The 72,089-nt window shown below is 33.6% G+C and overlaps 6 protein-coding genes and 1 non-coding gene across 9 annotated transcripts; 3 read left to right on the top strand and 4 right to left on the bottom strand.

Annotated features, from left to right (window-relative positions):
- Nucleotides 1–27,410: 27,410 nt before the first annotated feature.
- On the top strand, nucleotides 27,411–32,231 carry LOC129882924 (translocase of chloroplast 159, chloroplastic). 2 transcript variants are annotated; one of them, XM_055957428.1, is made up of 2 exons: nucleotides 27,411–27,642; nucleotides 27,787–32,231. In XM_055957428.1, the coding sequence occupies exons 1-2, from the start codon at nucleotides 27,594–27,596 to the stop codon at nucleotides 31,917–31,919; spliced, it is 4,182 nt and encodes a 1,393-aa protein (XP_055813403.1). In that variant the 5' UTR covers nucleotides 27,411–27,593; the 3' UTR covers nucleotides 31,920–32,231. The 2 variants fall into 2 exon arrangements, with proteins under 2 accessions (XP_055813403.1, XP_055813402.1); XM_055957427.1 differs by having other exon boundaries at nucleotides 27,411–32,231.
- A 3,265-nt stretch (nucleotides 32,232–35,496) lies between these two features.
- On the bottom strand, nucleotides 35,497–37,530 carry LOC129882923 (stress-related protein). Its single transcript, XM_055957426.1, has 3 exons — nucleotides 37,322–37,530; nucleotides 36,572–36,796; nucleotides 35,497–36,304 (listed from the first exon to the last, which is right to left on the bottom strand). The coding sequence occupies exons 1-3, from the start codon at nucleotides 37,418–37,420 to the stop codon at nucleotides 35,810–35,812; spliced, it is 819 nt and encodes a 272-aa protein (XP_055813401.1). The 5' UTR covers nucleotides 37,421–37,530; the 3' UTR covers nucleotides 35,497–35,809.
- Nucleotides 37,531–40,927: 3,397 nt separating this feature from the next.
- LOC129883768 (U5 spliceosomal RNA) lies at nucleotides 40,928–41,045 on the bottom strand. The gene has a single exon (XR_008765921.1). It is a non-coding gene; the product is annotated as a U5 spliceosomal RNA (small nuclear RNA).
- A 2,755-nt stretch (nucleotides 41,046–43,800) lies between these two features.
- LOC129882921 (uncharacterized) lies at nucleotides 43,801–49,377 on the top strand. Its single transcript, XM_055957424.1, has 4 exons — nucleotides 43,801–44,149; nucleotides 46,230–46,261; nucleotides 47,634–47,831; nucleotides 48,945–49,377. Exons 1-4 carry the CDS (start codon nucleotides 43,903–43,905, stop codon nucleotides 49,245–49,247), a joined length of 780 nt encoding a protein of 259 aa, XP_055813399.1. The 5' UTR covers nucleotides 43,801–43,902; the 3' UTR covers nucleotides 49,248–49,377.
- Nucleotides 49,378–49,479: 102 nt separating this feature from the next.
- On the bottom strand, nucleotides 49,480–50,348 carry LOC129882922 (translocator protein homolog). The gene has a single exon (XM_055957425.1). It carries the CDS (start codon nucleotides 50,201–50,203, stop codon nucleotides 49,595–49,597), a length of 609 nt encoding a protein of 202 aa, XP_055813400.1. The 5' UTR covers nucleotides 50,204–50,348; the 3' UTR covers nucleotides 49,480–49,594.
- A 4,057-nt stretch (nucleotides 50,349–54,405) lies between these two features.
- Nucleotides 54,406–65,008, top strand: LOC129882920 (dol-P-Man:Man(5)GlcNAc(2)-PP-Dol alpha-1,3-mannosyltransferase). Of its 2 annotated transcripts, XM_055957422.1 has the most exons (13): nucleotides 54,407–54,660; nucleotides 54,774–54,808; nucleotides 55,069–55,206; nucleotides 59,974–60,042; nucleotides 61,061–61,218; nucleotides 61,327–61,393; nucleotides 61,495–61,548; nucleotides 61,994–62,082; nucleotides 62,776–62,892; nucleotides 63,063–63,169; nucleotides 63,305–63,383; nucleotides 64,198–64,254; nucleotides 64,338–65,008. In XM_055957422.1, the coding sequence occupies exons 1-13, from the start codon at nucleotides 54,510–54,512 to the stop codon at nucleotides 64,516–64,518; spliced, it is 1,302 nt and encodes a 433-aa protein (XP_055813397.1). In that variant the 5' UTR covers nucleotides 54,407–54,509; the 3' UTR covers nucleotides 64,519–65,008. The 2 variants fall into 2 exon arrangements, with proteins under 2 accessions (XP_055813398.1, XP_055813397.1); XM_055957423.1 differs by lacking the exon at nucleotides 59,974–60,042 and having other exon boundaries at nucleotides 54,406–54,660.
- A 3,559-nt stretch (nucleotides 65,009–68,567) lies between these two features.
- On the bottom strand, nucleotides 68,568–69,251 carry LOC129881788 (rapid alkalinization factor). The gene is made up of 2 exons (XM_055955898.1): nucleotides 68,724–69,251; nucleotides 68,568–68,642 (listed from the first exon to the last, which is right to left on the bottom strand). The coding sequence occupies exon 1, from the start codon at nucleotides 69,112–69,114 to the stop codon at nucleotides 68,761–68,763; it is 354 nt and encodes a 117-aa protein (XP_055811873.1). The 5' UTR covers nucleotides 69,115–69,251; the 3' UTR covers nucleotides 68,568–68,642; nucleotides 68,724–68,760.
- Nucleotides 69,252–72,089: the final 2,838 nt, after the last annotated feature.

Below are 72,089 nucleotides of genomic sequence, written 5' to 3'. Positions count from 1 at the left end.
ATGAGGATGCAATGGTGGAGAATCCCTCGATGAAGTGCCTATAATACATAGCCAATCCAACAAAGGTCTGAATCTCTATAATATATGTGGGCCTAGCCCAACCATGAATAGCCTCAATCTTTGTTGAATCTACCCTAATAACCTCTCTGGATACCATGTATACCAAAAATGCCAGACTTCAACCAAAACTTGCATTTTGAGAATTTAGCATAAAGTTGTTGATCTCTCAAAGTTTGGAGCATAACCCTCAAGTGCTGCGCGTGGTCCTCTCTACTCCGTAAGTATACCAGTATATCATCATTGAATACAATCACAAAAGAGTCAATATAAGGCATGAATACTCGAGTCATAAGATCCATAAAAGTTGTGAGGATATTAGTAGGCCCAAAAGAGATCACAAGGAACTCGTAGTGGCCATAGCGAGATTCAATCTTAGAAAACATGACCGCACCGTGAAGCTAGTCGAATGGATAATTGATACGAGGCATGGGGTAAAGGTTTTTCACCATTACCTTATTCAGCTGCCTGTAATCAACACACATCCACATAGTCCCATCTTTTTTCTTAATAAATAGGATGGGTGCACCCTACAGTGACACACTCGAGTGAATAAAGCCCTTACCTAGAAGATCCTCAAGCTGTACACTGAGCTCTTTGAGCTTTGCAGGAGCTATACGGTAAGGTGGTATAGAAATGGGCTTAGTGCCCGGCTCCAAATTTATGGCAAAGTCAATATCTTTCTCTAGGGGTAGGCCAAGTAATTCAGTAGAGAAGACATCAGTAAACTCCCTAACCACATAGACTGAATCAATAATAGGGGCCGCACTGGACATATCATGGACATAAGCTAAGTACGCCAAGCACCCTGACGCAACTAGCTATTGGGCCCGCATAAAGGATATGATCCCAGTCGGTGAGAGACTATAAGCGCCCTGCCACAAGACTGGAGGAATGCCAGGCATGGCTAATGCAACGATCTTGGCATAACAATCCAAAATCACACGATGAGGGAACCGCCAATCCATGCTCAGAACAACATTGAAGTCTAGTATATCTAATAAAATAAGATCTGCCTGAGTCTCATACCCTTGAATAGTCACCACACAGGATCTACAAACTTGATCCACTACTAAGAAATCTCCTACAAGGGTCGAAATATGCAATAACACCTTAAGTGACTTATAACAATATCCAGACAAGGAGCAACATATATAGACACATCAAAATACGTGGAACCCCGATCAAATAAAACTAAAGCAATCTGCTGACAAATAAGGATAGTACCTGTGATAACATCATCTGATGCCTCAGCTTCTGCCCTCGTCGTAGCAGTATAGAATTGGCCATGTCGGCCTACCCCATGACTATCTGCCTTGACACATGACCTGCCTCTCCGAGGACCTCTCTGAATACCCTACCGATTATCATCGCGGTCTTGACCCCGATTTATACCTCCTAATGGAGTTGGCACTACTGCCAATGGTCTAGCTCGGTTGGGACACTTTCTAGCCTAGTGCTTTAGTGAGCCACAATCAAAGCATCCTGAAGATGAGCGGCCTGTGATAACTCATTTGCGGTAGGAAGAAAGTGGACCTCATCCCTTCGAGCTCTGCCCTGCGGTGGAACCCCCCGAATGAGGCTGACTACCCTCAACTGCTAGTAGGGCAGCCTGAAATAGCCGATGGGCTGACTTTGCTAGTACCTATCCTGTTGGAACCGCTGGTGAAGCCTTTCATAATTGTCATGACCCCTAGATTGGGACCTACTATGGCTACCCTGATGTCTGGGCCTCTTATAGCTGCCTCCTTAGGCATGGCGATGAATAATCTCGATCGTGCGGGCATGATCCACCACATCCTAAAAAGAGCGGCCCGCGAAAACCAAGTGCTTGGTCCCCAACCTCAGGTAAGGTCTCAATCCGTGTATAAAACATCATACTAGCTCCTCCTTAGTGGGTAGAATCATAGTGGCATGCCGGTATAATTCATGAAATCTGGCCTCGTACCCGGCAATCATCATGTGGCCCTACTCCAACAGAGTAAACTGATCTCGAAGTTGGTCTCTGAGACTTCTTGGGATGTAACAAGTCGGAAAGCTTCTGAGAACTGGCCCCATGTCAATGGTGGTGACCCAGCTAGCCTAGACTGTAAATAAGAGTACTACTACTACCTGGCCGCCCTTCTCAAATGGTGAGCAATGAAGTTGGCGCCTCTGGACTCCATAAGATCTAATGAATAGAGCTTCTCCTGTGTCACGCCCCGGGAGGGTACCCTAGGCGTGGCCGGCACTCAGAAACCATCTCTGGCTTCCGAGAGAACCACTTGATCTCATTACTCATTTGTTCATCAGCGGAAGACTTAAGAATACTAATGTGGACTTGTCATCATCAATATTAAAAGAAAAAAAATGATAATTCTTAGAAGAAGTAGTTTCTAAGGAGAACTACTCGGATTACATCATCAAACTCTGTCTATGAAGCCTCTAATACTCTTAGATGGTGCCAATGACATGTCCATGGCTACCTCAAAAGAAACATCACACTCAACAATAATAAAAGGATAAGGAGTTCCTTCGAATACAAGAAGGACTCACCAAATAGCCGAAAAGAAATGATCTTCAACGATGCGCCTATTGAGGATCTCTAACACTTGTATCTGCATCATAAAACGATGCAGGTCGAATGACGTCAGTACGTGGAATGTACGAGTATGTAAAATGGCAGGAAGGTAAGGATAGATATCAAGAAACTCCTCTCAAGAAAACTCAGCTCAGAACTCAACATCATCTCAACATCAATATGTAATGCAAGTTTAAAATATAATAATAAAAATAATAGTAATAAGCAATGCTTACTCAGTTGGAAGTTTCTCTAACCGACAACCATCACTTATGAGCTAGCGATGATACAACGAAGCGATGTCGTTGCCACATCCATCCAATACCTTGCCAGGGTAAAGGACATCACCATCTTGGATCCACTCATCAAAGTCCTCTTTTTGGGACTTAAGAGGCATAGCCTCCATCCTACGCTGGCTACGTAGTTCTGGGGTTTGAGTCAATTAAACTCTTACCCAACTCGGTGCTCAATACTACTCCCAAAATATGTGCTCATATTAAACTCATCATCTAGTCTCATTGGACTTTAATTTAAATCATCAAACTCATCTTATTACCTCTTCATCAATTATTATACTTCGAAAACATCATTTACATCTCATCAAAACATCTTGCTCAAAACATCATTTACTCAAAAAATCATTTAAACTCAATTCTTTTGCTCTTTCAAAACTCAATAAAATACATATATAGTATTAATTCATATCACTCTTTTTATCAATGAAAATATTAAAAAGCCAACATCTTTACTCAAAATATGTGTAAAAATATTCATGAACATCAAATCAATTAGGATTCATGGGAAAGTAGCCATGAACAATAATTCCAATAATATGAGAGATAACAATAATAATAATAATATTAATGCATAAATATATCTAACTCAATAGGAGAAGAATTATTTCATTTAGAATTCACGATTTGGATAAAACTCAACTATAACTCAATTATAATGAATTTAAATATTGGGCGCATGGACGAACTCAATCCGATGCTATGAAAGCCTTACATACCTTAAATCGGAAGCTTTACTTCGAATTGGAACACTCTTGGACCCCTAGCCTTTTCTTCTCGCCGAAGCATTTTGTGTACTACCCGGAGTATAAGAATAACCGAAGTAGTATTTTTATACTACTAAAACTAAAACTATATTTGAGAAGAAGTATATAGAGAGAAGAAATGCTTAAGAAAGCTTGATGAATAAAATGAGGAAATAAGGTGGGTATTTATAGGTGTGGAGGAGGGATCTAACCATAAATAAACATAATCATAAAGGATGATCTTGAAAATTCAATGGAAAATTTTGATGTCATGGATGATGTCAAATGGTTCTAGATCTTTCTATGGTAGGTGAGATGAAATCTCTTTTAACGGAATATCCGTTTTCGAAGCTGCGTTTGAATAAGATAAATTCCTTATTACAATTTAGTGTCTTCATAAGAATTGTAGATATAGAAGTCTAGTTTCAGTTAGTTCAAGAATCATCCGATTTGGAGCATTCTACATCGAGATATGAATTTTATTCTACAAATACTCCATTCCGTCACAGCACTATGTCTTGCAAAGATCAATTTATTTGATCTACTTAAACTCCAAATCTTAAGATGTGTTCTTCATGAAAGTTGTATGTAATGATATTGTGGTTACTCAGAAATTTGAATCACCTAATTTGGATCATTCTACATCGAGATATGAATTTTATTCTACAAATACTCCATTCCGTCACAGCACTATGTCTTGCAAAGATCAATTTATTTGATCTACTTAAAATCCGAATCTTAAGATATGTTCTTCATGAAAGTTGTAGGTAATAATGTTGTGGTTATTCAGAAATTTGAATCACCTAATTTGGACCATCTTATGAAAAGTTATGCCCAAATTACTTTAGGCATGAGAGAACATAATCAAAATACTTTTAGAACATGATCAAAATACTTTAGAACATGATCAAAATACTTTAGAACATGATCAAAATCTTTAGGCATGAGAGAACATGATCAAAATACTTTAGTCATGAGAGAACATAATATAATCAAAATACTTTAGTCATGAGAGAACATAATATAATCAAAATACTTTAGTCATGAGAGAACATAATATAATCAAAATACTTTAGTCATGAGAGAACATAATATAATCAAAATACTTTAGTCATGAGAGAAATAATTATGATCAAAATACTTTAGACATGAGAGATCATAATATAATCAAAATACTTTAGTCATTAGAGAATATAATTATGATCAAAATACTTTAGTAATGAGAGATCATAATATGATAAAAATATTTTTAGGCATGAGAGATCATAATATAATCAAAATACTTTAGTAATGAGAGAAATAATTATGATCAAAATACTTTAGGCATGAGAGATCATAATATAATCAAAATACTTTAAAACATTTTTATGTCTTCATATAAGGACCTTTCATTAATCAAAAAAAAATAATTAATGCATTTAAGAGCCAACATAAACTAACATAAGATAGGTGATTAAACTTCAAATATTTAATAATCTATGCAATTAGAATCATGATATGAAAATCCATAAAGTTTCATGCTTGAATTAAATAGTTTTTTGATAATTTATTTGGACTTCATGAATGAAAGGATCCATGAATCAATAACATTTTAAGGGGTGTTACATCCTGACAGGTAGTCAAGAACTCAATGGCATCCTCGCCAATGGCTCTAGAAAATGTCGGGGGTAACAGCCTCTAAAATACCCCTAACATCTTCTACTCCTGTAATGATATCACACTCCCTGAAACTGCTGGCGGGGGTGCAAAAACCGGTGAAGGCAGCTGAACCTTAGGTGCTGGATAGGCGAGCGGATCTCGTGGTGTTGGTATGCCCGCTACTGGGGACGAGGCCTGTGGTACAACCCCAATAGCTATGAGGAGCTGTAAAATCGTTGCATGTAGTGCTGGGGTCATAACTGGCGCGGCCGGGGGCTATGCTTCTAGTGGTGGCCCCTCCAGCTGAGGAGGAATGAGAGCGTTCTGATGCTTCTCTACCAGCTTCGACTCTATCTCTGGGTTGGCAGTTGGTGTTGCTCCCCTTCCTACTTCACGGGGCTGGCCTCTAGGCCTGCCCTGCGATGGTGGGTCATCATCTCCGATAATACCGTGTGTACAAACCATCCCTGCAAAAGAGCAAAACAAATGAGATTTCATGAAACCAATAAGACTCAAGAATGCACGAAATGAAACCACATAGAGATCGTTCCTAATGATATCATGTAGACTCTTAAAGATAAGTTACGGACGTCTCCGCACCCATCCGCGAGACTCTACTAGACATTAGCTATATACAAGTGAGGACAACAAACATGGGGCTCTGATACCAACTTGTCACGACCCGATTACTCAGGTCATGATGACACCTACTATAACCTACTAGTAGGTAAGCCAATCCGTAAATTCGAAACTTCAAGTAATGGGCTTAAGGGCAGAAACTAAACTAGAGTGACAAATTATAAAAAAAAAAAGCAGAATGAATAAGCAGAAGTAAATGAAAACATGATATAAACGACTAAAGATCCCTCCTAGAACCTGAAAGTCACAAGTATAGACCTGCTACAAAATAAAACACGAGTACAAATACTGAAACTGGACCAAAAATATATATATACAAGAACTGGCTAGTCTCAAAAGGAAAAAGGCGGGTCATCCATACTAAAGGAGAAAAAAAGATCAAAAAACGCAAAGTACTCACCCTAGTCTCCGAAGCTGACTACAACAGGCTCGATCTATCCACAGCGGTAGTTAGTGCTCGATTCTGCATCACGAAATTCATGCCGACCATGCTCCTTGCCTAATTTGGCCATTTCGGAGCTAATGAAATTAATAGAATTCCATTCTGAGGTCCTCTTTCTGAAGTTATGATCGAAATCAACCTTTTAAGTTATAAAAGCTCTGAAATAAGGAAACGGGTCTAAAATCCAAATGAATGACCAGACGATCGTGCTACCGGCGCCAGCAAGTCATAAATAACCTGGGATCGCTATAAGAATGTTCTAAATGACGAAACGGAAGCAGTATTAGGAAAATCACCTAGAGGATCATTACATATTCTTAATTTATTTTTCATTTCAATTTTTTTAGGCATATCTCTTAGTTTTCTATACCACACGAAATTTATCTTTACTAGAATGAGAATTTCAAAATTTTTATGTTATATTTGTGTTGGGACTAAATCTAATTTCGTATAAATAAATAAGAGATGATAGAAAAATAACTCATTCAGTCTTCAACCCAAAGAAAACCTTAAATAATTAAGATTAATTTCAAAGATATTTGAATTTCATATTTTCTATTTTACCCTTCTAAGTAATTAAAAGACGATTGCTTTTATGATTTTATAAGTAAATAAAAAAATTAGGGTGCAAATCATAAAAAATAAATATGATCTTGTGCAAAATACAAACAAATCATATATCCCTCATAACAATATGACAGATAAGTGGGCCAATTAATATGTGATTGTCCCAAAAATTGAATTGACCTGGATTTTTTTTATATAAAAAAGGTAGTGGTTGGACTTAGGAAGAGAGGGATAGGAAGGGATCGATACAAGTCGTTGAGCTCACAAGACTAGTCCACCATGAAATCGCTTTCAAACTTCTTATTGAACCTACTCAGAGACATTAAAATTGGAGAGGGGGAGGCAATTAAACTCTTGATGTTCTTAGTTGTTGGCCAATGACTGAGAATGGATATCTTTAATGTTATCCAATCTGGAAACTATATTTTTAGCTTTATTTGATTAATTCTTACATTAACCTTAATAAATTTTTAAGTGTAAATATCTCAGATCCCATTAATTTCTTACAATAATCTTACTATATCTCTCATTCTCTTCTATAAAATTGTCATCAAATTGTTATTTCAATCATTTGGAATGAAGTTGGTGACTAGCACGAACAAGTTTCAACTTTCGACTTCAATTTGCGATTATACTTTTTTACCTTTGCACAGACTTTTGATACATTTATTTCATCTCTTATTATAATTCAAAGGCAAATTTAACTTGTTATCCTAAATTTAAATATAAAAATATTATTATTGATTATATTTTTCTATTTGTTAGAATATTGTTTGAAAGGGGCCAGGTACGAGTACAAAAAAGATTGATAATTCTAGTAGAATACAATAATTTTAATATAGTATTAGGTATTCAAATGGCCATAGATTAAGTTTAGGTGTTACTATTTAATGGGTTGTTTATATATTTTGCCAAAATTAAAAAAAAAATGCATAAACATTGGATTTTGAAAGACAAGAAGATATATAGTTATTAGTTACAACAACAACAATAACAAATTCAGTGAAATTCTATTTTGTATGATATGGGGAGGGTATACTGTACTCAGACATTATCACTATCTTGTGGAGATAGAGAAGTCATTTCGAAAAACCTTCAACTCAAGTGCATTAAATCCAAGTAAAATGAAAGGAAAACAATGAAGAAAGCATAGTCATTAATAAAAAATACAGTGCAAAGTATACAAGACAAAATACAAACAACGGTAAAATAATGATAATCATACATAATAACAATAAATGACAAGAACTACAAGGATTCGACTAGTACTACGATAGACACTAACAAGCCTAAACCTTCGCAATTACAGACACCCTCCACGCCCCTTATTCTTCCACCCTAATTTGCGACCTCCACTATTTCCTATCTAGAGTCACGTCCTCGATAATATGAAGTTGCGACATATCATATCTAATCGCCTTTTCCTAATATTTTTTTGGCCTACCTCTACCCCTCTGCGAATTCCGAACAACCAGTCTCTCGCACCTCCTCAATGGGCATCAACGCACCTGCTCCACACATGCTCGAACCATATGAATCTCGTTTTCCTCATCTTATCTGTCACAGAGGTCACTCTCACCTTCTTCCGAATAACCTCATTCCTAATCTTAACCCTTCCTATAGGCCCACACATCCATCTCAATATTCGTATCTTTGTAGCATGCATCTTTTGAACACGTAAGTGCTTGACTGGCGAACACTCCACCCTGTACAACAAGAAAGGTTTAACCACCACTCTGTAGAACTTACCTTTAACTCTAAATGGTACCTTCTTATCACACAACACTCCAGAGGCAAGTCTCTATTTCATTCATGCTGGCGTGACATCATCATCAACATCCTCATTACTCTGGATTACAGACCCAAGATACTTAAAACTTTCTCTCTTGAAAATAGTCTGTGTGGCAAGCCCTACTTTCTCATCCGTTTCATGCGATGCACTATTGGATTTGCACTCCAAATACTCTGTTTTAGTCATGATCAACTTGATCCCTTTGGATTTCCGAGTCTCACCAAACTTCCAACCTTGCATTAACTCCGTCTCATGTCTCATCAATCAGTATTCGTTTGAAAATAACATACACCGAGGAACCTCTTCCTAAATAGACTGCGTCAACTCATCTATCACCAAGGCAAATAATAAAGGACTAAGAACCGATCCCTAATGTAGCCTCTCTCAACTAAGAAGTGCTTCGAGTATCCTCTCGCAATTCTTATTCAAGTCTTGGCTCTATCATACATGTTCTTAATCACCCTAATATAAACCATCGGGATATATTTAGCCTCCAAACACCTTCCGAGGATATTCCTCGGGACTTTGTGATAGACTTTTTCAAGATCAACAAACACCATATGTAGGTCCCTCCTCCTATCCTAATACTTCTCCACCAGTTTCTACATAAGGTGGATGGCTTTAATAGTTCATCGCCCTGGCATGAATCCAAATTGATTCTCAAAAATAGACACTCCGCTTCTCACTCTCATCAATTTAAATTATTCAGTGGGCAAGTTTCTTAATATTTTAGTGTCAAATTTCAGAGGTTTATGTTATCGCCAACTATTTAACGTATATTTATGTGTCAAAATAAAAATGTAACATCTTTTAACATTTACACATTACGTCATTTAACAAATAACAAATTTATAGATTACACTTCATCATGTTTTAACTATAACATAATTTTAAATGAAAATGACGATGACAGATGATGCATTAGAACTATTAATAGTGTCATGGTTTATAATTCATACCTTATTGTCGTATATAACATTTTCTTTCTATTTTAAGATGTGTCTAAAAATAACCAAATTTTATTGTCTTCACCTATTTGGAATATTTTATTAGCTTGTTGTTAAAGATGGAAAAACACAACTATTTGGAGTATATACACTTTTACTATTATTTTATTCTATTTTTGCCTTTTCTTCTTAAATACACACTTTTACCATTATTTTATTCTTTTTTTTGCTATTCCTGGGGAAAATGAATGGTCTAGGAAGAAACAACCAATCATAAATTTATATTAAAAAACAACATAAATTCGTCTTCCCTTACAACTAAAAAGGATAAGAACAAAGCATTTTTCATATGAAATTTTTTTTAAAAAATATTTGGCTATACTAAATGACATTTATATCTAATCTAGAACTAGAATAGAAAGCCAACTTACGGAATAGCCGAATTAAAAATGATAAAATTTGTTCTAATGTGTAATTAATTTAATTTTAGATAAATTATTTATTTGCTTAACTCGTTTTAGTTTAATTTAATTTATTTTATAAAAATAAATTGAAATATAACTCAAACTAATCCATGACAAATTTTATTAAAATATTTTTTTATTTAATATGTTATATATTTTCATAATTAGAAAATAATTTTGTTAGATAAAAAACAATTATAAAAGAACCAATAAATCAACTAAAAGTTTATAAAAATCGAATGAATTGAGTTATAATTTACCATTTAGCTCATTTCAATTCAGGTAACTTTTAAGCAAATTAATAATCCTTTAATCTAGTAACTCAACTTATTTTAATTCAACTAAATTTTCAATCCACCGGTGCATTAATACTTTTAGGTAGAATTTAATAGTTTTGACTCAATATTTATATTATAAGTAAATATTTCGTATATTAAATAATATATTTAAAATCTAATAAATTAAAATTATGGTTCCGAATTATGAAATAAAAATTCTGATTCCCTTTTTAATTATAACTACTTTATTTTATACTTTGTACTTTCTTTCTTGTCTAGTATGAACGCAATATTATACATTATAGTACTCATATGATAGTATGGTCACAATCATTGTATGTTGACACTTGACACCCATTTTGATATTATTATATCACAACTTGATCTGTGTGAAAGCATGCATGTATATCGGTGGGCCTCAACTAGGGAAAAAAAAGATTACTGCTCTGAGGAAGAATTGTTATTGTAATTCATATGTACAACATCTTTATTCCGCTTTAGTAGGGTATATAAAAATAATAATAAATAAAATATATTAATAATATTTGTATTAGTTATATTTTGATTAGTTATACATATATTAATTTTTATGCATTGCATAATTTATTATATTAAAAAGAGCATGCATTGCATACAAATGTTAATTTACAAAGATATCCTCCACAATTGTGGTGAAAAAATATAAAAAGAGTATTGAGGGGTAATTGATCTTTAACCATGCTATTACATGTATTAAATTCAGCGACAGAGTCATCTTGTCGTTAGAGAGTTCATTCGAACCCCGTTCGGCAGAACATTATACTATTTATACATAGTCAAAATAATTTTTTATGTATATATTGTAGATGTCGAATCCCCTTCGACTAGTTTGTGTGTCTACTTCTTCAAATTTTGAACCCCGCTAGTCAAAATTCTGGCTCCGCCACTGATTAAATCACATTGCATTACTAAAACCTAGAAATCCATGATATTACTAATACACACATTAATACACAATAGAGTGTATAACTAGTGTTTGCATTAGTTATACATAGCATAAAAAATGTATCAATTAAAGTATTACTAATACATAGAGCTAATAAATACATTATTTTTGTTAATATAAGTAGGCTTTTTGAGCTATTATTTGGAATGATTAGGTGAAATTGCCTTTCACAGCAGTATGGATAAATCAATTATTAATATTTATTTTTATTATTATTGAAAAAAGATCAATTGATAAATCTAAAAGAATTTAGTCATAGATCTGATCGGATATCGTGTATTGATAACTAGACAAAAAAGAAAATAGATTTTTAATAGTAATTCATGTAGGACTTTCTCTTAGACTATAGTTATTGAAATACTCATCATAATAAAATATAAAATTATTCTAGTAAAAGTTAAAAAAAATTTGACCTTAATTGAAAATTTTAGATTTTGTAACAATTCGTATGATTATTTTCTGCTTTTAAACGCATTTTCTCAGTTTTGACCTTTTTGTAGCTTCATTATGTTATTTATGACTCACGTGTATGAGTAATGAACTTCTCGAGATGACCAGACGGATTTCAGAGAAGAAATTTTATTTTTGAAAATGAGAAGTTTGATCAAAGTCAATATTCTGGATTAACGGATTTAAATTTGCTAGGTTTCAAGGATGATTTATAACTTGGTTGGGTGGTTTGTACGAGTTCCAAGACACTCAGGACTGATTTAGAGTCTGTTTGGATAGGTTTATTGCTTTTGACTCTGTTTGGATAGGCTTATTGCTTTTGATTTATATGATTTTTATTTTTTTGGCTTAAAAATAAGTGTTTATAAGAATTTTTTTAGTTTACCCAAACACTTCAATAGTGCTTAAAAGCACTTAAAATAATTCGATCCAAACATGCTCTTAGACCATTGAGTTGATTTTTGGTTTTCTTAAAAGTTTAGAGCTAATCCTGATCAACATTTATACAATACAATCTTAGATTGGTGATTTGATGATTCCAACAGGCCTATAACGTGTTTTATGATAGATTTGCACATTTGATTTGTATTTGGCAGGTTTCGAATGAGTTTCGTGTGCATATCGAAGATTTGATATTTGACTTTGTTTGAGCAAATGGTACCACCTGAATCAAATGAGCTCCAAATTGTGTTTTGATTGAACCATTTGATTTGTATTGTGCTTTAAGAACCCAGAAAATGATTAACATAGTCCTTAATATCGGGGGTTTGAAGTGTTATGGTCCTTTATACTACTTAACTGAAATAGTCCTCCATTTTTTACTATGAATGTTGGGTCTATGTAAAAGCTATTGAGCTCGTTTGAAACCCCGTATTACACTGTAGCCCCGCCCATGTTTATCATGTTGGTCCATGAGTGATCAAGTTGTTGTGTTTAAATGCTGAGATGGTTCTTGAGTGGTCCGGATTATTTAAAAGGTGAGTTGGACTCAGGTATGAATTAGCATGATGATTTGTACATGTCTTATGTATTGGTTAGGCCAGGTTGATAATCGAGAGCCTTGTTCTTAGTTGATTTACTTGTACTGTATATATTTGTTAAACTAGTCTAAAATATATTCGATCAACGTGACCAAGGGTCATGGTGGTTGGAATGAAGCCTTAGAGTGGTTACGTGCGGTGTTTGTCATAAAAGGTGGATTTGAGAAGCCCTAGGGTGAAAGCCTTAGCGTGGCATAAAGGGTAGGCTTGCGAAAGCCTTAGAGTGATAGGAGGGTCGAATGTTTAATTATAGAGTTGACTGCGAAAATGAGATATGGAAGGTTTGGGATAAAGTATACGGGGCATGGGAAGTGTATCGGGATATCAAGAGCATGGTGATAGGGTCTTGGATTGTATAACTTTCTTAATGTATGTTTCTTTTTGATTATTTGCATGATATTATGTGGTGGATTTGGGTCGAACGATGGTGTCTAACAATATGTATTGTTTGTATTAATACTATTTTTGCTATGCCACTTGGCATAGTCTGGTTGTAGGAACAGTAATATTTTTTAGGTGAAAATGGTGATGATATCCGACAACTTTTACTCCTCTCTACCTATGGTGGAAGCTGTGTCCATTTTCTTTTGTGTTATTTCATATTCTTAGAAGCTCTTGTACATATTTAAACTAGTTCCTAGGGGTTTTTTATGGTACTTTTAAAAGGATTTTCATTGTATTTCCAAAGATTTTTTTATTAAAAACTAGCATTGAGAAGTTTTTGTTATTACTTATGTGTTCTAGTATGTTTTTAATTCTCTTCTTCATTACATGTTGAATCGGTGGTAAAGAATATCCTATCTAAGTGTTAGAGTAGGTGTCCTCACGGCCGGCTGGTTAAATCGTGATATTTTCGTTAGTCTTAGGTCCAAATGCTATTAGCAATACAAGTGAGATAAACTAGTCCGTAAAATCATGTCAAAAATATGGCAATGCAAATCAAATAAATGAGCATGTGAAATTATGCAAAACTATAGGTGACATGTTCTAGCCATTCAAATTGGAGCTTTTCACCAGATGAATATGGATAATTAGATCGAACCGGCCAGTCAAATCACACAGCTACACTCCTCCCTAAAATTGTAAATAGGATTTGTCATAACTCATAATAAGGTAGAAATTAAGAAAAATAACAAAGCTTGTGAATCAAAGCCCGCAAATTCCCTGCAAGCTACAAGTTCAAGCAATCAAACTTAAGATCAAGAACAAAAACAAATTAACCAATGCGTTCAAGATTAAATTACTTGTTCGTGAAATTCATATCCATTATCATGGCAACCATCCAACTATTCATGACGCATAATTCAAATCAAATCTAAAACAAAGACTCAAAACCAAGCTACTCAAGTACTTGAATCTAAATCGAATTCAAATTTAACATTGTTTATATTATTGTTAGAAGAATCGGAGAATAGAGATTGTAACACTCATTATGATTGAAATAAAAAAGTACCATATTTGTGACTCAATATTTTTTTCTTGATTAATATTTTTCTTGACTCAAAATTTATTATTTACAATGCTCTCTAAATGGTTCAGATATTTCTTTCTTTGGACATTAAGCGAGATTAAAAAATTAAATAAATCATGTGTTTTACACTTGAAATTGCTAAGTTTGCACTCCCTTACTCCCAAACCAAATGCCATCACATATTTTATTTGAATGGCATTCTTCCTAATGTTATTGCTAGAAAGCCCCCACCACGTTCAAAGTATGTAAGAGCTTATCCACTCCCTTACAAATAAAAAAGAGGAGAAAGTTACAAAATAAACTTTCAGTAATAATAACATCATAAAAATACAGATAAAAACTTACCCACATCTGGTGTGTACATTCAACCAATGTAATTTTTCATAATTAGGTATTTTAATGATGTAAAACACATGTTAATTAATCAAGATTAAGAAAAATAAATTCTAAATTCAAACATATGACATGCATGTATTGAATTGGTGTATATATTAATTTCATTTGTAATATTCCTCAATAAGGTTTCACAATTCGGAATATTTTTTGACAAAATAAAATTTTACAAACTTAAAAAATCATAGTACAATCCCAAAATTTTATAATAACGTAGCCATAACATTCTCCTAAAATCAACCCATTGAAAAGTATTTATTTGTATTTTTCTAACCTCTAATGAATTTTGATTTTAGAATAATATGAGGAGACAAAAATTTGTCTGATACTATCACCCAACATATTACATTTTGGATAATCGATTCTCTCCTTACTCCATCTTTTATCTCATATATTTTAGTGGTGCGAAAATTCATCATAAACATCATTCCCTTTATAAATTTGTTCGAAAACGGTAAATATATTATTTTTGGAAGATTTATTTTTTAAAATATTTTGTTTGATGTTGTTTTCCATAATTTCTTAAAAACCATAGTAGTTAATTTTATTTTGATAATCATTGTTTTCCTAGTTGGCAGTATAATAAATTGTGTAATCTTTTGTAAGACATTAATAAACATATATAAATTATTATATGTTACACAATATCACATTTGTTTAAATCTTAGGTAAATTCTTATTGGTTTTAGTTTTTGAAATTCTTTTTAATTTAATCGACTGTTATATAAACTATTAAAATTATTTTAAAAGTAGTAAAAATATTTAAAAATAGAATCAAGACTTCACCTGATTAAGTATGCCAATTGGCAGTTAGAGTATTATTTTTTGTAGACTTTACCTAAATCCCATAGTGAAAAAGTCCAATTACAATTTATCCCTACTTTTTCTTAATTTCCCTGATTTTTCCCTGATTTGTGATACATTAGTAGTACGTTTGATACACCACGTTTTGATACATAATAATTAATGCTATTGATTTTTTTATGAAAAGGTAACGTAAATCAAGTTAAGTTTCTTTCTTTCAGTCAATTACTTAGCTAAATAAGGGAATTAACCTATACAAAACGTAACAGTTATGAGGGACTTGAAAAATTCAAAAAATAGAGCATAGGATTATTGATGGAATGGCGGCGGAGGTGACTGTCTCGCCGATGGAAGACGATGAAAAGGAATCCTATTTAATTTCCCCTTTCGATGCTTGGATATATAGCTGAATGGAGAACAAAAGCTCCTGCTTAATGCTTATCACTGTTGCGGATTCACATTTAATGAGTGTTGGGTCACGTTTCCTGAAATTCAAAAAACAGAGCATATGATCGTACTGAACTTCAATTCAAAATTCAAAATTCATCAAGCAATTCGAGATGATTGTTGTATTAGCTTTCGATTGATTTATGGTTGAAACATAACATCTCGTATAACATGTATCTGATACATAACATGTATCTGATACATAAGTAGTAAAGCTTGATACGTGTATCAGATTCTCAAGTTATCAGATTCTTATGTATTTGATACATAAGCAGTAAAACTTGATGCATGTATCAGATTATCATGTTATCAGAAACAGTAAAGTTGCTTATGTATCAGATTCTTACGTATCAGATTCATAAGCAGTAAAACTTGATATATGTATCAGATTCTTATGTATTTGATACATAAACAGTAAAGCTTGATACATGTATCATATTTTCATGTTATCAGAAGAAGTAAAGCTGCTTATGTATTAGATTCTTATGTATTAGATTCTTATGTATCTGATACATAAGCATTAAAGCTTGATACATGTATCAGATTCTCATGTTATCAAAAGCAGTAGAGCTGCTTATGTATCAGATTCTCATTTATCTGATACATAAGCAATAAAGTTTGATACATGTATCAGATTTTCATGTTATCAGAAGCAGTAATGCTGCTTATGTATCAGATTCATAAGCAGTAAAGCTTGATATATGAAGATTGTTGTATTAGTTTTCAATTGAATTGTGGTTGATACATAACATCTCGTATTGATATAAGTTGTAAATATATCAAAAGCAGTAAAGTTTGATACATGAAAATCTGATACATAAACTTTTATCTTATCTTTGAGTTTGATACATTGATAACTGATACATGACCATTCGACAAATTTATGGTTGATACATTGAAGATTGTTGTATTAGCTTTCAACTGATTTATGATTGATACATAACATCTCGTATTGATATAAGTTGTAAATAATACATGACCATTTAACAGAGTTAGGGTTGATACATAAGCATTGTTATAATGCACCACATGTTAGAAAGGTTATGTATACAACAACAACCTAGTGGAGTCCCACACCGTGGGATATGGAGAGGGTAAAGTGTACGCAGACCTTACTCCTACCGAGGTAGGATGACTGTTTTTGAGAGACTCTTGGCTTAAAAAAGCATTTAAAAAGTCAGATAAGGCTAACAAATTCGAAGTGATTTGGAAATCAAATAACGAAAGCTTTACGGATAAAATAGAATAATCTGAGTATAGATTTACCAAAAGTAATAGATAATAACAGAAATCAGAGCAGAAGAAATTATAATGTGCTAGAGCACCTACTAATAAGAAAGAATAACAAGGTTATGTACTAGCCTTCTACCCTAATGTGGGTCCTCCACACTCTTCTATCTAATGTCATGTCCTCGGTAAGCTGTAACTGCGCCATGTCCTGTCTAATCACCTCCCCCCAATATTTCTTAGGCCTACCCCTACCTTTTTTGAAACCATCCATGGCCAACCTCTCACACCTCCGCACTGGGGCATCTGTGTCACTTCTCTTCACATGCCCAAACCATCTTAGTCGCATTTTCTGTATCTTGTCTTCCATCGAGGCCACTCTCACCTTATCCCGAATAGCCTCATTTCTAATCCTATCACTCCTTCTGTGCCCACACATCTATTTCAACATTCTCATCTCGGCAACTTTCATCTTTTGAACGTGCGGAATCTTAACTGGCCAACACTCCGCCCCATACAATATAGCCGATCTAACCACCACTTTGTAGAATTTTCCCTTAAGTTGTGGTGGCACCTTTTTGTCATATAGAACTTCGGAAGCAAGCCTCCATTTCATCCACCCCGCCCCAATACGATGTGTGACATCATCATCAATCTCCCCGCTACCTTGTATGATAGACCCAAGATACTTGAAACTACTTTTCTTTTGGATGGCATGGGCACCAAGCCTAACTTCCACGCCAACCTCCTGAGGTGTCTCACTGAACTTGCACTCTAAGTACTCTGTCTTGGTCCTACTCAGTTTAAACCCTTTAGACTCTAAGGTATATCTCCAATCCTCCAGCTTAGCGTTAACTCCACTACGAATCTCATCGATTAAGACTATGTCGTCCGCAAAAATCATACACCATGGCACCTCACCTTGAATTTATCGCGTCAATCCATCCATCACCAAAGCAAATAGAAATGGACTAAGAGATGATCCTTGATGCAACCCCATCACAACTGGAAAGTGTTCTAAGTCCCCTCCGACTGTCCTTACCCTGGTTTTGGCTCCCTCATACATGTCCTTGATCACCTTATTGTATGCTACAGGTACACCTTTAGCCTCCAAACATCTTCATAGTATCTCTCTTGAAACTTTATCGTAAGTCTTTTCTAGGTCGATGAATACCATATGCAAGTCCTTCTTCCTCTTTCTATATTGTTCCACTAGTCTCCTCATAAGATGGATGACTTCTGTAGTTGAGCATCCCGGCATAAATCCGAACTAGTTCTCTGAGATAGACACCCTTCTTTTCACCCTCATCTCCACCACTCTTTTCCATAATTTCATAGTATGGCTTAGTAGCTTGATACCTCTATAGTTGTTGCAACTCTGGATATCCCCCTTATTTTTGTATAGAGGGATCATTATGCTCAACCTCAATTTTTTATACATCTTTGCCATCGTAAAGATGAAATGACCTAGTCAGCCACTCTAAACCTACCGAGCTCACGGACTTCCAAAATTTCTTAAGAATTCCGTCAGGTCCGATCATTTTTCTCCAGCGCATCCTACAAACAATACCCTTAACCTACTTTACGTCAATGTACCTGCAAGACCCAAAATTAGGACGCCTCCCTATATGTTCCAAATCTCCCAACACAATGTCTCTGTCCCTTTTTTCATTCAAGAGTTTATAGAAGTATTACTGTCATCTCTGTTTAATGAGAGTCTCATCTACCAATACTTTTCCATGTTCATCCTTAATGAGCTTCACTTGATCCACATCGCGTGCCCTTCTCTCCCATGCCCTTGCTATCCTAAATAATTTTCTATCCCCGCCTTTCTCTTCTAGTTCAGCATAAAGGCATTTAAAAGCCGTTATTTTCGCCGGCGGAATCGCCGACTTCGCCTCCTTTCTCGCTATCTTATAAAGTTCCCTATTCATCTACTTCTCCACTTCATCCTTGCTTTCGATCAACTTCTCATACATTATCTTCTTTGTTTCCACCTTACCTTGGACTTCTCCATTCCACCACCAGTCCCCTCGATGCCGACTACTACTACTTGTTGAGATTCCCAACACTTCTCTTGCTATAATCCTAATACAACTAGTCGTCCTATCCCACATACTGGTCGCATTCCCACTACTCTCTCAAGCTTCTATATCCTTCAATTTCTCTCCCATCTCTAGAGCACTAGTAGTGGTCAAACTCCCCCATCTAATCAAGGTCGATCATCCCCGACCCTCTTCTTCCTCGTCATCTTAATCCCTAAATCCATCACCAAGAGCTTATGTCGAGTTGTAAGATTGTCGATCGAGATAACCTTATAGTCTTTGCACATAGTTTTATCATCCTTCCTAAGGAGTAAAAAATCTATTTGAGTCTTAGCCACTGAACTACGGAAGGTTACCAAGTGGTCCTCCTTCTTTGGGAAACTCGAATTGGCTATCACCAACCCAAAAACTCTTGCGAAATCCAAAAGTGAAACTCCTCCTCCATTTCTGTCCCCAAATCCAAAGCCTCCATGCACATCGTCATACCCTCCCGAAATAGATTCGATGTATCCATTGAAATTACCTCCCACGAAAAGCTTCTCAATAGGCGGTATGCCTCTTACTAATTCATCCAAATCCTCCCAAAAGCGCCTCTTCTCCTCATCGTTTAAGCCCACTTGCGGCGCATATGCCCTAATAATGTTCAAAGTGGTCCCTTCAACGACCACCTTAATCGACATCATCCTATTAGTGACTCTCCTAACCTCCACCACATGATCTCTTAAATCACTGTCTACTAAAATACCTACTCCATTCCTATACTTCGATCTACTAGAGGACCAAAGCTTATAACCGTCTATCTCCTTAGCTTTTTGGCCTACCTATTTGGTCTCTTGGACACAAGCTATATTAATCTTTCTTTTTTTAAGAATCTTAACTAGCTCTATGGACTTTCCTGTTAATGTCCCAATGTTCCAAGAACCTACTCTCAGTCTAGATGCTTCTTTAACCCACTTACCTTTCCCTACCCTCATCCCCATCCGTGTCCTCATTCTCGAACGAGAACATGATCCTGGTCTACCATAACTATCCAAAGCCACAGAAATGCGTATGAAGAACTAAGTTATTTAAAGGTCTAAATATAAAATGTCCTAAATGTACTAAATACAAAATGTACTACAAGTGTGTGAACAAAGAGTAGATTTGAAAACCGGAGGTATCAACTCCAGTTGAAATGAACTTGGTTATCGCTGGAAAATGTTGTTCACATCGAAAAACACTTAGTAGCGAAGAAATTTGAGCTTCTGAATCTGATTGAATCTCTGAATGTCATCAGAATTTGCTTGGAGCTGCCGGAATCTGGACAACCAGTTTCACCGGAAAACACCAGAAGACGAGAAAGAGATGGTCAAGATGAAAGGTCGTTGAAGATGAGAGAGAGCTTGGTGCTGCTTGGGTGCTTTTGTTCTGATATGGTGGTCACCAGCGAGATAGACAATGCTGCCGCCATCTCTTTCCTGCCTGTTGCCTAGGGTTGCGTCGAGAAAGGAAGAGGAAATGGAGAGAAGAAGAGAGAGAAAGAGAGGAGAGAGAGCATGTGAGATACCTGGTGGATTCCGACGTAAGTGTCGTTGTTGGCGTAAGAGAAAGCGGCGGCCGTTGTCGGCGTAAGAGAGCGTAATAGTGTAAGAAAGCCGTTGTCAGCCAAAAGAGAGCCGTAAATAGAAAGGTTATGTATCATGAACAAAAATTGATATTCATTTACACTTAATATGTACAATACACCACAATTTCAAAATTCCCCAAAGATATGTAACTGATACAAACAATTATGATACGAACAACGAAATTTATATTCAACAACATCTGCTAAATTATTGAATAGTCAAAAAAAATATTTACTGATGGTGCAAAATCAAAATTGTACATTCTACTATTATAAAATTCAAAAAAAAAGCTACTCGATGTCCATTGATTCTCCTTGACCAGGATGACGTACTTCAGTCCCTGCATTGATAGGGAAAATAATTAAATATAACTTGAATTTGATATATTGTATATTTTTTATGATATTGTACATTTTCTATGATACATTAGAATAGATGATACAAAAGTGATCTTATGAATCAGATGCATGGCTAATCTCAAAGAGTGGGAAGGGATCTTTTTGATGACATACTTCAATCCCTGAATTGACAGAATAAATGAATTAGACCAAAATACTACCTGATATATTACATAATTTGCTTCAGGCAACAGAACATAATATGACACGTTAGAGTAGCAGATACATATCGAACTTATGTATCAAGTACATGACAAATCTAGATACATAATGAGCTTATGTATATTGATAGGAGAAGCTAAGTTTTAACTATTTATACATACAGAAAAAGTTGTGTATAATGAAAATTAAAAGACCTTTTGTATCAGGAACAACATAGAAGGCATAAATTGATGGATCCTAATCAACGCAAAATCAGTAAAAGGTTATGTATCATAATTAATACATAATGTATCTTGAAAATCATAAAAAGCTGAAGACTTTATGTATCATGTACATAATAGTAAAATCCATAATAGAACCTTATGTGTCATCATATGAAAATTCTATCAACACTTAAAATACAAGAAAAGAAATCTGATACATATAGTCTATATAAAATATGGTTAAAAAAAATTTGATACATTTTGTCTGATGCATTTATTCGCTACATTTTAGACTGATATATTTGAATAACTCATACCTTTGAAAGATTAGGGCGTGTTGTAACACCTTCGATTTTCGCTCTACTTTTGAGGTGATTTTTGAACTGTAGACTTCGACTTTGCAATTTGAGATTTTGATTTTACATATAAAGCATCTATAACTAATAGATCGTTGCAATGTTTGGATCTAATCTCTTTATACCCTTTATCAAAAGAATCAGAACCCGGTGAAACAAGAATTCCTTGATTTTGATTCAACTATGTGAGACCAACACTAGAAAATAGAACGGAATCCATATGTATCAGTGAATAAAAGAGTAAAAACAACAAAAAATTACAGTTGAAATATACGGAAGATTGAAGAAGATGAAATTGAAGTGAGATAACAGAGAAGGAAGAAATTGAATTACCTTAATTAGAAGCTTGAAATTCAGAAAATAATGGACTGAAAATTCAAAACATAAACTGTTGTAGTTGTGGCTTGAAAATAGGCGTGAATTTAGGATAGTTGGGAGAACTGAAATGGGATGTATCGATGAGTTGGAGAGAGAGTTAAAGAAAAAGGGATTTTTGAGATTTTTACAAATGGTAGGGAATAATAGTAAATATAGTAATATAAGGTGTGTAGTTAGGTAATTTACCCTTATTTTTTACTTGTATAATATCTCGTGCAACTGCTATGACTACTTCGTTCAAAAAAAATCTCACAACGACGAAAAGTCACAAATCTTAGTAATCGCCTTACCATCACGAGGAACAGACAATCTGTTGTGATCTAATGTGAATCACCATGTTATATCTGATTAATAATGAACGCAAATATAATCAGATTCTTCTTGTGTGTATATAAACCGTATGTCATGGATATGACAATAGTTGTGTGTATATAAACTGGATATTAGACACAATATGACAAGTTTTATATGATTGAATTCCAACCATATATTGTTGAAGTTGAGTCATTTTTGTCTGACTTCATCTATTTATGTCCAAAGTTTACGTATATATGACTGAAGTTCAAGAAATAGTTGATATATACAAATGATTTCAATTATATATGGCTGAAATTCAAGAAAATAACTGAAGACCAATCATTTTTTACTTCCAAAATGCATGAACTTCACTCATATATAGTGTCTAAAAATTAGACTTACCAAAACCTAACTTCAAACACGGTGTACAAAGTGCATATACAATATATATTCAAAAAAAAATAAAAATAAATACAAATTAAACAACAATATCAAAACAATCTGCCTCGCGTAATGTTTCAGTTTTATATCAAACGTCACTTTTGCAAAAGAAAAGAAAAGTCTCACTCTGCACGGCCCAAACCGAAAAGGGGGAAAAGTTTGATTTTTTCTTTTCATTCTCGTAAAGATAATTTAGGGTCATTTGCACTTTTACCTATATTTTATATTGGTTTTTAATTTATGCACCTCATAACAAATACTTCTTATATTCTAATTTATATGACACATTTCGAATTTTAATATTCAAATAAGTTTTTTTATCATAAATTTTTCATATATTTTTAAAATATTAATTATTGTGATTTATAGTACCTTTTACGTAGTTTTCAAATATGTAAATTTATTTCAAAAAAAATAAATTTTTCATATCTGAATTTATGATCAATTAAACTCTTTTGACTCTCGAAATCTGAATTGTGTCACATAAATTAAAACAAAAAGAGTAACTTTTTAGCAGGACATAGATATATATTCATATCATCACATCCCAAAAATTATGCTCGGCCATAACTTTAATTTCTAAATAATGCATATCTGGCTCACTAAACATAAGTTTGATAAATAAAAATTTTAAAATCAATCTATTTAAAAGATAAAATGTATAATTTTATAGATAATTTAGGCATTTGGAATATTATGGAAGCTGGAAAAGAAAAGGCCATACATTATAGATGAGGAAGCAGAGGTCCACACAGAAACAGTAAAACCCAAAGTTAAGACAAAAAATTTTAAAGCAAAGGGGACATATTTAAACAAACAAAAAACGAAAAAATAAAAAAAAAATGAAAAGGGTTTTGTGGGGAATTCAAATCCCCCAAAATATTATCATTATCATCATCATCATTTTCATCCAAAGCCAGCAGTTACAACCAAACAAATATGTAAATCCAAAATCTTCAGTAAGATTGTGACATTTCTTAAGTCCTTCCCAAACCCTAGTTGTCATTCATGACGGATTCAAAATTTTCATTAAGGAATTTTAAAAATAAAAATACAGTGTTTGAAATTTAAATTTGAAATCTATAAGTGAATTTTGAATTTTCCAAATCACTAAGACAACCTTTAATATTGTGCTTGAGGGATTCAAATCTACATATACACTAAAATTAAAACAAAAGTCTTATATATATCGCCCCCTTCTAGATCCGCTCCTGGCCACTCTATCTTGTTATAGTTTGTTCGGTTAGATTTTCAAAGTAAAAAATATTTATTTATAAAGTTAAAGCGTCTGAACATGCTTTTAAGAAGAAAAAAAAGTGATTCTGAAAATAACATAAATTATTTTTCAACTATTATTATTTTCGAAAACACTTTTAGAATCTTGACTAAATAAGTACTACTAATAAATTTATAATTTAACTGAGCACGATCCAAGACTTCAATATGTTTATACATAGTAGGTTTGTCCCACTACACTATTAGACTTTAGTTCGTGTCAAATTCAAACTCATGACGTGCATTTAATTCATACGTTATTTTTTTTTTATTTTGAACCAAAGTTAGGCGTTCAAAAAAATTAAAACCAAACTTGGAATAATTTATTTGGATATAGCTTGTTACGTTTCTAACAAAAAATTTGAGTTTGCATAAAAAAATTATATGAAAAATAAAGCGCTTCTTAAAAAGGCGATTTCATATTCACTACTTAGACCAGCGACCTTTGATTAAAAATAAAAAATAAAACACTTATCCTTCACTATGAACCTTGATTGTATAATTTTATTTAATTAAATTAGAGGTCGCTTGTAAAGATGTAACTTATTCATGTTGTAATTTTTATATAAGTTATACAATGATTGGTAGCTAGTTAGAAGGTAAATTATTCATGTATAAAATTAGTACAACATTTGACTTGCAATTAGAAATCCACATAACTAATACATGTATAAGGTATGAAAGAATTGATATATTATCGTATGCGGATAGAATGAAATAATTAATATACACACAATTAATATCTACGACATGTGAAGAGGAGAGTCCCAGATGCACCAGTGCGGAGATGTGAGAGGTTGGCCATGGATGGTTTCAGAAGAGGTAGGGGTAGGCCGAAGAAATATTGGGGAGAGGTGATCAGACAGGACATGACGCATTTACGACTTACCGAGGACATGACCCTAGATAGGAGGGTGTGGAGGACACACATTAGGGTAGAAGGCTAGTACATAGTGGTTTTATTCTCCCTTATTCGTAGGCGTATTAACGCACTATGATTTCTTGTACTCTGATGTATGTTATTTATGGTATTTATGTTATTATCCAATAATAATATCTACTATTTTTTGTGCTTTGATTATACTATTGTTTGGACCGTTTTCGTCATCTACTTATTTACTCTAATATTCTTGTCGACCTTTTTCTATGCTTTTATTGAGCCGAGGGTCTTTCGGAAACAGCCGTCCTACATTGGTAGGAGTCAGGTCTGCGTACACTCTACCCTCCCCAGACCCCACGATGTAGGATTTCACTGGGTTGTTGTTGTTGTACACACAATTAATATCTACGTATTAATATACATGCATAATTAATACATTGCTTTCCTTATTGCTGAAGGCCCCCCCCTCCACAACCCCAAACAACCTACAATATGAGTATATGTATGAACATTTCCTTTTGGTACCTGTCTTACTAACTAATTTATATAAGCATCCCTTAAAGTTATTAAAGGTGAAAGCGTTAAATATCAAAAAAAATAATCATTTTCAGAGATTGAGACAGTGGTGAAGTAGAAAATTTTGCTAAGACTTTTAAATATGCGATACATATGTATATAAAGTTATATTTAATGTATCAAATATAAATATTTTATATATTGTTTATATATACAGTATTATTTTCTGTCGAAAAATATTTTATAGTGAGCAATAATAAACGAAAATCACATTAATGTCCATTCTTTTCTTTTACAATAAACTCGACAGTTTAAATAGATTTTGATAAAACATTATACTTCAATTAATATATAATGAATTAGGAACATATTATTATGCATCAACTAAGAGGAAAATGAAGAAAATAGAGGAGTTGTTTTGTCTTAAACTACATTGAATATAAATTAACATTTTGAAAAAAAAAATGTGTATATGTTAAATGTGAGCATTCACATTGTTTATTTCATGAAATTTCATAAATTTTCTATTTTTCAGAGTTTAAATCAATATTTTTGATCAAAACTAAAAAATTCTACCTATTTACTACAATCCTTGTTAGTGATTATCAAAAATCTAAAATTCAATGTGAAATCATATATTGTCGCATGTTATATGTAGAGTAGGATAATAACAATCTCCTGAGTATACTTATAATTATATGGCGAGAAATATGATAAAAATGATCCTTTATATTTGGAATAAATTTAAAATGATGTCTTCAATATATTTGTGAGTAGTTTAGCTCCTTTTTTAGATTGTCAAAAGCGAGTGTTTCCATCCTCACAATTATTTGACACATTCTAATTATTATATTTAATAAGAATCGTAAAAGAAGTAATTTAATATGAACTCACATTTGATGTATAGTTTTACTATTTGTGATTTATATATGAGTTCGTCAACTTTTTTAGATACAATTTCTTTTTATCAATTTTAGTATTTGATACAATTTTTGTTGTGATTTATGAGATTTAACGAATTTTTTCTTAATGTTTCTAGTAAGTCCGTAACGTGTCTTCAATTCCCATAAAATTTCATAATATCTGATAACTCTAATATTAAAAATATTTAACAAATCAAAAGTATCCGTTGTTTACTTTTATTTATCCATTTTGAACTTTGCATTTTACTCGAGAAATAATAATTAATAAGAGTCTCTTCTTCTATAGTTAAGTTCGGAGAAGGAACTATAAGAGAGAAATGAAAATTCGTGCTCTAACACGACATATTCATTTTAATCATATTCGATCCTACCTTTTTTCTCTAGTTAATGACGCATATTGAACTTCAACCAATCTCGAACTGTCTTCTGTCAGACTAGCTTTCCCTCCCTCCCGAAGTTTTTTTGTCTGTTGATGACGCTAAAATAAATTTTACTTCAACACATACTGATAGATTTTAATTCGCACAACACACTTTTATTTTACCAAAATACTTATACTAATTGATGAATAGTCTTGTGTTTTGAGAAATAGTTTGTGGAATAATTAGTTACACAAGAATATATTGAAGGATCATTTTAAATATTTTTGTTGATAAATATTTTTTTCTTTCTAAAAGAATGGAATTTCTCAAAACCTCAAAGCCTTCCATAGTGTTTGCCTATAGAAGTATAAACCTTATCGTCTACTCTTATCTCACAAGAACCAAACCCCTCGTTTGTTCTCTCCACAGAGAACTTTACTCCTTTCCATTTCTCAATCCTTCAATTCTTTACAGTTGAGAAGCGGAGTTGTTGTTCTGGTTGTTGGCGCCATGGATTCTGAAGAAGCGGCGTCGTTTTCTCCTGCTGTCTCTTCTCCAGGTTCTTTTCCCATCAACAATTCTTCTTCTGCTTCTTCTAATCTTACTGAAATTGAAAATGTCTCCAAAATTAATGTAGAAATCACTGATTCTGATATTAATAGTAATAGCAATAGTGAGGGTAAAAGCGTTAGTGGTGTTTCAGGTGATGTAACAATTGTGGGTGGTCAGCAAGAATTGCCAATTCTTGCTGACCCAGATGAGGGAACCCTAAAAAAATCCATTGGTGAAGAGAAGTTCAATGATTCCTTAGAGGGTTCTGCGGAAGTTTCGATGCTGAAGTCAGAGAAGCCTATTTCTGAGGTTTCTATGAATGAGGGTGTTGAAAAAGTTGAGGTTTTGGGGGAAGGAAAGGGTGAAGGATTTGAGGATTCTGGTGGGGTTAGTGAAGATGTTGGTAGTTCTGTTCCTGTTATTGGGAATAGTTTACCTGATTCTACTGCCTCTGATGCCACCAAATCACCTGGGACGGGAATCGAGGGTTCTGAAGAATTTGACTCAGTTGACAAGTCGAATTCGATTGAGAAGGTGAAAGATAGTGGTGGTGAGGTCGCAGTAGGTGCAGAATTGAAAGAGGGCGAGGGTAGGTCCACTCAGGAGGAGGTGAAAGAAACTGTGGAGGATGAAAAGAGAGATTTGAAAGAGGGTGAGGATAAGTCTACTCAGGAGGAGGTGAAGGAGACTGTGGAGGATGAAAAGATAGAACTGAAAGAGGGTGAGGATACGTCCATTCAGGAGGTGGTGAAGGAGACTGTGGAGAATGAAGCTTTAACTAGTGTTGCTTCATCTAATTTGAAGGAGGCTGAGGAACCTACCTCGGTCATTGAAGAGAGTGCTATTGCTTCATCCAATTTGAAGGAGGCTGAGGAACCTACCTCGGTCATTGAAGAGAGTGCTATTGCTTCATCCAATTTGAAGGAGGCTGAGGAACCTACCTCGGCCATTGAAGAGAGTGCTATTGCTTCATCCAATTTGAAGGAGGCTGAGGAACCTACCTCGGCCATTGAAGAGAGAGCTATACATAGTGATGATACCGAAAAACCCAAGAAGGCTGTTGTTGAACAACCGTCAGAGTCTTTATTGGCTGAAACAGATGGTGAGAAGTTTACTTCCAAAGGAGATGCAGTTGTGGATGCTATTGAAGTCAATGTCTCAGGGAAAGGGGTTGCTGTTGTTGGAGATGTGGAAGAGAGCAAGGAAATGGAAGAACATGTTGAAGGTACTACTGATGAGAACGTGATATCAGTAAATGGAGTTGGTGAGACCAGACAACTTATTGAAGAAGTGGCTAATATGACAGTTGATGAAGTAGATGCACAGAACTCTAAGCCTGTGGTGGATGATATTGTTGCAGCTGCAGAATCAAAGCCTGTGGATAATATTCTTGGTGCTGGAAAACTAGATTCTGGAGACGTTCAGACTGGTGATGTGGTAGCTGTTACTGAAGAAATCAAAGAAGCTGATCCTGAAACTGTTGATAAAAGGCTGGACACCAAGGATGTTGATGTGGAACCTGAGCAGGCAGTGTCTGGAACTATATATGCCAATGGTGACCATTCCGGAGAAAGCATTGAGGGAGATGTAGTGGAAGTTGAAATCTCTGGTCAAACATCTGCCATATCAAGGTCAATCACTGGCTCAGAGCAAGATGGAGAAGCTAAAGATCATATAGATGAAGAAGCTGACCTTGAAGGCTCAGTTTCAGATGGAGAGACAGATGGTATGATTTTTGGAAGCTCTGAAGCTGCCAAACAATTTATGGAGGAGCTGGAAAGGGAATCTGGTGGTGGCTCCTATACTGGTGCTGAGGCTTCGCAGGATATTGACGGTCAGATTGTCACCGATTCAGATGAGGAGGCTGATACTGATGAAGAAGGAGACGGGAAGGAGTTGTTCGATTCAGCTGCCTTAGCTGCCCTTTTAAAAGCAGCAACAGGTAGTGATTCTGATGGTGGCAACATAACAATCACGTCTCAAGATGGATCAAGACTATTCTCTGTTGAACGTCCTGCTGGTCTTGGGTCATCACTCCGGTCACTGAGGCCAGCTCCCCGACCAAGCCAACCCAATCTTTTTACTCATTCCAGTATTCAGAACAGTGGAGAATCTGAGAACAACTTGAGTGAAGATGAGAAGAAGAAACTGGAGAAACTACAGCTGATTAGGGTTAAGTTTTTGAGGCTTATCCACAGGTTGGGGCTTTCCTCTGATGAGCCCATAGCTGCACAAGTTTTGTACAGGATGACACTTATTGCACGAAGGCAAAACAGTCCACTTTTTAGCATTGAGGCTGCCAAGATAAGAGCTCTCCAACTTGAAGCAGAGGGGAAAGATGATTTGGACTTCTCTGTGAATATCCTGGTTATTGGCAAATCTGGGGTGGGTAAGAGTGCTACCATAAACTCAATCTTTGGAGAGGAAAAAGCATCAATTGATGCCTTTGGACCTGCTACCACCAGTGTGAAAGAGATTAGTGGTGTTGTAGATGGTGTTAAGATTCGGGTATTTGATACACCTGGTCTCAAGTCCTCTGTGATGGAACAGGGTTTCAATCGCAGTGTCTTGTCTTCAGTAAAGAAGTTGACTAAGAAGAACCCCCCTGATATTTTCCTCTATGTTGATCGGCTGGATGCCCAAACTAGAGATCTCAATGATCTTCCTATGCTAAAGACTATCACAAGTTGTCTTGGCCCTTCAATATGGCGAAGTGCCATAGTCACCCTCACACATGGAGCTTCTGCACCTCCAGATGGTCCTACTGGATCCCCTTTAAGTTATGAGGTGTTCATTACTCAAAGATCTCATGTTGTTCAGCAGTCTATTGGGCAAGCAGTAGGCGATTTACGAATGATGAGTCCAAGTTTGATGAATCCTGTCTCTCTGGTAGAAAATCATCTATCTTGTAGGAGGAATAGGGAAGGACATAAGATACTACCTAATGGCCAGAGCTGGAGGCCTCAATTACTGCTATTAAGCTACTCAATGAAGATCTTATCTGAAGGAAGTGCACTTTCAAAGCCTGAAGATCCATTTGATCACCGTAAGCTCTTTGGTTTCCGCACACGCTCACCACCACTTCCCTACATGCTTTCCTCAATGTTGCAGTCGCGTGCGCACCCAAAGCTCTCTGCTGAGCAGGGTGGTGATAATGGTGATTCAGACATTGACTTGTATGATTTGTCAGACTCTGACCAAGAAGAAGAAGATGAGTACGACCAGCTTCCTCCCTTTAAGCCTCTTCGGAAGGCTCAGCTCGCTAAGCTCAGCAAAGAACAGAGGAAGGCGTATTTTGAGGAGTATGACTATAGGGTCAAGCTCCTTCAGAAGAAACAGTTGAGAGAAGAGTTGAGAAGAATGAAAGAAATGAAAAGTAAGGGGAAAGAGGCGGCAATTGACTATGGCTATGCAGAGGAAGAAGCTGATGCAGGTGCAGCAGCTCCTGTAGCAGTTCCCCTCCCTGACATGGTCCTCCCACCTTCTTTTGATAGCGATAATCCCGCCTACAGGTACCGCTTCTTGGAGCCCACATCACAGTTCCTTGCAAGGCCTGTTCTGGACACGCATGGTTGGGATCATGATTGTGGCTATGATGGTGTTAACGTGGAGCAGAGTTTAGCCATTGCAAGTCGTTTCCCTGCTGCAGTTACTGTGCAAGTCACCAAAGATAAGAAGGATTTCAGTATCAATTTGGACTCTTCGATTGCTGCTAAGCACGGAGAAAATGGATCAACCATGGCTGGCTTTGATATTCAAAGCATAGGAAAGCAACTTGCCTATATTGTCCGAGGAGAAACCAAATTCAAAAACTTGAAGAAGAACAAGACTGCTTGCGGAATTTCTGTTACATTTCTAGGTGAAAATATGGTTACTGGACTTAAAGTTGAAGATCAAATCATCTTAGGCAAGCAATATGTTCTAGTTGGCAGCGCTGGCACTGTTCGATCTCAGAGTGACACAGCTTATGGTGCGAACTTTGAACTGCAGAGGAGAGAAGCAGACTTCCCAATTGGTCAAGTGCAGTCTACATTGTCTATGTCTGTCATAAAGTGGAGAGGTGATTTGGCTCTAGGGTTCAACAGTATGGCGCAATTCGCTGTGGGACGCAATTCGAAGGTAGCTGTTCGAGCAGGAATCAATAACAAGCTCAGTGGGCAGGTAACTGTAAGGACAAGCAGTTCAGACCATCTCTCTCTTGCACTTACTGCTATAATTCCAACTGCAATTGGCATCTACAGGAAGCTTTGGCCAGATGCTGGCGAGAAGTACTCAATCTACTAAATTTCATTCTCATATCATCAGCATTGCATTTTTGGTTCATTAGACCTTATATTAAGGCATATTATCTGTCATTTTATTGAATAATAATGCTTCTGTTAAGTTTCCATCTATGTAGGATTCCTACTGTTTTGAGTTAAAAGTCAATTTTGAGTGATTGAATGTACTTTTTTGCCAGATGAAATCAAGAGGTTGGTGTTGCTTAAAATGCTTCGTACAATATATTGAACAATTGTGATTTTTTTTCTCATTTTGATGTACTTTTATTCAACAACACACATCTTACAAAGAAGGGTCCACAGGGATATGACAGAATTCTCTTGATTCTTTTGATATTTATTGTTTCATAACATGATATTAATTGAACCAATTGACACTTTTTGAGTGGTCGCATTACAAGGTCCAATTTTTGAGGAGAACTTGGTTTAGGTCTTCTTGACTTGTCAGATACTAGTCTTGTAGATCTGTGACTTATTCTTGGCAAGGACATGGTAAATGGATTGTGTCATAGAAGAAGCATTTGCTTGAAAATTTTCCAAAATCAAGTTTGCAAAAAATAATTCTCCTTTTTTTTTTGGAGTAAGTGTGTTGCATGAACCAATGGTCTATTGAAAACAATCTTTTTGCTTTGACAAGGTAGGGATAAAGTTTATGTACATATGACCCCTAAGTGTTTGTCTGTGCTGTTTATGTTTTTCTAAAATATTTGATAAACTAAGAGCCTGTTTGGATGGATTTGTTTTAAGTAACTTATAAGTTGAAAACTGTTTATAAGTTTTAAAAAAAATAAGTAGGTGTGCAGTCCAACTTATTTTTTTTTGACCTATAAGTTGTTTTCAACTTATATGCTTTTTAAAATAAGTTCATCCAAACAAACTCAATTATTTATTGGGGCTTATTTTAAGCATAAAATGACTTTAAATTGATCAATTAAATACTCAAAAAAATTAAAAATAATTTATAAATAACTTATAAGCCAATTCAAACGGGTTCTAAGTTGATTTTCCTTTTTCGTGCAAAAATGTCCAAACCAAACAGAATACCACCATTAAGCAAGCAGTTACATGAAGGATAAGTAGGGGGGGAAAGGTTAACTTGTCGACCTTTTATTGCTTTTAGAAAGCATTTAGAATTACATGTACAAATAAACTATCGAAAAATTGTCTAGATTTCCTTTTTCCTTTCAAATAAAATCATGCAAAAAAATATTATATATTTTAGTAATATACACTATCAATGTAAAAAGTATTTTACATTGTCATTATATTTTAAACTTTACCAATTAATCTATTAGTATATTTTACGCAAAATTGGAGAAACAACTAACGATCATGATGGATCTTGAGTCATTTTTTATGTTCTTGCTGCTTCTTCATGTCACATGAATTTTTTTTAATGTTTTTCTTCACTAAAAACAACAAATCACCGTCTCTTCATGGACAAAAGGCAACAAGAGATTGACTGGGCAAGGATTAATGCTAAGGGACAAAGTACTAACGCTGGAACTTATCACATGACGCTGCTTGTGTGTACTACATATGGTTAGAGAGGTACCATAGACAGTTCCAAGGAAGGAAAAGGCCTGCAATGTAACTCACTAGAAGTATTTGTTGGGTTTTAAAAGGTGTGAATGAAAAATAAAGAGTTATAATTTTTTTGAGACTATTCCACTACAGATTGATGGACTTACTAATTTGCTGACTGATTCAAGGAGTTAAGACTGGCGGTTCGGTGATCGAGCGTGAAGAAGGGGTTGTACTTTTAGAAAGAGTTGTGACTTTCTAAAAGATTGTGACATTTTTGAAAAATTGTGATTTTTCTAAAGGATTGTGACCTTTTTGATAAGACACAATAAGCATATGTTCATACTGTCTATAAATAGAAGGTTTCTTATCATTTTTTAGCAATGAATTTTCTGAACTTCTTTTTATTCAACACAAACAAATTCTATTGTACTTTAGTACGTTTGAGTGATTTGCTGACACCATGATTTTAGGTATCAATACACCGGTGAGTAAGATCGTTTTATCCTGCAAGGATATATTCCATTACCCACGAATACTTGAAGGAAATAATTTTCTTAAAGACACACTGCGCATTTAGTGGGCTCGATTTCCTTATTTTCAATATTATTTCTGCTTTGTTGCATATTATAATTTTTTTATTGGTTTTAACTATTTGATTTTAAAAATATACTTTAAACTTTCTTATTTCTTATGAAGTTCTACAAAGTTATTATGGTAAGTATCTTAATAATACAGATTAACAACGGTATTATCCAAGACATTTACGGCAGAGGCTATTTGTTCCAAAAGTTCGCAGGCCATCTGAGACAAATGAATTTCTATCCAAACTGAATTTTCCCTAATAATATATGATTAGTTACTGGGGATTTTAATTAAAAGAGACTTTTGAGTTCTCTATTTGAGGATATAGGACACAAGTTTTAAAAATTGGGTAAAAGGACTCTAGTATAATTAGGTATTAATGGGTTATGCTAATTTTAAAAATAATATTTTTATACACCCCAAAGTTTTGCTATTTACAAATAGGTCCAACATATAAGAGGGTTGTAAAAAACACCTAAACAACTTAGGATTGTTTAAATATCTTCTGGTTGTTTGAACTAAACAACTTTTGGTTGTTTAAACAACTTCTGGTTGTTTGAACTAAACAACTTAGGGTTGTTTAAATATCTTCTGATTGTTTGAACTAAACAACTTTTGGTTGTTTAAATAATTTTTGGTTGTTTAAACAACTTCTGTTGTTTGAACTAAACAATTTAGGGTTGTTTAAATATCTTCTGGTTGTTTGAACTAAACAACTTTTGGTTGTTTAAATATCTTCTTGGTTGCTTGAACAACTCATGTTTATATAAACATTTACAACATATCCTCTCTTCTGTTCTCTTCTCTTTTCATCAATTTTTTAATATAATTTTCACAATCAAATCGGAGTGAAGAAAAAAATGAGAATGACAACATCCGAAGAAGAAGATGAAAACACAAAAAGTTTAAAAAAAAAGGGAAAAACGGAGAAGAAAAAAAGTAAAGAAGTTAAGGAAGAAGAAGATGAAAGAAAAAGAAACAAGAGCGTTTAAAAAAATGAAGAAAAGAGAAGAGAAGAGAGGAGGGAAATGAAGAACAGAAGTTTTAAAAATGGAGTAAAGAAAAGAGAAGAGGGAAATAGAGAACATAAGTTTTAAAAAGTGGAGTAAATGAATGAAAATTAGGGTTTTATTAAAAGTTTTTGATTTTTTAATTTTTACCCTAAACTTTTAAATATTCTAATTCAACCCCATCTCTTCATAATTAACATCTAATTAAATATTTATAATAAAAAAAATACAAATTCTCTATCCTTCATTTCACTCTCAAAGGTCCTTTTACCTTATTTTCCCTTAGTTACTGTGATGAACGATGAAGTAGTAGGTGTCTTTATTCTTGCTATTAGCCAATGATATGTGCTGGCCTGAAGTCGAGCATGTTTGACTTCTTCGGTTGTCTGCTCTATTTGTAATCTCTTATTACCATTTGCAAAGTGCATAAAAATGACATTTTTAAATCTTCAATAAAAAACATAAAATTAAAAACAAATTTATAAGGAACTACAAAACCAAATCTATCCCCGTAATGTTTACTTGATACACCCTAAAACTCTTTGTTCTTGTATTTTGTTTCGAGTATATGATTAAAATTTGATATAATATGGTTTGTTCCCGAATTTAAATTTGGTGATTTAGAATAATTATTAAATCTAGTATATTAAGGGATTTGACAAATGGCTTATGATATAAAGATGAACAATTACTACCGACAAACATAATCAAAGTTATTAACCCCGCGGCCCATTAAGCCCAACGGGGCCAACCCAAGTAAAGAGCGGTAAAATGGTCATTGCGCCGGAGCAACAGTACCGCCACTCAAGGAAACGGACTGCTCGTTCTCCGCGGTGGCGCCCCCTTCAAACACCTTCGCAATCCTCTCGACGGAAATAATCGGAAAATAATGCGCCGCTGCATAGCCGCTCTCCGACGCATATGTCACCGCTTGATTGTATTTCTCGCTCCAATAAGCAGCCGTCGGCACCAAAATCTGAGCCACTTGAGGGAACAAAGGAAGCTTGTTCAGAGATCGCCATGCCGAAACGGCAGTCTTCTCTGCTACTGGCTCGTATTTTGCATATAGATCCTTGGCTGTGGGTTCGTACTTTGTGTAGAGTGTTTTAGCTACGTTACTCGCCGTGTCCACTAAGCCATCGTGCTGTACCTCGCCGGCGAGATCTCGAGCTAATTCCGGAGCCTTCTGAGCTATTAACAGAGCTTTGGATGATGCCTGCTTTAGTAGAGAAGGCACATGGCTTTCAACTTCTGTCATCAAGTCTGCCACCTGCATAGATTCAACCTTTCAAATCCTCGCCACTGAAATTCATTGCTCATGAGTTCAAAAATTACAGTACTTATTCAATTTTAGTGAATTTATCGATGCTCTATCTCAACATCCATTTTTATGGCCCATTCGTCCAATTGAGATCTAGCAGAAGACAATCTCTAAATTCCATACATATATCTTCTCTATTCCAGGAAACTTTCAGCTGCAAAACAAGTATGGTCTGGACGGTATGGGTAAAATTCATTTTGGAGAAAGAAGGCGAACCTTTAGGTCGATGAACTTGAGGAGATCGAAAGGAACGTCGTGAAACTTCTCGTAAACCGGTCCGATAACGGTTTTAACAGTGGCTTCTACGGCCTGGACACCAGGTTTCAACGGGCCGGAGTTTGCTTTGCCGTATTCATACAAAGTTGAGAAGCAAACAATCACATAGATCGCTGCAACTTGAACGAAATCCAGATATTTGAGTTTCCTCTCATCTTCTGCTACCTTCAATTACAAACAATCAGGTACAGATTTAAAATTAAAATTCTGAATCTCAGCTAATAGGTTGAGAAAACACATCTCGAACATATCAGGAAAAAAAACTAAAATCTGACGAATTAAATGTAAAATATGAGTTGCTTTCATAGCTAACTAACTACTTTTTCTCGAAAAAAATATCATAGGTTGAGTTACCATCTAAGAAATCGATTACGAAAATGAAATTAGCCTATCTAAACCATGGGATAAAGATTGTCAAGCACCAAATATGAAAGCAACTACTCGTTCCTCAATTAATATGAGGATAATTGAACACCTCAAAATAAGAAGATAACAATTCATTCCCGCAATTAATATGAGTAATTGAACAACTTAGATCTAAATATATGAAGCCTGAATTATAGAATATAAACTTACATCCCACACTATAACGATGCTTTACCTTTAGATGTCCAGTAACAAACAATTGAAAATTAAAATTGTTTTTTAACTCTAATATCATGAGAAACGTAGAAGGCATTGTGTACTTACTGGATCAGTACTAGTAGGTAGCGACGTGCTTACTGGATCAGTACTAATAGGTGGCGTCGTGACAGCATCAGTAGGCGGCTTTGCAGATGCGTCGGCCATGGTGCAGAAAACGAGAAGGGGGAGTGATGGAGAAAACTAAGTTCTATTTTTTTTTTTTAATGGAGTTGTACAGGGAAGCTTCGAAAAGGGAGGACGTTAGCAAGTCCCCTTTTATAGCGGAGCGGGCACGTAATAATCGTGTGCGGAGAAGTCGATGTTACCTTATGAAAACATCTTTAGAGTTGAATAAATTTTTATACTAAAATACTGTAAATCAATTCCAATTAAATATACTAAATTTTAAACTAAAAAAAAAGAATATTCTCTCTCTCTCTATATATATATATATATTATTTTTTAATATTGTGTTATTATTTTTTATTTTATTTGTATTTTTAAAGATATTATATAATATAAATGATACTAATAAAATAATAAGAGTGATTTGGTATTGATAAATAGTGTCTTACTAAAAAGCGATTTGGTGTTGATTAATAGTGTCACACAAAAATATAGTATTGTATTGGAATTTAAAAATAATAAATTTTACACCAAAATAAATTTTAATGTAAAATATATTATTGGGTTGGAAACGGCCTAAGTTTGTTTTCAATTAATGTTTAACGTTTAGCCATGAAAATAAAAAATTATTTACTCCCTCCGTATCATATTAGATGGACACATTTTGTATTTTATATGGTAATTAAGAAATCATTAAAAGAAGGTTTTGCATCTACAAAATTTGTTTAAACTTCTAATGAGAAAAAATATATTAATTCTATCTGAATTTAAAAAGTGATCAAGTAATATGAAACAAATATTTTTAGTAAGATGTCCATCTAATATGAGACGGGGGTGGTACTTTATTTGGAAATTTTGAAGTTGGAGTTGTGTTTGATTTATTTGATTATTTTTTTGAAACAAAAACTTAATGTACTTGTTTTATAAATATGACTTATATCCACAATTTCTAAAAACTAGCAAAATAACCCAACTTAATTTTCACAACTCCTTTTTAATATAAAAAGTAAACAATATTACTAATGAACATTAAAAGCAATCATATGGGGTTATGTTTTCGTTTTTCAAAACATTGTCAATAAACCACAATTTTCACTATTCAACATACATGTTGGTATGAAATCAGTCTATTGAAAAGAGTCATTAATGCATAAATTAAATAATACTAATAAGTAACTATTCTTTAATAAAATTCTCCCACATTGTGTAAATAAAAAAAAAATCATCGAGCATTCAGTTATCGATCAGTACACAATTTTTTTTTCATCGAGCATTCAGTTATGATCAGCTGCCCAAAAAGACGAAGGAGCATTTCTCGAATAGCTATAGTTAACATTTTTTAAAAAAATTGTTAGGTGAGTAAAATAAATGGGATGATTTTTATATAAAATAAAAAAATTGGGTTGATATTCAAAAATAAAGTAATAATAAAAAATGAAATGAAAAAAAGTTAAGACACCTATAATTTTAAATTGTATTTGATATTTTTATGGCCAAATAAATGTTTTAAAATGTAGTGACTAAATATTGGAAATGAAAGACTGTAAATAAAAAGAAATCATTTAATGATATGTTTCTTTGCTAATTTTTAAATTTAAAATTTTATTATTCTTTAACCTACTTTATTAATTATTACTCAGTCACACCCTTGAATGCAGGTCACTTTTTCAGTAAGTAAATTATTCTCACGTGATTAGCTAGCTGATCCAACATATTGACAGAATCACGTATATAACCTGTTTATTGTAAAAAATTTGTTTACCAATTGAATTACTTCCGTCAGTTTTTTTTTAATTGTCAAATTTTAATTTGACACGCTTATTTAAAAATTAATGATTGATATAATAAATTATCATGTTACCCTTATTAATTACTAAAGTCATAATCCAGATTCCAAAATATTTTGGTACTCTAAGTTTGTAGATGGATTGATCATTTAAGATTTCAAGAAATTTTATATATTTTAAAAATATTAATTTTTTAATAAATTGAGGGTATAATAAATAAATAAAAATTGTACTTTCTTGATTTGTCAAATTTGACAATTAAAAAAAAAATCGAAATTTTTTAACAAATAAAAAAAACAACAAAGGAAGTATTTAATTTAACATGATCGGATTCCGGGTACTAACTTTTATACTAAGATTCAGTTTAGTTTATCCAGATTTGTACTCCCTCCGATCACATTAGTTATTTATATTATTAAAAATAGTTGTCTCAAATTATTTATTAATATATAATATTAAAAAATAATATTTTTTAAATTATTTTATTATTAAAATTATTATTTTAAAAAAAATATAAATAACTTTGTAAAGTTTCAAAAAAAAGTCTTAAAGCGTAAATTAGTAAAATTATCATTTTTATTTATAATTTTTTTAAGAGGTGTGTAAAGAAAAAACTGATCATCTAATATAAAAGGAGTTATCGATTCCTTTTGCTAGACGTCCTTAATCAAAGATCGCAAGTTCAAATCTCTCGGTACCTAGAGCCGCCTTTATTAGAAAGCGTTTATCTCTTAATATGAAATTTTACAGAGTGAAGTGGAACTTTGAATTCGAATTTAATCAAGTCCTAATTTGTATACAAACACATGAACATAGTATGTATAATCACTCTATTTCATATTATTTAATCCTTATAGTAAAAATATTTTTTTTCATTTTACTTGTCCTTTTTAGTAAATCAGAAGAAATATTTTTTTCAATATTATTCTTATTATAAAAATGACTGCATAAGTATTAATAATCAAATTAAAGTTTCCAAAATATAATGAAAAAATTAATTTAATAAAACAGAAGGAATACTATATATTATCACTGCCTACTAATTGATTAAGAAATTGAACAATGGGTAAAATATTATGCCGCTGCACGATGATCGAGGTTAGTGTATGCCTCAGTACTGGCTCACCATTTCCTTAATTTATTTATTTTAATTATCTTCTTCCAGAAAGTTATGGGCTCATTTTGACTGTTCCTTGCTCATAGGATAGCGATAAGGTTCTCTTTGTTTTGTGCAAAACATTTTTCTTTAGTTCTGTCGATAGGTTAAAATATTATCATCGTTGGCGGGCCAATATACATAAGGTGGATCACAAAAGTCTACTATACACAATTTTATTATTTTTTTTTTGTAAGAGACTATTTTCACAATTTGAATTTGTAACTTTCTAATCACACAAAGTTAACTTTATTAGTTATCCATATGGTGATGGGGAGGTCAATTCTTTAATCATGTTGATATGTACAAGGGGTTCAATTCTTTAATTTTGTTGATAGGTAAAAACATGGGTTCAATTCTTTACTTGGGTAGATAGATTATAGGGCCAAAAAAAAAAACATGTATAAAAGATTTAAAATTCTCTTATTTGAAGTTCAAATGACGCCATTCGTTGGGTTATTATTAACACTATTTTTTCCTTTTACTACAAAGAGGTAAGAGTACTGAGCATGAAAACAATCAAAATGAATGTAAGTTTATCCACATTAAAGGCAAAACTTCATTTAAATACAACCCACAAAGTTTTGTTAATAGAATTGTGGGATCCTCAGTTAAAAGAGAATTCCTCCAAAAATTAGCATATGCCATTAATTGTAGTGCACACACGGTATTCTTTAGTAAAAGGCGAAAGAATAGTTCGCTATGTGCTCACTACGTGGCTGCGTGATTTGTGATGATTAGCACGAGCTCCTTATATACTGCCTTTAGTTCGCCGCTTACTCACTTACATTACGATGTGGTACTTTTATCAACCACACTTGCATTTGTGTGATTCATTCCAATATATGGGCTTTGTGCCTTTGTTGGATCCAATACTTTCAAGTTTAGGGGGCCTTTCTATGTTAGTCCACCTTTTGATTGTAAAACCATGTAAACTCTTCTTTAATGCAAGAAAAACAGTTGCATTTAGTACTTTTAAGTTAAACGTGTATTACTTGATGCTTTTTTCGTTTTAATTTATTTGTCTTAATTTTTTTTTAATTTATATAGAAAGAGATGTCTATTTCATTTTTTTATAACTTTTTAATTCTAACTCTTCACCTGACATGTTTAAGACTATAAGTTTAAATGATATTTTGGTACACCCATTAAAAAGTAATAAATAAAATAATAATTTTACTATATCAACTCTACTAGATATAAAATGATAAATTGTCTCTTAGTTATTGAACAAGTAATGTGGTCATTTGTTTTTAAGTGCTCAAGCAAGAGTGAATGGAGGAATAATTAATAAAATGATAACTTATGAATATAATAAATTTAATTTTTTTGAAAATGCATTGAAAAATGAAATACTTAATAATAAGGTTAAAATATAAATAAGATGGTGATTTATCTCTTGAATTCTTTCAAACATGACAAGTAAAAGTGGACGTCTACATTAAGCATAGTGGACTTAGACCTCATTTGTTTTCACAAAGATTAAGAAGTTTGAATTTGAATAATTAAGATGTGAATGTTGAATCATTAAGATTACCTTTGTTTTTCAACATCTGAATGTCTATAATTTATTTATTTGTTAATATAATAAATAATGATTTAATTGAAAAAGTATTTAAATATTATAAAAAATAAATTTTATAAAATAAAATTATTATTTAATTAGAAAAACTACTATAAATATTTATGTTCTCTAGTGATTTTTAAGATAGTTTGTAGTGATGGTAGTGGTGATGATTAGTGCTAGTGGCTAGTAATGATGATGATAAGAGTTGAGAGAGTAGAGATTGTTGGTGTTTTATTGATTGGCGTGCCGACAACAATAGTGATATTGATAGTTATGATGGTAGATGGTATTGTACTTATTGGCGCGATGGTCACAGTAATTGTGGCAATGGTGTTGGTTGATATAGTAGTTGACAGTGCTATGTTGGTGGTGATGAGCAAATAATGTGTGGTGATTGACATATTTATTGGTAGTAGTTGGCGATAATGCTAGTTGAGCTCCAGCTGAAGCAATTGTACCTGCTCCAATGGATCAGAAATCTAGTGCAAGTATTCATTGGATGGTGGAGATAGTTGGTAATAGAGATTAATTGTAGTAGTGACAATGATTGATAGTGACAGTGATACGATGATGGTAATAGTAAATGTAATTATTATAATAGAGGTGATAGATATAATATTGACTAACAATAGTGGTTGACAATAATGATGGTTGGTGGTTAATAACGATAATGGTGATTGTGAAGGTTGAGATGGTTAGTGATGGTGATAAGTGATAATCAATTGAGTAAAGGTTAAAACTATCCACACAAAAATACATTTTAATGATATCAAAGCTTTAGTCAAGATACTAAGGATCAAGATCTATTCGAATTAAATAAATACTTTGATTTTATAAAATATTAAATAAATACACTTAATGACCTGTGATCATCAGGGGTCGTTTGGTAGAGTATATTAAAATAATGTTAAATATAGTGTATTAGTAATGCTTGCATTAATTATACATATAATATTTCTTATGCATTGTTTGGTTTAGTGTATTAAAAAATAACATGAATTGCATAAAAATATTTATTTACAAGAAAAAAGGGTCAAAAATGTCCTTAAACTATTTGAAATGAACAAAAATGTCATTCGTTTATAGTTTGATCCAAAAAATGCCCTTGGCGTCAATATTTTGGTCAAAAAATGTCTTTATTGTTATTTAATGGTAAAAAAATATCCTTTTTCAAATAAATATATTATTTATTTTCTTTTTGAACATATTTTTTTAGCAAATGTTTATTCTACTTTAATTAGAAAAAAAATATTTTTTATTTTATTATAATTATTTTTTATCGTTATTTGAATAAAAATTAATAATGAATTTATTATGATCTTATCTATATGACATATATTATCCGTTAAAACATAGAGTACATGAAATTATTTCTTTTTAATTGATAAAATAATATTACGAAGAATAAAAATAATTTTCTACATTTTTATTACTTAAAGTGGTTTAAAAAGAAAAAAAAAACAAGAATAGAGTTTCTTAAAAGCAATATTTTTATAAGAAACAAGATTTGTTTTTTTTTAAAAAAATAATATTTATTCGAAAAAGGGCATTTTTGATCCATTTTATAATAATAGGGGTATTTTTGATCCATTAAATAACAATAATGACATTTCTGGACTAAAGTATTGACGGTAAGGATATTTTTGAATCAAACTATTAACAGGAGACATTTTTGTTTATTTCAAATAGTTTAAAGACATTTTTTACCCTTTTTTTCTATTTACAAAAATATTCTTAATAATTATGATGGAAAAGATATAAAAGGGATTTCGAAGAATAATTGAGTCTTTAATCATAATAAAACAAACATTAAATTCTCTTGCATTACTAATTCCTAAAAATCCATAAAAAAATATTCAAAAAAAATATTACTAATACACCTAATTAATACACACTACATTTTCTAATACACAGTTATCAAACGACCAAGCGAGTAGTGCAAAGTGCAAAGTGCAAAGTGCAAAGTGCAAGGCAAAATTGAACTGAAAGAGCCGCAGATTTTAACAACAATATGGACGAGCTGCAGACGATTCTAACGGAAGCATTTGGCGAGTCATCAGACAGCGAAGGCGAAGAAGAAGAACAACTTTTCCATGCTCATTCTGCAGAGAATCAGGTCAATCGAAAAGCCCTATGTGGGTCAGTGTTTGGAGAAAGTGATAGCTGGGAAAGAATCAGTGAAATTGATGGCCTTTGGCTGTGCAAAGACTTTTTATCTCCTGATCAACAATCAAAGTTGTTATCATCAATTCAACAAGGTAATAGCTCGCCCTGTGTTGCTCATATTCATCCTGTTTTTAAGCAAATTGTGTGGTTCAATTTTCGGCTCAAACTATGAATATATACGAAATAAAAGTAAAATGTATGCGTATAATTAGATAGCACTCATTCTGAATCTATTATGCTAGTTCATGAGTTCGACCTGGCTGCAGACAAAGATCTAGAATTTTTGATAATTCATTTACTACTCTTCTAGACTTGGTGTGTGGGGCTTACATACATATACACAGGGCGGAGCAACAAGCGGGCTACTTGGTTCTGAGAAACCAAGTAGCTTTAGCCTAAACCCTATTTTTGTGTTTGTATGGGGCAAAATCGGACTTAAAATTAATAACGGAGCAAATCACGTTGCGGCATGTGGCAAGACCAAATACAAAGGAGCCTCTATGGGCTATTGGAGGAGGATCTTCTTGGTATGTTGCAGGCATTGGGTATAGTAAGAATAAATGAGAAATGAAGGGAATATGAAGTGTTCTCCTGTGTTTTAATAAAAACCCTTTTCCCTTATTGGGGGTGGAAAGGAAAGTTGAAATGTTTAAATAAAAAAACAATTCTACTTGTTGTTAAAAGGGTTGAAAAGAGGGATCCCCTCGCGCTATTGTCATCGTCACTCGCTTTGCTCCGCTCGACTTCGGCTTCGGTTTCAGCAAGGTTGCAAACTTTCAGAAACACTACTTTGGTTTGCTCCCGTTGAGTGGCCCGCTAGCATCATCATTTTTGGTACTGATACACTGGTGAGTAAAATTGTTCTATCCTGAAAGGATATATTTCTTTAACCTCAGGTACTTGAGGGAAATAATTCCTTAATGACACACTGTGTATTCAGTGGGCTCAATTTTTTTCCTTTTTGATACTGTTATTGTTTTTTGTTACAGATTCTATTTTTCAATACTAGTTTTAACTTTCTGGTTTTGAAACCATACTTTAAACTTTGTTGTTTCTTACAAATTTATGCAAAATTATTGTTCTAAGTATTTTGGTAATACAGATTAGATAACAACCGGAAGCATTGAATATTAACCTAGTTGGGACCGACTTGCAATCGGACACCCGAAAGAAGCCCCGCCCCAGGGAAACCGCCTTACAGCTAGAAAGTTGTCATAATGACCTTCGGAACCCCAACAATCAATCTCGAACTACACATCCGCTTGCACCAATCAACTTTAAGTGAGACGTTAGAATGTAGACACGTGCTATGAAATAGTCCTTTCAGTATCAAAGAGTGTCGTCGTTTCACATTGAGGTGACAATTCAGTTTTTTGGGCCTATAAAAGGAGTCTGTGTAGAGAATAGAAGGCATCAGAAACCAGATATCACAAAACCCCAAGAAGCTTTAGTTATTTGATAGTTCTTCCCCATTTTAGCATCTCCCATGAAAGAGGTCTTAGAACCTCCCCCACTTGCACAATCCATTTCTTTTTTTGTAAGTTATCTACTTGTAAAAATCATGACCTTGACGTTTTAACCAAAAGGGAATGAACTTGATCGGCCTTTGACTCGTTTGCCTTTAACCCTTTTTTCACAAATTCAATTGTTAGATTGAATGAAAAATTGAATGCCGGTTTTTCCGGAAAACAGTGTTTAAATGTCCACTTATGTATACATAATTTATTCAAAACCCAACAAACTTATCTTTTCTAGAATCTAGAATCTAGAACCCATAAACTCGAAATTCCTTGCTTCGCCTCTGAAATTACTTATATAAACTTATACACACAAATTTTAAAGATTCTTTGAACTATATATATACATGTATGTTAAAGAATTTTTCAACTATATGTATATAAGGTTCAGGATAACAGTGCGGTGAATAGTTTTCACCCGGCTATCGAAGGCTGCATCTTCCTTGGCTAGTCTATTTCCAGTAACTTTTTGTTTTATAATAGCTGCAATAACCCTATGTTTCAATTATAGCTCAATTCTTTTGAGAGAAAACAATTTACTGCTGCACTTGTGTTATCAGTGAGATTCCAATGCTTTCATATGGCGAAGGAGTAAGGCAAATGTATTTGATCAGGCAGAGCTCTTATATTTGCTTCTTGTTTGTTGTGTCTGCAGAAGGATGGTTTGCTGAGTCTTCAAGCAATCAGGTCTTGTTGGATCCTCAAACCTTTAGAGCTTTCTTGTACAATACACTTATTCCCTTTAACTTGTTAATTCTTATTCCCTTACATATCAACTTAAGAATTGTAGATTCGTTAAGTGTGATTCAAAAACTTACTCATGCGTAATTTGGCTGAAGGATATATTGCCTGACTATTGCTATGTCATGTTTAATCTTTAATTTTCATACTTATGCCCTTGAATTGTGTAGAAAATGATTCTTATATGTTTCACTCGAAATAAGATGATGTTGGATATTTTATAATATATAGAGGTCTTAAATCGAACAGACACATTTGTTCATGAAAGAGCATGACTACTATGAACAGTCATCTGTTCATGAAATAATATGACTATTATGAAAAGTATCTCTTAAGTTCTATAAATATAAGGACTCTCTAGAAGTAGCCTAAGAAAAATCTGCAGGTATATACAAGGGCTTTGTTGTATCCTGAAGGGAATTGTTTGTATTTTTCCCAATATGTATACGGGCAATATCTCTTTAAGGAAAGTGATTTTTCACGCCTCAAAGCCATCTTCTTCTTCGATTATATTTCTTGTTATTTTTATAACAGATGATTGCTGTAAATCCATTTCAAAAAAGATGATTGCTGTAAATATTATGTCAAAATTGTGAACTTTTGTATTTGTGTCCCTAAATCTTAAGTAGAGAAAATATTGAGACTGCAACTTGAGGCTGAAGATGTTCGTATAACACTTTTCTCTGAATATAGTGAATGGAATAATCTTGATGTTTCACATTTATTTGTCCGCAGTTGATAATTGTATCGTAAGTAGTCAATCTGGGGAGACTTATCAGGAGGACTTTAATACTAAGAGATTTTGGATAAAGAAATACTTATATATAAGCCAAAAATGTTCGATTTATTGAAAGCAAAAAAAGAAAAGGTTCTGGATTCATAGGTTATTTCTACCGTTTGATCAAACCAAATAGCGTTTTCTCGAAATTCAAATACTTTAGACTCTCCATTCTCGCTGTAATAGTTACTTAAAAGTAATCTCATTTTCTTTTAGTTGAATAAAGGGAAAATATTCAGTTGTGATTTTACCTTGTAGTTGTTAATTGACCTTAGAATGAGTCTACTGCAAAGCATATCTGGCATGTACTTGAACAATGGAAAAGTTTGTCCTGCAGTTCTTTCTAAGAAAGACAGCAGGGCTGGAAGTTCTGTTTAACATTTTCTTTTCCTTTGTTTAAGTGACTAGTTTAACATTTTCTTGAACCAACCACAAATTTTCGAATTTCTCATAAATCATAATTGGGTCATCCTGTTTGGCTCTTTTAACCATTAGTCATTTAGCAATGCACTTGATTACATGTATTTTCTTCTCTTGCAGGCTATGAGGTTTGGTGACCTACCAGGGTGGGCGGTTGAGCTCTCCAGCTCTATCCATGAGGTGATTCTCTTCGGTAATTGTGCTGCAGAGTTGGAAAACTCTGAGAAGGGCAAGGAAGTATGCATCTTTCCACGAGATCTGTTATGGAGGGAACCACTTTTTGATCAACTTATAGTTAACATGTATCAACCAGGTGAGGTGCGACTTTATCCTTTCACAGAATTCTTTGTTTTCAGTGATAAGTGTATTATCATAGTAAAATTACTCTGCTACCGTGATATTAGTACAACCATCAAGTTAGATGATGCAGTGTAAGACGCCCACAAAAAAGGATCAGCATCCTAATTTTTGTTAACAGATTTAAGTAAGTGGTGTAAAGTCCCTAAATGAATTTGATTTTATAATACTATGTGCAGTCTACTGAATGCATGCTTGACAGTTACAAGTTTAAACGGGATTTCCGGTTTATGGATCATAGCTTATTATAGAGATTCTTCTCATTCTAGCAAGGATGGCCTAAGTCAATGAGAGAAATTGCACAATATCTCTAGTAGAGGAGGGCTTTACTGTAGCCGGTTCTGAAACACTGGAATTTGTTTCACTTTCACAAAGCCAAGTCAATTAGATTACACCCATGGTTCTTATATGACTGTAGAAACAAGGCTTTATAAGCTGAAGGGTGCACTTGACATACATCTTATAAATATCAAATACAATGCTTTTGTCTGGGAGAAGAGGTAGTTCGTGTATGGAGGTCTTTGACATCAAACAAGTTTGATCTGTTCCCAGGCAAAAGGATAATAGACTGTGAAGCTGGAGACTGGGGATAGGATGCCTCTCTGTTGAGGATTTTGTGCAATTAAGTAATTAAAACGGGATGGTGTTAACATCTAGGCTTAGCTGCTATTAGAACATCCTCTTTCTCTTGAGTCTTTCCAAATGGCAATATTTTTCTGTTTTGGGTAAAAGGAATGACATTCTCATATATTGTGCATAGTTATTATTATGGGTATTGATCTCCTTTACTTGCCTTTCACGTTTCTTCTGATCCTGGAAGTTGTTTCATGATTTTCTTTTTCCCTTTCTCCTCATTTTGAGTCAAAATATTACTGCAAATTCCGGAGTGATTTTTGTGAACCACATTCGATTTTAGATCATAAATAGTGTTTATTATTCTCTGCATAGCTTTGACCACATTGGATTTTAGGTTGATAAACTTCGTTTATTTAGCATCAATAGTGAGTTTTGGAGGTGGTACATTCCTCACTGTAGTGGAATCCTGGTGATGAAACTGCATTGTATTACTTACAGGGTATCTGTCCGCATGTTGATCTAATGCGGTTTGAGGATGGAATTGCTATCGTTTCTCTAGAGTCATCCTGCGTTATGCATTTCTCTCGAGTCGAAAATGGAACATGCAGAGCCCAAGATCCACTACACAAATTGCCTGTGCTATTGACACCAGGATGTCTTATTTTGATGTGGGGAGAAGCACGCTACCTTTGGAAACACGAGATAAATCGAAAACCTGGGTTCCAAATATGGAAAGGCCAGGAGATTGATCAAAAGAAGAGGATATCAGTGACTCTTAGGAAGCTCTGTCGTACTGATTAGAAATTTAGTGCTTCAACACATTTGGCTCATCGTCATTTTCTAGTGCTTAAGCAGAAGCTGAGGCTTATATTGTTCGTGTTGCTTGAAGAATTGAAGCTTACGATAAAAACACATTTCTGCATATTTTACTTGAAACACACATCTCTAACTTTTTTGAAGAAATTTTATTCTTTTCTAGTTTTGGGGTTTCTACAACAACTATCTGTTACTTCATTTGCTTTGTCTTGTAACCTTGGTAAAAGAGATTTTGATTAGAAGGTGAAATATAAAACACTAATACATGTAAATGTACAGTACATGAGCATTACAAGCCAAAACAAGAACAATAACAAGTGCTTATGTCGACTCTAGTGGTATATAAGCTTAAGATTTGCTAAACTCAAAAGCACAGCCAATCCAAGACAAGGTTTAACCAAATCCCCAGCAACAGGATTCACATTTTTAAAAGACCTAACACAAGCAATCAACACTCCAAACAAAGCCACACATAACACCAACCCAATCCTAGTAGCTCCTGCTTTAAACACAACTGGATCCCAAGCCAAACTCAACCCCAATTGACTTAAATACAAAAGCATAGCCATAGGTTTACGATGAAACCCACCTTCAGCCCAAACAAGCCAAGCAGAAAGACCCATAAGAAAAGAAGAACCCAAACAGGCTAAGTGCAAAGCCCATAAACGTGGGAACCAAAAAGACTTCTCCATTGAAACGTACTGGTAACTTGATCCGAAAAGAGAAATGTCTACAAGGGTTAATAACAGTGGGATCGTTAAAGCGATTGTTAATGATTTGAGTCCTCGTTTGGCTATCTGTTTTCTTTTTGATTTATCGATGTTTTTGTTCGTTTTCGAATCGTCATCTTGATCAGATTTGGTGTATTGTTCAGTTTGTAGAGGTTCGTTTTGTTGTGATTTGGTATTAATTCTGTGTTTTAGCTGATCTTGAGAAGCCATAATCTCCGATTTAGAGCTTTTTGTTTATTACTTTCAGGAATTTGAGTACAAAAAGTAGAAGGAAGTAGAATCGGAAAGAAGAAGGGTCGGGAGGAATTTCAGGTGGTGGAATGGTTTTGAAGCAAGATGGATCCGCTATTTATATCCATCCCCTGTTTTCAAACTATTTAAGACTTTTTTACTTGTCTCAATCTCTACAAGTTTAAGTATTTAATTATATATTAATTAAAAATTATCATAATTTTGAGATTTAAATAAGTTTATTTTTAATTTTTAAATTTTTATATATTTTAAATTATTAATTATTATGATTTATAATATTTTTTACGTAGTTTACACATATATAAATAGTTTTTAAAAAATTGAAGATTCCTTATGCGTATTTCCAATCAAATTTAAACTGATTGACTTTCGAAAAATGAAAAATGTCACATAAATTGAGACAGAAGGAGTATAATTCAAGAAGCAACATATGTACACAATATAATTTAGATATGAAAATTACATAATAATATTCTATCTGTCTCAATTTATGTGTCACATTTTATTTTTAGTTATTTTTTTTAAAAAATATTTTTATATTTAGTAATATTTTAATTTTAATATATATATTTTATTCTTAATAAAATAATTTATAATTATATAAATATTTATAATTTAATTTAGATCATAAATTTTTCATGTCAAAGTTAAATTACGTTAAATGAATTAGGAAAACGGAGGGAGTAATATAATAATTTAGAAAAGCTATTCAATCTTACTACTTAGAATATGATAAGGATGCAGTTGTTATTACGTGTAATAAGTTCGATCCTTGTACGCAAAATGAAGATTAATTAGGAAGAAAAAGGACATATGGCAGAAGGAGGTTATGAAGAGTGGAAAGGAGTAGTACACGTGGGCAGAAGTCACTGCCGACATTGATTGCTATTTTTTTATTGTGAATTACAAGCCTATTTGAGAATGCCGCTCCTAATAAAAAATAATTTCATACCCAAAATTCAAACTCAGAATCTCTAATTAAAAATAAAATAATTTTATTACTACACCATAACTTAATAACACTCATTTGTGGACAAAGGGACCATGGCGTACCTATCATCTCAATTGGAGTAATCATTTCAATAAAGCATTTAAATATATAATAAAGTATTTTTATTAAAAAATTTAATTTAACTTAACTTAATATTTATTAAATAGTTAAATTAATTATATAAGATATGTTATTTTCTTTTAAGTTGTGTATATCACCTTCAATTAAAACAAGTTTGATGTTTTATATTTTATTGAGATCAATATACCTAACTAAAGAAGGTGATATATTATAAGTTATTAATTTATTTACGTAATGAATATTTTGTTTTATAAAAAAAATAAAAATAGGGGAAGGAGAAATTGGGAAAGGGAATTGTAAAGACTTTAGATACGCATAACTTTTTTTAAAAAAAATTAAATCAAAAATGTATAATATAAATACTTTATCAAATGGTTAGATGTTCAATTAAAACGACTCATGATTTGAATAGCTAAATAAAATTTACCGTGAACTTTTAAGGAACATCACTATATTAAACCCAATTTCTTTACTTTCTGAATTACTTATTCTATCTTAATTTATATATCACATTTTTTATTTAAATTATATAAACTTTGATCTATTATCTGCTACGATCTAGAAGTTGCACGCTGCACCATCCTATTTTTTTTTTACTTTGCGAATTAAGATGAGTGGTGGCTTTGTTATTTGCCTCCAATATTCACCTACTTATGTCTCAAGTGTTTTCTTCTCCTCACTTAATATGGGAGTATAAATATAGTATGTGAATATAAATTGTTAAAGAGAGAACAAATATAAGTTGATATATATTGTATTCGATGAATATAATAAATACAATTTGATAGTAAATAAAGAGGCAAGCGAAATTGGACAGAGGAAGAGATAGGAGAATAAGATTTGGGAAATAAAGAAGATAGATGTTAGAGAAAAGACGAACATAGGCTGATGCAGGTTGTATTCGACTAAATATAGATTGTATAAATAAATATAGTATGATACAGATTGACATTTATTGTATTTGATACATACATGTTAATATATGCTTATACAAAATTAAAGAGCAGAGATGAGAGAGAGAGGATGAATACATGCTTATAAAAGTTGTATTCGATGAAATATAATTTGTATCACTTGTATTCATTCACTCCTGTAGTCATTCGCTATACATAAATATAGGTTGTATTCGATAAATACGGGCTAATACAAAATTGACAATCATTAGAGTCATACAATTGATAAAATTGATATATATTCCATATATTTGATAAAATACAATTGATACAAAAATACAAAGGAAAAAACACATTTATCAAATTTGAAAATATTTATCAAAAAGAAAAAAGACTAAAAAAGAGAAGCAAATACACAATTTACAAATATACAAAATAAATATAAGAAAAAAAGAGCAAAAAAGCTATAAAAAAGAAGAGAGAGAGAGACAACGACTGAGAGAGAGACGGACAAAATTGAGAGAAAGGAGCGAAAAAGTGGTGTAATTATAATATATATATATATATATATATATATTAAAAATTATTTGTAGTAATACATAAAACATATTTGATATACGGTATAAAAATTCTTATTTTTTTCTTCAAAATGGAGTCCATCTCTACTAAACAAAATTAATGCCCGTTAATGTGATAGATGCGTAATTGGGCTATCTGTACTAAACAAAATAGGGAAATTACGCGATATGAAAAACTTTACTACTATATTACGCATTTAGGGTATAGTTTAAAAATAATTACGGCTTGCAATAAACATAGCTATCTATTTACGCGATATGACAAAACTCGCTTGCCAGATATATAAATATATATGTATATCAGTTATCATTATATAATTTTTCTGACAAATATACATATACAATTCACCTCTCGCTCGCCTCTGTCCTCCTCTCTCTTAATCTCGCTTGTCAGATATAGAAATACATATGTATACCAGTTACATATATACAATTTTTACAAAATATACATACGCAGTTCGACAGATATACATATACAATTCACCTCTCGCTCGCCTCTCTCGATATTGCTCGCCTCTCTCTTCCTCTTTCTCAATCTCGCTTGCCAGATATTCAAATACATATGTTTATCAGTGTTTGTATATTTCGGTATACAAAAAATTATTAGGCATAACGTTTATATAATTCACTACAACTTTTGTATAATTCGCTACAATATTTATATGATGACAAATTTTATATTTGTCATTATAAGTAATTAGAAAAACTATACCTATATAGAGTAATTATACTTAAAAAAATTGCCATATCTGAAAATTCCCCTAACAAAATTGATGTCTGTTAATATGATAGAAGCATAATTGGGCTATTTGCTAACAATATATCATTTTAATTCCAAGGAAAATAGTAATTTTGGTCACCAAGTTATTATTTTATTGCGGTCTTGATTTTTATGTTATACAACTTAGTATATTTGACCTTTAATTTATTAAAATATGTTATTTTAGTTCTTAAAATTCATAAATTTGAGGATTATTATCCAAAACAACATATATATTTATTTTCTTGTATTCTTTTACTTTTTACTAACACTCGATTGTTATCTTCTTTTAGCTATAAACATCTAATCTACTGTAAAGTCATTTTATTGGCGATTGATGAGGCCATAATGTATGTACTTTTGATATATCTTGTATTTTCATTGCAACAATATATTATTCCATTTCATGAAGTTAATGCCTAAAATATTTATCATCTGCTTCACAATTGATTGTGCATTCATCAGTGGTTCATACTTCACCCTCAAAGGTTGAAAAAATTAATTTACACACACATCTATTTAACAAATCACAATATAATATTGTATTATTTCGTCTCTTAACTCTTTGCATGTGTAGAGTCTATTAAATACTATGTATTTTTAATCATTTTTTTAAACATTTATTAGCTTTAGGAATTAAAATAACATATTTTAATTAACTAAAGGTCAAATATGCGAAGTCATATAGCACAAGAATCAAAGATCGCAATAAAACTACAACATGAGGATCAAAATTACTATTTCTCCTTAATTATATTTCTAATAGTAGAGGGGCCTTTTTAAACCCAAAACCAAATAAAGGACGTCTTTGTTCTACTTCTAATAGATACAGGGTCATTTTCCCTTATATTTTTAGAAACCATGAAACGCTGCGTTTTAAACAGAACAAAAATTCTGGATTCCTAAATTCTTAATACGCCGTCTTTTCGCCGAGATCGTCAGTTCTCCTGCTCCGGCAGCCATGGCAGCCAAATCAGCTGCTATACACAAGAGTTCACATAGATCGGAAAATTTCATTCAAAAACTCGTTAAAAATCCTAAAATACCTTTTTCTATTGCATTACTCGTCGCTGATTCCATCCTCGTTGCGTTGATTATCGCATACGTTCCATGTAATGTTTCAGTTTTTTCCACACTTCATTTCCATTTTTTTGTTTTCTTCTTATATGTATATCAAATCATAAACTCATTAATTGTGAAAGTCCTTAATTTCTTCTTTTTTTAGATACGAAAATTGATTGGGATGCTTATATGTCTCAGGTGAGAGTTCAACATTTTGATCTGTATGTTTCTCTTGTTCTGTAATGCAACAAAGATTTGAGTTGAATTTAGTTTGGTCAGTGATTTGGCTTAAAAGACAAATTAAAAGCAAAATATTTACTAGTAATTGTCATTGGGAATGAAATGGGCAACTTAGAAGATTCATAAAGCTTATTCTAACTAGAATTATACATTATAGTGTGGTTGATTGATATGTAGCTTATATTGTTTTGATTGATTGGTTATTTTTGGTCTAATAGGTTACTGGTTTTCTCGAAGGAGAGAGGGATTACAGTAACTTGAAAGGTGACACGGGGCCTCTTGTTTACCCAGCAGGCTTTCTTTATATTTACTCTGCTATACAATCTGTTACCGGAGGTCAAGTCTATCCTGCTCAGGTAATTTTCCTACTTTCTCCATTCCGGGAGGCACGATTCCTTTTTTTCAGCAATCGTCAGTAAACTTGCATAGGGGGATGCTAGCTTGATTGTGATTGTTGACTTTCAAATTTGATTAGATTTGAAAGAGCATACAAATGCAATTAATTGATTGTCCCCTTTGAAAAATGATTAGATTTTGCTACTTAATTTTAAGTAAGTGAGACTATACACTAGAAACAACAATAAGACAGACATATTTTCTGTTTTATGTGTTAACTAATAATAGAATGGAAGCATAGTATCTGTATTGACGATGTGAACTAGTTACTCCTGCAGAGGTAGGTGTTTTCCCATGCTAGCCTTGATTTCTTAGCAGTTACATTAACAAGCTTAACTCTTACTTTCCTTTGACCCTGTTTCATCATTTTTGGAACTCCAGCTAGATCTTCATGCCTGTGATGCACTTTTACTCCGGGCAGTATACCATCTGCTGGAGTGTTTCTTTTCCAATAAGGACAATCCGAAGCAAATATTTGCTTTTCTTCTAACCTTATACTACTACAACAACAACATCATGCCCAGTGAAATCCCACAAGTGGGGTTTGGAGAGGGTAGAGTGTACGCAGACCTTACCACTATCTCATGGAGATAAAGAGACTGTTTTCGAAAGACTCTCGGCTCAAAGTAACAGTCCCAAGAAAGGGAGAATCACAGTATAATATATATATATATATCATAGCAGCTGAAACGAAAGGCGATGCAAATTCTATAAGACAAACACAATACCAATATCAAGATAATGGGATAATCAAGGGCAATAGCAACACAACTATAATGGCACGCCTAGACCTAAGACCAACCCTAAATCATCACAGGGCATCACAAACATTCTACCCCTGCTAGCCTTTTATCCTAATACGCTACCTCCACTCCTTCCTGTCTAAGGTCTTATCCTCGATGATACGAAGTTGTGCCATATCCTGTCTAATCACCTCTGCTCAATATTTTTTCGGTCTACCCTTACCCCTCCGCATAGCCTCCAAATCCAACCGCTCGCACCTCCTAACTGGGGCGTCGACACACCTCCTCTGTACATGCCCAAACCATCTCAGTCTCGCTTCTCTCATCTTGTCTGCCACAGAGGCCACTCTCGCCTTCTCCCGAATAACTTCATTCTTAATTTTATCACTCCTAATATGTCCACACATCCATCTCAACATCTTCATCTCCGCAATATGCATCTTCTGAACACGAGAGTTCTTGACTGGCCAGCACTCCACACCATATAGTAACGATGGCCTAACCACCATTTTGTAGAACTTACCTTTAAGTTTGAGTGGTACCTTCTTATCGCATAGGACTCTAGAGACAAGCCTCCATTTTAGTCCATGCTACCCCAATACGATGCGTGACATCATCATCAATGTCCCCACTACTCTGGATGACGGATACAAGATACTTAAAGCTTTCTCTCTTAAGGATAGGTTGAGTGGCAAGCCTCACTTCCATGCCCTCTTCATTAATCGCAATACTGAGTTTGCACTCCAAGTACTCTGTCTTGATCCTGCTTAATTTGAACCCTTTGAACTCCAGAGTTTGTCTCCAAACCTCCAACCTATCATTAACTCTGTTTCGAATCTCATCAATCAAAACTATGTCATCCGCAAATAACATACACCATAGAACCTCCTCCTGAATAGATCGTGTTAGCTCATCCATCACTAAGGCAAAAAGAAAAGGACTCAGCGCAGATTCCTGATGTAGTCCCATCGCAACAGGAAAGTGCTCTGAGTCACCTCCCACCGTCCTAACTCGAGTCTTGGCTCCAACATACATATCCTTTATCATCCTAATATACACCATCAGAACACCTTTAGCCTCCAGACACCTCCAAAGAACAATCCTCGGGACTTTGTCATAAGCTTTTTCAAGATCGATTGAATACCATATGAAGATCCCTCTTTCTTTTCCTAAATTTCTCCACCAGTCTCCGCATAAGATGGATTGCTTCAGTAATTGACCGCTCCGGCATGAATCCGAACTGATTCTCTGAAATTGACACTTCTCTCCTCACCCTCATTTCCACCACCCTCTCCCATATCTTCATAGTGTGGCTTAACAATTTGATACCCTTGTAATTATTACAGTTTTGAATATCACCCTTGTTCTTGTACAATGGGACCATAGTACTCCACCTCCATTCATCGAGCATTTTAGCTGTCTTCAAAATAACATTAAACAACCTAGTCAACCATTCCAAACCTGCCTTATCAGTGGTCTTCCAAAAGTCCACCGGAATCTCATCGGGTCCGATCGCTCTCCCCTTTCTCATCCTACTAATAGCATGTCTAACCTCCTCAACCCTAAAACACCTGCAGTACCCAAAATTTCGAAGGCTATAAGAGTTCCAAATCACCCAGAACAATATCTCGGTCCCTTTTTTCATTTAAGAGTTTGTGGAAGTAAGCTTGCCATTTTTGCTTAATAGAGGCCTCATCCACTAACACTTTACCTTCCTCGTCCTTGATGCATTTTACTTGATCCAAGTCGCGAGCTTTTCTCTCTCTCACTTTGGCGAGCCTATACAATCTCTTATCCCCACCTTTTTCCCCTAACTCGACATACAAGCGTTCAAAAGCTGCCGTCTTAGCACTTGTGACCGCCGACTTAGCTTCTGTCCTCGCACTTCTCAGCCTCATCCACGCATTCCAACCACTCTGTATAGGCAACCTTCTTAGCTTTCACTTTGCCTTAAACTTCTTCATTCCACCACCAATCTCCTCGACGACCACCAAAGATTCCTCTCGATACCCCTAATACCTCGGTAGCTGCTTTTCTAATGCAACCAGTAGTCGTGTCCCACATGTTGTTCACATTCCCGCTACTACTCCAGGCCCCCATACCATTTTACTTCTCCCCCATCTCCCGAGAAATGGTAGGGGTCAGCCCTCCCCATCTAATCCTTGGTCGATCATAAGGGGTCTTCTTTCTCCTATTCCTCTTAATCTCCAAGTCCATCACCAAAAGTCTATGTTGGGTCGTAATATTTTCACTCTGAATAACCTTGCAATCCTTACAAAGGCCTCTATCACCTTTTCGGAGGAGTAGGTAATCAATTTGAGTCCTAGCTACCGTGCTACTAAAAGTAACCAAGTGATTCTCCCTCTTCAGAAAACAAGAGTTAGCAATTACCAACTCAAAAGCTTTAGCAAACTCCTGAAAAGATGTCCCGCTATCATTCCTTTCCTTAAAACCAAAGCCTTCATGGACATCATCAAAACCACTAGAAGTTTTACCGATATGACCATTGAAATCTCTACCAATGAATTTTTTTTTGGTGTTTGGTATACACCTCACTACCTCATCCAAATCCTCCCAAAAGAGCCTTTTGTCTTCCTCATCCAACCCACATGGGGTGCATATGCACTAATAACGTTCACAATAAGCCTACCTATAACTAGCTTAATAGTCATCATCCTATCACTGATCCTCTTTACCTCCACCATACACTCCCTAAGATCCGCTACAACTAGAATACCTACTCCATTTCTATCTCTTGAGCTTCTTGAGTACCACAATTTAAATCCGTCCACATTCCTGGCTTTGGTCCCTACCCATCTAGTCTCCTGAACACAAGTTATATTAATCTTCCTCCTCTTAAGACTCTTCACTAACTCTATGGACTTCCCTGTAAGTGACACTATGTTCCACGATCCTACTCTCAACTTAAGAAAACCCACCCCTCTCTTGCCACTATTACCCCTCGCCTTCAACCCCAATCGAGGACATGACCCTAATCCACCATCATTATCCAAAGCCACCAAAAAATATGAACCACAAAGTGATAAACTGAGGACAAATAAATCAGGAGAATACAAGCAACAAGAAAATAAACGACAATATAGAATGTGGAATAGAGACAACACTCACTAACTAATAAGCACGTATACAAAATCAAGAACCCTAATTAATAAATGTCGAAAGAGGAAAGAAAATGAAGAACAATAAAGATAAGAACTAAGGCAAAACAAGGGCAACAGTGATAGTCAAACTGATCGGCGACAAGAACAACAGTTGGGCATAAGAAATCAGCTATAGAAAGGAAAGGGAAGATACAACCTGGCCCGGAGAAAGCTGTGAGTAAATGTCTGACCGGAATCTTGGACTTCGCCAGAATCTGATAGCGCTGCAACGTCGGAGGTCGCCGGAAAATGCTGGCCGTCGCCGGATATTGCCGGGAGTTTCTGCGGGCAGATCTGGACAGATCTGGTTTCTTGGTCGCCGGCAGAAACAAAATGTTTTAGAGATGTTCTTGCGTTCGCCGGAAAAGAAAGAAAGAAGCAGGAGTTTCTTGTGTTCGCCGGAAAAGGGAGAAGAAGACCGGCGTATGGTCGCCGGAAAAGAAAGAAAGAAGAAGAAGACTTGTAGTCGCCGGAGTAGAGATCGAAGAAGTCACCGGAGTTTCTGCGAACAAAAGCTATGAAACCTTTCTGCAATATTTCCTATTGGCTACAACCATGACTAAATAGAAAAAATTGCAATGATAGACTTTCTATGCTTGTATGGATGGCGTAAGCTTAAACTAGATTCCAGCATGAGAAAAAAATTCGTAACCTTTTGCTGGGTTTTGCGTGTTCTGGAAGGTTCAACTAGTAGTGACTTTTGAATAATGTGGGCATATTCAACTGGTCATTGGATAATCCGTACACTCTATTATGTCCTTCCATATAATGTCACGTAACTTGCATGCCAGTTGTTGATTTCTATTTTTTCATGTCAGTGCAGATTCTTTTTGGCTTTCTCTACATGCTGGATCTTGCAATTGTCGTGTTCATCTACTTGAAGACTGACGTGGTAGGCGTCCTCTTCATCTGAATTTTGTGGATAAACTTTCAGGCTAATATAATCCTGAAAAGAGTTGTATTGTGACTGTTGTAAGACTGGAACTTGTGGTGAGATTTGTTAGTGTTGTCTACAACACAACAACAACAACATACCAAGTGTATTCACACAGAGTGGGGTCTGGGGAGGGTAGAGCATAGGCAAACCTTACCTCTACCTCAGAGGTAAGGTTTGCGTACACTTTCAAAAGATTGAGTTTCTAGGTCCCTACAGTTTTATACAGGGATATACTTTATCTTCTCACTTTTTCCACGATATACTGATCTCTAGCATAATCTTAGTGCTCTTATGAATAAAACCTTATCATTTTAAAAAAAATAAAATTCTAGACATCAATTTGAGACCTGGTGACAGAATGCACCTTCTTTAAGCTTACACAGATGATCTTTTTTTAAAGGAGGTATCTTGGTAAACAATAAATCAAAATTGAACTTCAACGGGATTTACGGAGGAAAAATATGATGAAGCTGAGAAGTTATAATGTTTCGGGGAGGTGTTTCTAAAAAAAAAGTATAAGAAAACAGTCAATCTTTGGACTGTAGTTAGATCATTTAGCGATATCATTCAAATCTTATGCCAAGGAGATCAAGAATTTTTGCCCAAATAATTACGCATGGTTCAGTGGAAGTTCTAATGTGTAATTGAGTACATCTGTAAAAAATTGTCTAAACATCTCTAATAAAGCGAATTCTTGACCAAAATTTTGGGAATTTATATATCTTTTCACACTGAATCAAGATTGGCTTTCAACTGTAGCAAGAGAAGAATGTCTGCAATATATCTTACTTTCTTCTGATTACCATTTCTTTTTCTGATTTAGCTTTACCCTTGAAACTTCTAATTTACGTTCTTTCAGTAAATATTCAGAATTCGTCCACTTTGTACCAAGTAGAAAATCTTTTAAATGGACAAACCACTTTTCCTTGGAGTTAAGATATGCTATGTGTAATTGGAAACATATTTTTTTCAGGTACCTTGGTGGGCTCTCTCCTTGCTTTCTCTGTCTAAAAGAGTTCACTCTATCTTTGTTCTTCGATTATTTAATGATTGTTTTGCCACTACTCTCCTCCATGCTGCATTGGTCTCAATTATTTGCCAAAAATGGCATCTAGGGTTGGTAATTTTCAGGTATATTCTTGCTTGCTTTGACATTTTTATTGTTGGATTAATTTTGTTCTATATCATTGATTAAAAGCCATCAGTTAAGATTGATCAATGGTCTTCTCTTTAGTACAGCGGAGCTGTTTCCATAAAGATGAATGTGCTCCTGTATGCACCACCTCTGTTGCTCCTGATGGTGAAGGTATAATATTGGGACAGTTTAGGCTATTAATAATCTCAGTAGGACGTTGAATTACATTTCTGATTAACTTTTGTGTTATATGGTGGAAACTTGAAATACAGGCAATGGATATTGTTGGAGTGATAACTGCTTTAGCAGGTGCTGCATTAGTGCAGGTGGGTATTCTCCAAGTTCCCTTTCTAATTTATAATGCAATGATGTTAAGCGGGCGGCATGATTTTCTTATCTTTACTCTTGTTATTGTCTTCATTACTGCAATTGTGTTTTTTGTTAATGTTGTTTGGGAAAATAGTTTAAGCACGTTCGTTATTTGGGGAGGGAAGGTTTGTGGTTGCTCCAGGATCAAGGCATCACTTTCTTCTGCGTACTCATGAATGAGACATGATGTTTTAAATTGTGTGATCTATATGTTCCATCCTCGATTCTCTTGGGCATTTTTAATTGTTAAAATATTTTTTGTATTCTTTCCTCAGAGATCGACTGATGAGTTTGTGGTTCATAATGCATAGGTGAGTCGGGTGACAAGTATACTGCTGTTGAATGGAGCTTCTTCTGATCAAATTGATAACCAATGATCATGATAATTGGTGATTGGTGCAGATTCTCATAGGGCTTCCTTTTATCCTGTCGTATCCAGCGTCATATATATCAAAAGCTTTCAATCTTGGTCGTGTTTTCATCCACTTCTGGTACTTTCTTAAACACAATGTGTGCAAAATTCATACTCTGAGGCACCATGTCGAAAATATCATGCAACTTTAAGTTTTTAGCATTGCTATCATCCTTATTTCTTGATTTACGTATGTTTTGGTAAAATTCTTTTAATGTGCAAAACAAATAATCATTATACCCCTGGATATTTATGAAATCCCCATAAATATGGTGATAAGAAATCGTGTATCTATTCACTTGACACACTGTTGTATAAACGTTCATTATCATTACATGAAACAACGTTATTGTATTTATCATGCACTTTACCTCAAATGTCATCGAACAATACATTGGTACTGGTGGTGTCTGCTATAAATGTAGGAGATGCATGTTCTTACTGCTGGCTGTAGTTTGTTCTCTGTCTCATCCCTTGGGAGTTTGGGTGGGCAGTGGACTCGTTTTCTTTTGGTGGACGTAGACAGCAAAAGTATTATCTCCCCCATTTCCCTTGAATATCCACTCTCACCCTAAGCCTACTGTGATCTTCAAACTAAGTTTAGTCGAATCCTTTTGAATTTTAAGTTGTATTTGGCATACCTTTTAGAATAATCTGATTCACTGAGAACTGTATTTCTATCATCTGTGTTATTGCGACATTATGCTCATGTCATGATTTTCTGCTATCCTAAGCAAAGAACAGTTTATCGTAACTCTCTGATTTGTTGCAGGTCTGTTAACTTCAAATTTGTTCCTGAAGACATCTTTGTTTCTAAAGCTTTCGCTCTCTCTTTGCTAATTGCTCATCTCAGTCTGCTATTGGTTTTTGCTCATTACAGATGGTGCAAGTGAGTATTTCTCCTATTAATCATTACAGCTAGTGTAGTGGCATTGATATTCCAGTGTTGAAGTGGGAAAAGGAAAGTCATAATATGATAATTATTATTTTCTTCTCTACATACAAAGGTAATGAGTTAGCGGCCACTGGACTGCATTTTTCCTTTTTCATCTTTTGCAGGCATGAAGGGGGACTGTTTGCTGTTGTGTGTTCTAAAATCATTCAACTGAAGCTCAGAGTTTCTCAGAGAAATCCTTCTTCAACCAAGAAAGTCCTTCAAGCTGACCGTAAGCAACATGCACAATCTATTTTGTGATTTTCTATACTTAAAAAGGCCGTCAAGCGTTTTACTGTCACTAGTTTTATCTTGATTTGGCATGATCTATGGTTGCTGAATTGGTCTGTGTCTATTTCATTCTCAGATATTGTGACGACTATGTTTGTTGGGAATTTCATTGGCATTATATGTGCCCGATCCCTCCATTACCAATTTTATTCTTGGTAAGTTTTGCAGCTCATTTTTTTCTTTAGGTCACGGATTCTATCTCATACTCACTTCTTAACACAAATGTCTTGATGTGGTGGTTATTAAGGGCTGGCTAATCTAGTTCTCAGAGTGAAATAAAAGAAGATTAAATTGTCCACATTAAGTATTTAAATATGCAACTTTCCGTATTTTTAAATATTTGAAAAGCTTTAGTAAATGATAATTTACTTTGATTCTTGGAATAGTTAACATAATATTCAGCTTGAAATAGAAGCGTCCTTTTATGATCTCATGCTTGTATTGAGCTCAGTTCTGGTGGTAACTGCACATAAAAGTACAACAAATATTTCAAGAGGACATAATTGAGATGTTTAATCAGAACTTTTTAAAAATGATAAAACTGTCTTATTCTAATTTAATCATTGTGACACACTAAAATAAATAATGCATTCCAGACGGACATAGTAATAACTTGAGATGCTGAAACATCTCATTGAAGAACAGAGAATTTTGGGATACATTTTGTTAGTAGTTCACGGGACTGCAGCATGTACTTAAAGGGAGAAATATATTATTTATAAAATGCTCATTGAGTAGTTGACCCACCTCTTTGTATGGACTTTTTCCCGGTGAGTCGGTGAAGATCACAAAAATCAGCCCCCCTCACCCTGCTAGCATGGCACCAAAGCAAGACATAAAAGTCTTGACTAATTTTTGCCAAGCAAATGGAAAATTGGAAGTTCGCTCTTTCACTGTTTTCTTGACTTCTGTGTCAAAGTTTAAATTGAATTAAGATAAAACCATTGATGTCCTAGATTTTGTTTGCAGGTACTTCTATTGCTTACCATATCTATTGTGGAAAACACCATTTCCAACCCTCCTACGGTATTCAGTTTTATGCTCTAGCTTCTCTGTTTGCTTTAGTTGTATGGTATTTTCTGTTGACAAGTTTTCGTATTGCACTGCAGCTTACTGTTGTTCGCAGCTGTTGAGTTTTGCTGGAATGTCTTCCCCTCCAACATTTACTCATCAGTTGTCCTCCTTTGTGTCCATTTGATCATATTGGGTGGTCTATGGATAAGTTCACCAGAATATCCATATGTAGAAAAAACAACTGATAAATCAACATCTAAGATGAAGGCCAGATAAACAACTTCTTGTTTTCTCTTGTTCGAGAACTGGTTATGCATGCGAATGGCAAAATGACTTGCTCTCTTCTCCTACCGCCATTGTGTTAAACTCTGAGGTTCTGACCAAGAGGCGTCGTTTGGTTATACCAAGAGGAGTTTTTGTAATTCTGTTTTTATTCCTAGTGTTAATGCTTACTTTTGTTAGATGGTATACAAAACCAGAAAGCTGGTCATAACCACCTTAGATTCTAAAAGACACACACAGATCATTCCCATGGAATCAAGGATGAGATTCTATGGGGTTTTCGACATTGGAGTATTTCATTAGCACAAATCTGAATTGGACTTGAATAGTTTAGAAGGTCGGGCTTTTTTTTTAAAATTTAAATGTGTGTTATATTCATTATCAAGCTGAGATGTGGACTGATTATTGCATGGTGTTGTATGTATTTGATATTGAGGTTTAGTTGATTGTGAAAAGATTGAAGCAAATATGCTTCAAAATGTCAGATCTCCATTGTCATCCTTGCCCATAGTTGCTATGTTCCCTTCTTTGTCTGAACAATCCCATATAAATATAAGGGGTGTTTGGATAGGGGCAGATCTAGAGTAGTGGGAGCGGTTCCTGGAACCCAACAATTTATATTGAGAAGTCTATTAAAGATATAAGAATTATCTGAGTTTGATATATTTGAGCCGAGGTTTTTTTAGAAACACTCTCTACATTCATGAGGTAGTAGTAAGGTCTGTGTATACTCTATCCTCTTCAGAATTCACTTTGTGGAATTTCACTGAGTATGTTGTATTAATATATAAGAAATTTTTGTTGGGAACTCAATAATAAAGTAGTCTATTGGTCCAACGATAGAAATGAAATTTGCTTAAGCTTTATTGTCCTCCTTGAATAGGGTTCGTTCCCCTTGGGCACCAGTTAATACATTCTTTTTTTGAAATCACTAGAAACTCATAAACTTTAAATCTAGAATCGTTTGGATGAGTTTATAAACTCATCAAATTGTTAGTTAATAAGTATTTTGGTTAGTATGTGTCTATTTTTTTAAAAAAAGAAAATGCACTTATTAAATATTGTTTTAAAGTTTGATGTTTATTAACTAGATTTAATCAGCTAAGCTAAACGGGATATAAAATTGGGAAGTTTGATAGCCTTCAAAATAGAAAATGTTGGTTCCCCTCCTTGCAAAGCTGTGTTTCTTGATAACTCATATTGCACCTAATTTCTAACTACATAGCAACTTCATTACCTAATCATTTTTATTTCTTTTATGACATTAAGGCTACCAATAAGAGAGAAAGGTAATTTTTTGAAATTATAATTATTAGCTGAGTGACCATCTAAGAAATCAATCATGCACATAAAGATATGTTGTTTACACCTAACAAGAAACGTCCCATCCATACTATTGTCAAGTATTCAAATCATTTACCCATATTTCTGATTTGCGTTCCTTCTATGTATAAGGAATTTGGCTTTGACTCGATATTTGTAGTATGTGTGATATCTAACAAGTTAACTAGTGATGTGCTTAAAAATCTTCCTTTACATCGTTAGAATACTTATTGAACGAGTCAACTAGAAGTAAACAGGTAGGAATAGAAAGCAATTATTACACCATATATGTATTTAAGAACATATATTCATGTGTCTCTCTCTTTTTTCTTCTTCAACGAGTCTCTTCTTCTTCAATGAGAATTCTAAATTTTTGCTTTTAGATTTTTGAATCATGAACAAGAATTTCAAAAACTAATGTCACCCTCTGTAAGAGTCTCAGATTTGACCACATGCATGAAGTTATCGATATGTCAAATTTCAATATTCTCACATAAACATCGGAAAAGGAGGTCAAGAATACTACGGAAAGTGACAATGTTGCTATTGATATCAGTTCCGCAAAACAAACATCTAAAAAGAGGAAGTGTAACAATGTCGAATCTTCTCCGTCTGTAGATTCGGACTCCGACTTTGTTTATGATTCACAATATAAAAGGGGCAAAAAAGAATTCAAGGGAGAGACTTCAATATCGAAAGAGCCCAAGAAAGATTTGAAGCATTCAACAACATACCCAGTGGAATCCCACAAATGGGGTCTGAGAGGGTAGGATGTACGCATACCTTATCACTACCTCGTGGAGATAGAGAGATTGTTTCCGAAAGACCCTCGGCTTGAAAGTCACAGTTCCAAGTACAAGAGAAAAAATAATATATATAGCATAAAGAAAAAAAGAAAAAGAAAAAATATAAATAAATAAAAAAAAGTAAAAATAGAAATAAAAATAAAATGCAATGCAAAATTTACAAGACAAGAACAATAACTATAGCAAAATACTGCAATAATCAAAGGCAATAGCAACACAACTATACAGGCATGCCTAGACCTACGACCACTCTAAACCGACACACGGTAAGACACCATTCTATCCCTACTAGCCTTCTACCCTAATTCACGATCTTCACTCTTTTCTATCTAAGGTTATGTCCTTGGTGATATGGAGTACCGCCATATCTTGTTAAATAAATTTTAATTTATAATTAATTTTAAATAATTAAATGGTAATCAATAGATAGCCGCCACGTGTTTAAAAAAATCAATAGGACGCTTATAATCGCGATCATGCCGCATCAGCTCTTTCAGTCACTACTACCCGTGTCACACCTACAGTGGCAGAGAGTTTTCATTGTTCCTATGGATTTTTTGGGGAATCTGACCCCATGCTGCAAACAGTCAAATCTGAACTGAACCCTGTTGCTCTTCTTTCATTCCTCGCGAGCAGGAAGCACACCAACAACGTGCGTTGCGTGACTCTATTCAAATTATTTAATTAAAATTCTGTTAATAAATTTTGATTTATAATTATTTTTAAATAGCTAAATTATAACCAATAGATGACCGCCACGTGTTTAAAAAAATTATTTAATTAAAATTATGTTATAGAAAAGGTCATTTTTAGACCTAAATGTGGATGATAAGGGCATTAATTTTTAGAATTTTATACGATAATCATCCACCTTTAGTTCCAAAAATGACCTTTTCTTTAACATAATTTTAATTAAATAATTTGAAATTTTTTTTAAACACGTGGCGGTCATCTATTGGTTACAATTTAATTATTTAAAATTAATTATAAATTAAAATTTTTTTAGCATAATTTTAATTAAATAATTTTTTTAAACACGTGGCGCCCATCTATTGGTTACAATTTAATTATTTAAAATTAATTATAAATCAAAATTTCTTTATCATAATTTTAATTAAATAATTTGAATTTTTTTTAAACATGTGGCGGCCATCTATTGGTTACAATTTAATTATTTAAAATTAATTATAAATTAAAATTTATTTAACAGGATTTTAATTACGAAAAAGGGCCTAAAATGCTCTCAAACTATTGAAAATGGTATAAAAATGTCCCGCATGCCTTTTTCCGTTAAAGAAAAGGTCATTTTTTGACCTAAAGGTAGATGTCAATGGCATTTTAGGCCTAATAGATGAATGTGAGACATTTTTATACCAATTTCAATAGTTTAAAGACATTTTAAGCCCTTTTCCATTTATAAAATAGTCAATACATGTATAAGTTATTATAGATTTAAGTATGATATATATATATATATATATATATATATATATATATATATATATATATATATATATATATATATGATATATGTTTTGTGTATATTTTTTTTTATATTTCAATTATATTGATAAATAACTTTGACCGATCTGTACATATTGATAAATTTGTCATAATTCATGCATGTCTCTCTCTCTCTCTTACTAAGCCAAAAGGTGAAGCAAAGTATCTTATCAATTATTCCTTCCATTTCAATTTATTTATTATTTTTAAAAAAATATTTTATTTTTTTTAGTAACTCTTTAATTTTTCCTTTTTATTTGACATATTTAAAATTATGAGATTAAAAAGTATTTTAATATATTTAATATATCTTTAGTTTACACCACAAGATTCAAAAGTAATCTAAATTCTTTATTTTTTTAAGCTCTACATCAAGTAAAAATCAAATCAACAAATTAAAAGGAAGGATAATATATATATTAGATAGAATAGAACTGATAAAAAACAAACAATTCGAAAATGAACTGATCATTTTATTAGAAGCAACTGAAAAGAAAAAACCGCTGGAGTTAATATAAACACGTACAGTTATTCAAACAGCAAATTAATCAAAAAAATTAAACTTACTAATTAACATCGATTCGATCGTTAATTAATTAATTAATTAACTCCGGCAACGAGTAATCGCACTGCAGTCACGTGTATACGGATTAGCTTCAGCACCTGTCTTGCAGTTATAATACGAAGCACCTCTTCTAGAACACGGAACACTGTTACTCTGCAGCGCACCATAGCTTATGTAATCAGTAGTTGCTAATATGCGCCGGTTGCTTTCCGAATCCATTTCGAATTCACCGGCCGCCATACACTCCGCTATCGAACCTTCACAGCTATCGGTGGATTTCATCGGAATCCAACCGCTCACGTCGAAGTCGCCGCCGGTAGCATCGCCGGACATAATCAACACTGCGATCAACAATGAAGAGATGATGAAAATGGTGGAAAACGAATTCGCCATTGCCGATAATTTCTCAATGCTAATTGGTGCGCTATCTTCCTTCTCTCTTACTCTTATATATATAGAGAGAAAAATAACAACTTTATAATTTTATTTTATTTTTTCTTTTGTAAGTTGTAACTACTACTGCTGCTCCCATATTCTCACTGTTTTTAGCTCAACGACAATAGGGCGGGATTGGGGATACTATGAATTTTAAAGTATTTTTGGCCTTTTTCGTGAAATGGTGTCCATGTTGCCTTTATTTACCAAACTACCATTCTGCAAAAAAAAATGTATAACCAAATTTGACTCTAATTTTTTATTTTTTTAGATTTTCCATCAACAAAAGGGATGCGCCAAGGCACAGGGGCTTTCGTTCATTTTTCATTCTTAGAGTTCGAATTCGAAATCTCTGATTAAAAGTGAAATAGTTTCACCACTTCACCAGAACCCATTTTGATGATTCTACTTATTTATTAAACTGCCATTTATACCTTGTAAGGGTGTGTGAAAGAAAAATGTTTTCTTTATGTTTTTTAAGGAAAATAACTGGTTTCTTGCTTATCTTTTTATATTTATAAAAATATTATTATAATATTATTTTAAAGTATTTGTATATTAAATAAACAAAGACTATATGAGTCGTAGGAGTGAGTAAAAATCGAACCAATTAATTAATCGAAAAGAAAAAAATATTATTGAGTTATTGGGTTAATGGAGTTTTAATGGTTTTATAAAAAAAATTATCGGGTATTAGTTCGACATTAATTTTAATATTAGATAAACCAAAAACCCATTAAGGCATATTTAATTTACTAATTTACCCCTACATAATTATTAAATATTAATATCAATACCTTATTGGTTACTGCCTTTGTAATTTAGCCTTCAATTCACATTATTGTCCTAATTTTTTTATTTGTGTTGCAATTGAATAGTTCTTTTCATGTTAGCTATTACTGAATCTATTTTATGAGCATTCCGTAAAGTTACGTTTTTTTTTCTTTTCGCGTCAAATTATTGGAGAAGTTATATAATTATTTTATTAGCATTTTCTTATAATTAGTTAAACCATAAATCGAATTATTAAATATCAAAATTGATAAAAATATTTTATTGATTTGATAATAGATTTAGCATATTTAAAAATAAAAAATCAATAAAGCGAACTGATAATACGTAAAATCGAATCGAACCTCTCGATGCACATGGCGTGGGGTTGAGAGCATGGAGTGGTGGGGATAGGAACTGCATGGGGTCATGTTGAAGTCCTTGTGTGGGAGCATGGAGAGGATACAATTAATGTAAAATGCTATTTGTGAAACTTATTTTCTCAAATCCTATTAGAAAGAAGTCATTTTTCTTATTTTTAAGAAACTTGTTTTGTGAAAAAAAAAAGATATTTCCAATTTTTTTGACCAATCTAATATGAAAAAAATAAAATATCATTTTCCTCATTTTCAAAAATTTTGACCGACCTCCAAAAATATTTTCAAATATTTTAGTAAAAAATTAAAAAATATATTTTTCACCATACGAAACACATCCTGAAAGTAAAATTTTCAATTAATTTTTGCGCAGTCAATAGCATAAATCCAGAGGATTCACCGTCGTAGTTATAATCCCAACATTCTCGAATACAAATTCACCATCCGAATGCACATGGACCACTTGTATCAATACGTGTTGCTAATTACTATATATATATATATATATATATATAAATCCTAGATTAAGGTTGTATGAAGAAAAATCGTTTATCAAAATTTGGTGTTTGCACCAAATGAAAACACTTACCATATTTTATGCATACTATGTTTGACTTATATCATTTCTTCCACATAAATTTTTTAATAATGGTGGCGTTTAGATCAGCTTATGCGCATTTCAATTATTTCATCGAGTTTAACATTTTACATCAACACAAGTATTAAATAACTATGCGTATCAAGGCAAAATCCCCTAGTATTTTTTATTATTGCACTATTACATTGTTGTTGTTGCTGTGATATGCTATATTTTGTTCTTTATATCTGTGATAGTTGCATTTGAGTCGAGGGTCTTTCGGAAATAATCTCTATTTTTACGAGTTAGTGATCAAATCTTTGTACACTCTATCATCTTCGGACCTTGCTTGTGGGATTTCACTGAATATGTTGTTGTTGTTGTATTTAAAAATATTTTAATTATAATTTAAAAAATAAAATATAAAGAAATTTTGGGGAAACTAAATTAAAGTTTTTTAGAAGTACATATGGTCATGTTGATTTAGTATAACAGTTTAGTTGTCCTAATCTTAGACCTAATCATAATATATAATGATATTGAACGTAAGGCAAATCAAGAATTATTATGGTCGGAGAAGAAATAATATTAATTTCAATGGATATAATAAGAATATGATATTAATTCAAATAAAAATGAAGCTTCTTTGGTAATGGGTTCCCTTTATTTACCAGTTCAAACGCGTTACTCATTGCTGTTGGAAAGTTCAAGTCATCCTCAAATCAGACGAACCTTTCAAAACCTACCAAAGAAAATGATGCCAATCTTTTTACTATATTATTATTATTATAATAATATTATAATAGGCTATTTAATTAATTGTGTTTTCTTTGCTATCTAAGTTGTTTGGTCTATTCATACCTTTGTCATTAACAAATCAATTCGTATTTATCCTTTGTCATACAAGGAATCCAAATGCAAATTAAATAAATTTTTCAAAAGAAATAATCCAAAATTGGTCAATTTCAAATACTTCAAGAGCAAATTGCCTTTTCCTTATTAGTTTTAAATGTCCACATTATATGACAATATGTTGTTTACAGAGTCGAACAATTTTTTTCGGAAACTAATCGACATAGGCTAACATATACGAAAAATGAGAAAATCGTCTATTTTTGCTTGTGCCGCCCTAGATGCTATGAATGTGTTGTGGATCGTGCCAAGGCTACACATATTGTTTCCCCAGATACTTACGGAGAGTCCTGTAA

Source organism: Solanum dulcamara, chromosome 3, assembly GCF_947179165.1.
Source record: "Solanum dulcamara chromosome 3, daSolDulc1.2, whole genome shotgun sequence".
In the NCBI taxonomy this organism is placed as follows: Eukaryota; Viridiplantae; Streptophyta; class Magnoliopsida; order Solanales; family Solanaceae; genus Solanum; species Solanum dulcamara.
The sequence above is the reverse complement of the archived record's forward strand: the minus strand, read 5'-3'. Positions and strand labels throughout refer to the sequence as shown.

Bases quoted from the DNA above. Each gene is read 5' to 3' on its own strand.
- LOC129882921 (XM_055957424.1), top strand. From the start codon at position 43,903: ATGGACGAGCTGCAGACGATTCTAACGGAAGCATTTGGCGAGTCATCA. The intron at 44,150-46,229 runs GTAATAGCTCGC...TTGTGTCTGCAG, and splicing joins GTTATCATCAATTCAACAAG to AAGGATGGTTTGCTGAGTCT. The intron at 47,832-48,944 runs GTGCGACTTTAT...TATTACTTACAG, and splicing joins ACATGTATCAACCAGGTGAG to GGTATCTGTCCGCATGTTGA.
- LOC129882923 (XM_055957426.1), bottom strand. From the start codon at position 37,420: ATGGCCGACGCATCTGCAAAGCCGCCTACTGATGCTGTCACGACGCCA. The intron at 36,797-37,321 runs GTAAGTACACAA...TTGTAATTGAAG, and splicing joins TACCTACTAGTACTGATCCA to GTAGCAGAAGATGAGAGGAA. The intron at 36,305-36,571 runs GTTCGCCTTCTT...GAATCTATGCAG, and splicing joins TCAAGTTCATCGACCTAAAG to GTGGCAGACTTGATGACAGA.
- LOC129882924 (XM_055957427.1), top strand. From the start codon at position 27,594: ATGGATTCTGAAGAAGCGGCGTCGTTTTCTCCTGCTGTCTCTTCTCCA.
- LOC129882922 (XM_055957425.1), bottom strand. From the start codon at position 50,203: ATGGCTTCTCAAGATCAGCTAAAACACAGAATTAATACCAAATCACAA.
- LOC129881788 (XM_055955898.1), bottom strand. From the start codon at position 69,114: ATGGCGAATTCGTTTTCCACCATTTTCATCATCTCTTCATTGTTGATC.
- LOC129882920 (XM_055957422.1), top strand. From the start codon at position 54,510: ATGGCAGCCAAATCAGCTGCTATACACAAGAGTTCACATAGATCGGAA. The intron at 62,893-63,062 runs GTGAGTATTTCT...CATCTTTTGCAG, and splicing joins GCTCATTACAGATGGTGCAA to GCATGAAGGGGGACTGTTTG. The intron at 63,384-64,197 runs GTAAGTTTTGCA...TTTTGTTTGCAG, and splicing joins CATTACCAATTTTATTCTTG to GTACTTCTATTGCTTACCAT.